This window comes from Cupressus sempervirens, chromosome 5, assembly GCF_028749045.1.
Source record: "Cupressus sempervirens isolate cs-2001-9-10 chromosome 5, ASM2874904v1, whole genome shotgun sequence".
Lineage (NCBI taxonomy): Eukaryota > Viridiplantae > Streptophyta > Pinopsida > Cupressales > Cupressaceae > Cupressus > Cupressus sempervirens.
The window spans coordinates 151576229-151648317 of NC_143122.1; positions in this window are offsets into that span (position 1 = coordinate 151576229).

Below are 72089 nucleotides of genomic sequence, written 5' to 3' on the forward strand. Positions count from 1 at the left end.
AACAACACTTATCACATTCATTCATGATCTTGAAAACAGGGGAAAGAAGCTCTGTTCCTCCATGATTCTCTATAAAATGAAAAGGAAATATAGACTGAACACAATACCTACTGGAACAGAAAATGATTGACATATAATACTATTTAATTGACTCTACAATGAAAAGTACTTCACACCAAAAAATTTTGACCTTTCATTAATCATTCAACTTTATACATATAGAGTTGAGAGATGACCGTTATAATAGGAATTTTAATCGGTTCATCTTTTGAGGATGAAAAATGGCAAGATGCTAGTTTTTCATATTACAAAATTTACAAAATTGGTAGAAGTCGCAAAAGAAGGTGAAAAGGAGGTGTCATCAAATCATTTAGACTTCTTCCCCTTTTCAACATTTGCCTTATATTCCTAGATGGTGACTATAATGAGAACTAACTCCTCATGACTAGGCACATGTACATTAGTGAATCTTAAGAGCCATTTGGAGGGTTCTCGAGCCAATTCTTTCATAGAATTTAAATGTCCTATTAATTCTTCAACAGCTACATGTATGCATCCACCCAGTGTCTGTAGCTCTGTCACTCTATTTTGAATGCTTGAAGCCATTCCTGATAGGTTACTTAAATACATAGAGAAGTTGTTCTTCATTATCTCTACTCCAATAAGGGCTCCCCCTTGACCACTAGTTTGTGGATTAGTGTGTAATCCCTTCATCAGTTCAAATGCCCTATCTTGAGTTCTCTTCACTTTATCTTCTATTTCTTTGAGTCCTTTTTCAACTTCCTAAATCATCTCTAGCTTGAATTGCATACCCTTGAGCTATTCAAATAGGAATTCAGTTCCTTTCTTCAAAATATTTACTTCAACCGCCTCCCTTGCCTTCATCTAGATAATCATTTTCAGGAGAGAAATACACTCATCGCATCGTGCCTTCTCTACGATCAATATGTGTTGATTAGATGAGATATTATCTTTCTCAATATCCAATTGAAGGGTAACATTTCCAATTTGATCAATCAGACCAACTCCATCTGCATTGATTTTATCAATCCACTCTTTCCCAATCTGAGCAAAATGTCTATCTTTTTCAAGCTTTGAGATGAATGGTTGCACCTCTTCTACTGTACGATTCTTAGTAGTAGGCACAACAGTAATGGTTGCCAATGGGACAGCTAGCTGCCGGATGAATTTTTTCAGTTCCTCTATCTCATCTTTCATCTTAATCTTTGACAATTTGAGGCTTTCTAACTGACCTTCTATTATCTCATTTACTGATCTCCATAAGCCAACTTTTGTATCATTCCTGGCCTCTCCAAAATCATCAGTCTTCAGGAGTCATATCCTCAATCCTCCTTGCTTTATTTGGTTTTGCAATCTCCATAGTCAAATGTCTGGTATTTAGATCCTGCCCAAGTATGGAAAAACTTTCCTATTTCTTAGCTTTTACCATGGCTGACCTAGAGCATATCGCTTGAGACACAACATCCTTTGTAGGAACACTTTCACCTTTCCTCTTTATTTTTCTTTCTAAGGTGTCTTCAAGCTAGGACTCTGTACCAATCACCTTGGAAGCCATTTTGAGTGACTCTATGTTGAACATTTTCTTCTTTACTCGAGTCATTACTACTGTTGTTTGTAGAGAAGGGGTTCTTCAGATCTTGAGAGAGAAGCTAAGATGAAAATGGGACACTCTCTTCTTCTTGAGTTCTCTTTGCAACTTCCTCAGATTTAGTGGACTCCCTCCTACTACTTTTATCATCTCCAATTTCTACTATTTGGATAGGAGAACTAGTTGGCTTCAAAAGAGAAGCACCTATAGATGGAGTAGGGCTATGATGAGGAGATGAAATTGGGGTAACATGTGGAGATGGAATTGGGGTATTTTTGAGGAGGAAAATTTGGAGTGGTGGTTCCATCTTTTGGCTCTTTTGTCCCTTTTTATTTAGAACCAGCTTGAGCTCCAATCACTGGTAGAGGACCTCCCTGGCAAGTTGGAGCTATTGGAATATTCTTCTTCAAGAGTTGATCAACTCCTCTTGTAGATTGAGCCATCCCTTGAGTAGCCCAAGTTGTAGCACTAGGTGTGGTGCTTTGAGAGGAAGTGGGAGTAGTAGAAGCTGGAGAAGCTTGAGTAGGCTTGCTCTTGCTCTGACTCTTTTTTTCTGTCCACTCAACCCATTTTCCAATTCTCTTAATCAGCCAAGCCATCATAACATCAATATCTTCTTCCATATTTACACATGGCTCAGAGCTGATTGGAATGCTTCTCAATTTGGTCAAATATGTATTACTATACATATTTTTACCATCATCTTCTAGCCCTTTTGCATTGAAGTTGATGCCATAGGTCTTGATTTGATCTATTGTAAGTCTAGCAAAGGTACGATCCCAACTCTATAGCTCATCTCTACAATCAGCCTAGTAATCTTCCATGGTAGTTACATGTTTGATGATGCTTCTGATTTGGAGCACATCTCTAACATACCCATTTGGATCAAACATGGGCCTTACCACTTCATACTCCTCCAGTCTGTATTTGTTCTCGAATGCTTTGAGTATGTTCTTTGCATCAGATCTGGATTCACAACTATAAGCTCCAACTTGTATATGAAATTCATACCCCTTCTTTCTCAAACTGGTGCTTAAGAAATTTACATGAATTTCCTACTTGACGACCTCAATGAGCATGATCATATCATCTTGATATCTAGGCAGCTTCAAGGGAAATTTGTCAAATGCTGCAAGATGCAAATAAGAGAATGATAAGAATTGAATAAAATAATAGCCAAACTAGCTAATGACCACCATTTCTTCTGGGCTAAACCTCCACTCTAGACACCCTTGGAGCTCCCTATAGATTCTAATAGTAAATGCATCATTAACCCGAATATACTCCGCATAGCTATTTTGTAACTACAAGCATGGATAAAACTCATAACTTTTTACATTTTTAGGAAAATTCTCTATTCTTGAGTGTCATCACAATTGTAGGGAAGCCAACATATATATCAAGAAAGATGACATATAAAATGAATTGTAAAACTAAGCTGCACTAAGATCCCTAAAAAGCTACACTATGTGTCTGAGCAGATAATTTGCACCATAAAGAAGTATTGTTCTATAAAATTAAATGCTTCTACCTCACCTTTTAGTCAATGCAAGAGGACCAAAATATCCACAATTTTGGGCTTAAGATCCATGCCAAATAGGGTTTTAGGGACCTTACTCTTTGCCCCTCTAGGGTTTTGGAACCAAGAATTCATGATCTCCTTTCACCAAACCACCTTCTTTAGGGAGAATTTTAACATGGCTCCTCCAATTGTTAGCTTAGAAAACTCCTCTCGTTCCAAAATCTATAGACAATTCACCACCGCTCGCCTATCAATTGAAATCAATACCATTTTATCAGGCAATAGGATCTTCTTGGTGTCTGGGTTGTAATGATTGATACATTCCACAATTAGCTCCAAAGCTTGTACTGTAATAGGAAACCTGGCTGCTTCTACTAGTCCACTTCCTCAGAGCTTCTTCATTATAAGGTGAGTCAGTTCAATTTTCAGCCTTCTTTGAAAATCTTGCATATCAAAGAAACATAGTGAAGTATGAAATATACTCTGCCATGTTGACTTCATTCCACCTAGCCCATCAAAATCGAAGAATCTTGATTCCATCTTTCCTGATATAGAATGATAGGAATTCAACAATTGTGATAATGTAAGAAAATGAACCCTAAACTTTGAAGTTTTTTGGAAGCACTATTCAATATAATAGTATAACAGTAAAGTCGCGATTTAAAATTCTATTATGTTCTTCTTTATATAAAAACCCTTGATCTGCCTGTTAAATTCCATAATTTGCATCACACGAGCGACTTTAAGGATAAATCTATTGGGTTAGTAAATGTAAGGGTTCTAACAGATTTCTCCTTATCATTTCATTGTTTCTATTGGCCCAACGGTAACTCTCCTTTATTACTGATTTACCTTTCCATTTTCACCTAGTTTTGGAAAATCAAGAACAGAGTATCCCTTGAAGAAAAATCTGCTTGGCTAGATTTTGCTCAAAATATCCTTACAAATTTCACTAATTTGCTTCCATTTTTGTCCCAAAGACATCCTATGATCTATTCAAACACTTACCATGATTGCAGTAGCAATCTTTCACTAGATGCAGAGAATTGGTCTCGAGGGTAGAAAACCCGCAATGGAGAAGGCTATTTCTATTTTTTCGCTTAAGCTTTTGTTTTACCCTTTCTACCTTAAGCACTTTACTATAAGCCTTCAGAAAACATAAAGAAGGCTTTGCAAGCAAAAAATGGGGTCCACTAGTAACTTTACCCTTCTATTTAGGCCTTTTTGGAAAACTTACTTTTTGGTTCAAAACTCGCCAAAGGAGAAGCTATTTTTGAGTTTTATGTCGATGCTTATTCTGATAATCCTGGTGAATTCTAAGTGATTCCCACTATGAAAACATGATAATATTTGAATGATTCATCCATAATATGGCTTACCTTTCCTTGTTTTAGCCTATAAATAACATTTATGGGTCCCTGAAAAGTTTCACCTTCGGGGTGCGAAAAACATGCTATGGAACAGAAGAAACCTTATTTTCCACTAGTTCAACTTTCTTTACACTCAAATAAAAAATGAATTGTAAGTAAATTCATCTGATGTAGAATTATTCAAGAATCTCCATTGAGTAAAGATCTAGACTACCCATATGACTTGTTAGGAATAAGGTGTCTCAACCTTGTATAATTCCTATTCTTATTATTTGTTTTGTAAAATGTATTTCTTGCAAATAATGTTGATGTTTCAACATCTTTAATTGTGTGTAAGGAGATCATGACTAAAATGGTTATGACGGATTCCTATGACACGTAAGAGCTATGTTAGGAAGATTCAATGATAGGTGAAGAATGTGGCAACTAAGATATTTGAGTACTGTACACTCTACCCCAATAGTGAGGTTTGAGGTTCCTATTTTCTCAAAGAATGGTAAAACCCTAATATGGTTTACCTTTTGGGAGTAGCCCTAAAGTGAAGTGCATGTTATAAGCATTTTTAGGGTTGTGAAGAGATGCGATGTGAAAAAGGTGTATTGTTGGTATTGCGAGTACCTATTGGAGTCTTCTATTGTTGATGTTGAACTTGCATTGCAAGTGTATTGTAACTTTGTGTTGAAGATAATACATTGTGTAGGTTTTGAAGGGGTGGGGTTGTTTTACCAAAAGGTTTTTCCCCACTAGAAAATCCTTGTGTTATGTGTTCCTTTCTCTGTCTATTTTCTATATGCATGGTTGGCTGCAATATTGTTGTTTACATGATATTGAATCTGTAAGTGTAGAAGATTTTAATAGGATTTGCATCATACTTTCCTTATGAGATTAGTGTAAGAATTTGTTTCCACACCTGAGTTTCCTTACATGACTCATGACAATAAGGAATACCCACCTGGCTATATAATGCGGGAGAAGACAAAAGATGAAACCCGATGGAGAAACTTAACACTTGGAAGAAGGAAGAAACCACTGACTCGACTGATCCATACACAATACAAGTTAAATTCTCCACTTTGCAAAATTGGACTATAGGAAAAAGTGGGGCAATAATATGTTAGCTCAAAAGAACAAATTGCTGATATCTTCACAAAAGGACTACCAAAAGATGCTTTTGAGTATCTTAGAGGTATGTTAGGGGTGATACCCATAACTAAGGCTACTTGAACCAAAAAGAAAGTATGCCCTACATAAAATAAGCTGAATGTTGAAGATTTTATATATTGATGCAGAAGATGTTTACTTTGGGATCCATGCCTAAAGTAGCAGAAGTGCTAAAATTCCAAATCAGTCACAAGCAAGGTGATAGAGGGAAAATTTGAATGAACCTATAAGAGCTACATCTACATATTAAGATCTTAATATGTCTTTGACATTGTTGTCAAAAAGAGAGAAATAGACAACTGATCAACAACTAATGAAGATAAAGAATCCAAAAAGAGGGATAAGAAAGATAGAAGGAGAAGTTGTAAGATGTTGATCGGAATGAAAAAAATATGAGCAATCTAGAGGGAGAAAGATAAAGAACAAGGATACAATAGCAAAGAGGGAGAACCTAAAATGAAGCAATCAAAATAGTAGAAGGAGATGTGATGTTACAATTTACTTTTTGGCATTTGAATTACTATTCTATACTAGTAAGCTTGTGGTTGAATAGTTTAGTCTAATGGTTGATCAGTTTGGTTTTCCATCAATGCCAAAGAGGAAGATTGTTGGAAATCTAATGTAAAAGATCCTTGTTGAAGATCAAAGAGGGAGATTGTTGTAAAAGATTGTTTTCAATCATTGTTTTTCATTGATGTCAAACTTGTTATTTGTACAGATGATATTTTTTTTATAAGATCCAAGTACTATCACTTAGTTGATTGATGAGGAGGATTTGATTGACAAGATCTAACAAGAGCACCTAAGGGAAAGGTTGAGTTATGATGATGTAATGAAGTGGAAGGATCAATTACAAAAATTGTCAAGTAATGTATTGATGACATACTCAAAGATACAAAGGTTGGTCACACTTAGACTTATTGGAGGAAGAAGTTGTAACAAGGTTGATTGCAAAGCTTAAACTAAAATCATAAGTGGGTGTCGAGCAAGTTAGTTGAAGCTGAGAAAATTCACAATGGAAGCTGAGTAATAGAAATTTCTAGTGTGTGCCAAGTGATCTTCATGTGTTGAGTAAAGATCAGGTTTCAAGCATCAAAAAAATTTCATTTGGTGTCAAGTGATGTTTAGGTGCCAAGTATTAAAAAAAAAACACAGTTGATGTCGTGTAACACAGATTGTGTCGAGCATCAATATTTCAATAGTGCTAAGCTGCTACATTATTTCAAATGATGAAGAATTGAAAAATATAAGATGACATAGCAGTTGCACTGAATTTTGTGAATGAGTTGGAAGATAAGGATGATGAGTTGGTGCATAGAATCCTATGCAAACCATTTTTGGGCTAATTCTATAGCACTATTCAAGAAGTTTCTAGAGGAAAAAAAATATGGGTTAAATGCAATGAATCCTACCTAATCCATGTGAATTGAAATTGAAAAATGGAAGAATCAAGTAGGAAAAGGTACTCAAAGACTTCTATTTAATAATTCATAGACCAAGAAGGAAAGAGTTGTTGATATTGTTGCTACTAAAGAGTCAAATCTAAAAAGTGGTTAAAAGGGTGTCAAGGAGGAGACATATAGGAGAAGGAAGAGCATAGAGGCTCTACTTCTAGGATTGGTCATGAAGAGATGATTGCACTAGCGCATTGAGTGTGGAGACTCAAGAGGAAAAAGCTTGAAAGGAGGGCAAGCTGTCAAGAGTTGTAGAGATTGAAAGCCAGGCAAGGGTATGAGTTGAGAAATGATATGAGATCTACAACATAAGTTGTATGTTGTATTTAGGTCAATATTTTTTAACACTCTCTAGAAATTGTATAAGATTTTAAAATCCTATGGACTTTGATTGGTCTAATAGCCATTTTTAAGTCTTTTAATAGGGTGGCATTCCAACCGAATGTTCTAAAGTCCTCTAACTAGGCCCACTTCTAATAGGGTGGCTAAATCCTCTGATAAGGTCATGTTTAATAGTGTGATGCAAACCTTTAATAGGGCATCACCTCAGAAGGGTGAAAATTGAGTAGAATGCTACTAGTGGTTTTTCCCAAATTGGTTCTCCACGTAAATCATCGTGTCATGTGTTGATTTCTTATGTGTTATACTTGCATGTTGATTTATAGTAACTTGGTGATTATAAAAGTTAAAGCTTGGATGAATGAATGATTGAATGGGTTCACTAAACTTAGTGAAAAGTTTGAATAGGAAATTTGAACCTTGAATAACTGATTCACCCCCCCCCCCCCCCCGCCCCACCCCCACTTAGTTATTCTAAAAAAATTATAATAGTTACACTTTAAAACAATACACTTTTGTAAACCAGTTTTATACTTAGACAATTTCCTAAGTAACAAAAGGTAAGTATTTTTATTTCCAAGGCTTTCTACAATGTGTACATCATGTGTTGGCATTAATGACAAAAATTACATCACAACATATATCCAATTGTCAACAAAACCAATATCGATAACTGAGGTATCATTTCAAGTGATATGTGACATAAGTGCCATCTTATTATTCTCGTCATCTGATTCATCCTTAACAACAATGTTGAAAATTTCATAATCTTTACTATGATGAGAATCTTTAGAAATGTAACAAGTTTTCTTACCTCTATTCTTGTATTCCTTGTAGCTTTTGAAATCCTTCTTTTCGGTGTACTTGTCTTTCTTCTTTTCTTCTTTGCTTTCTCTATTTGGACACCTTGCAACAATTTGACCAACTTCTTCATAAGAAAACTAGATCAAAAGAATTTTTATTTGTACTTTCTTTTTCCCTTGGGAAATATTATTGTAAGTAATGTTTCAATTACTTTAATATCTTCATCTTTTCCATCTTCATCTTCAATATCTGATTGTCTTCTATATCTTATAGTTTGGCCAGAAATGTAAACTCAAGGTTGCTAGGGTTAGGAGCATAATTATCATACTTATTTAACTCAAATGTTGTCAACCTTTCCACTAGTGCATCCAATATTATGTCATTCTTGGGATTGCATCTCATTTCTTAAATTTTAGAAACTCTAATTCCATATATAGGGAGAAGTATTCTGAGTAACTTTCTTACCATGGTCTCATCATCTATCTTTCTTCCCAAGGCTATGGTTGCACATACACTAGCTTTGATCCTTTCATTGTATTTTGAAATATTTTTATCATCTCTAATCTTCATTTCATCAAATTGACCTCTAAAACATTTTTCCTTAGCTCTTCTTACATTATCATGTCCTTTGTAGATGGCTTTCAGCTTGATCCACATCTCATAAGTAGTATCACAGTTGCTGACTTCATCAAATTTAGAATAGTTAAGAGTTGAAAAAATAAGAATCATCATAATGTTATGATTCTTACTTTCTTTTATTTATTCAATGGTCATAGTTACACAAGGTGCCACATACTTGGTGTCTAGGTACTTTAGGTCTGAGTCTCCAACGGTTTCCAAATGCAATCCCATGAGTTCTTGCCATGCCTTGTAGTTATCTTTGTCCATCTTAAGGATCTCCCTTCTATAAGACATGTTGATCTTTAGCTTAGGCCCTTGAAATCTTTTCTTAAAGCACCAAAATCTCTAATACCAATTGTTGAAAATATAAGAGGAGTGACTAAGAGGGGAGTGGTGCATCAGTTACCCAAAATTTATCTACATAAAAAATGTTTATTTTAGTAAAATCAAAATAGTAAAAGATATTTAAGAAGTATGAATCTTACGAAATGAAATTTCAAAGTTAAATAGAAAAACTTAAAATAACATAGCATTTTAATCTAGAAAAATTCAAAAATACCAATCAACACCATTATAGAAAATTTTTCATTTCAAACAAATGGAGAGGACAAGTACTATGCTAATAGGATATATATTTTCTATATGAATTTATATTTTTACACAATAAAAACATAGATCACATCTATCTAGTTCTTACAATAGGGAGGGACAACTGCATAGCACAACTCTTGTTTTAATAGATTAAATATCCATCCTACTAGCATATAAATAAATATATTCTTAAATATCCACCCTATTATCATATAGATAAAATCTATTCTTAAATATGCACAAACAAAAATAGTAAAAATATGTCAGCATAGTTAAAAATGAAAATGACATCTTAATGCATATTGTAATAGAATAAACATAAATCACAGATCCCTTAGATGTCAATATAAACCAAAAAAAAACTACTGAAACTAAAGCACTACTGTAACTTGGTTAGCACTGAATCACTTGACAAACAATAGAGTTACAGTTAAACGAAAATCACCAAAATAAATGCTTCTTATGATGTTTAATGTTATTAACCTTAATTAACTTAGTTGCATAATCATAAAGAAAATATGATGAACACATATGACACCAATATTTACATGGAAACCCAATTTGGGAAAAACCACTATGTGCAACTAGTTACTATTTTTCACTCTTTTGAAGTGAGCCCTATTAAGAGTGAACCCTGTTAAAGGTTACAAAACACACTGTTATGTGTGACCCTATTAAAAGATTTAAATCACCCTATTAGGAGTGGCATTGTTAGAGGTCTTTAGATGTTCAATCTAGAAATGCCACCTTGTTATAGGATTTCAAAAATAGTTGTTAAGCTAACTCAATTAAGAGATTTAATACACTAGTACAATTATTAGTGAGTAACAATGATACAAATTGATTGCTAATGCAACTATATTGTTGATTTCAGATCTTTGTTCCAGCTTGATACTTGATCGTCCTTGATCATATAAAAGTTTACAGCTTGGTCAACTTAGAATACATTGATATCCTTCAGATTTTCTTCCTTGATTTATCTTTTCAATTCCATGCTTCTCTCTTTCAATCCCACAACATGACCTTATACTTATATCATTTACCTTGTCAAGTTAGCTTGAATACACTTTCAAATATTCACTATTCATCCTTTAAGTTAGCTAGACTTAATAAATAAATTCTTCAAACTAAATATGTTAACTCAAGAAAATCATTCGTGAGATGACCCAACTCAATCAACACTAATTCAAAAAAGAATTTCTTGAGACTTCCTTTGTTGACTACAAGAACTTAGCTAACTTTGCATCCTAAATTGAATTCCTTTTGTTAACCATGTGAACTCAATTAACACTATTTTCTTGCCAACTTCTCTTTGGTGCCCAAGTGAACTTGGTAGACATTGACTAGTAATGACATGAAATTTTGTTTAATATCAAAGCTAATATACAATAAAACAATTTTTTTCAACATATAGTACAAGTCAAGAAAGGTACAAATTCTACACCTTTTGAACTATGGAATGGATATGCTTTGAATGTGAAATATTTCAAAATCTTTGGAAGTAGATTCTATATATTTCAAGAAAATAAGAATTGAAAACTTGATGCAAAGAGTGATGAAGGTATATGCTTAGGATATTCCACCAAGAGAAAATATTACAAGTGTTTGAATTCTAAGACTAAGCAAGTTGTGGAAAGTGCAAATGTGAAAGTTGATGAGTTTGTAGAAAGAAGTAACAATCCATGAAAAGAAGAACTTGAAGGCTCCAGTACATTCATTTATGTGTATGATGATGTTGCTAGCACTAATAATGAAAAACAAAATCAAGTTCTAGTCTCTTAGCAGATAAGAAATGATGAAGTGCAAATACAAATTACCAAGCAATGAAGAGTGGGTACCAAGAAACAAATTGGAGATGTTGAATCATAGATAGGGAATATCGACATTCGTATAGTAAATGCCAAGCATGGAGAACATGAACTAGAAACTAAAAAAGAAAGAGAAAATTAGATTGAGATTATTATTTTAGATGAACATATAAAAGAACCTATTGGCTCTTGATTTAACATAATTTGAATCACCAAGTATGCAAGGTGAGAATGCATATATGAGAAACTATCTCCAATAATGGACACAATTCACCAAGAACCTAGGCCAACTATAAGGCTACACTCCTTCACTTCAGGCTCTGCAAAACCTAGATGGGTGAACCTCTTAAGATATTATTATATGACTAGTATAATGAGCATAATCAAGATCTAGAATAATAGATGAAAACCCTTAAATATTCTATACTTAACCAAGAAATCACAAGCATGAAATAGCTAATAGCATGACTCATGAAACTGGTAAGCTAAGTGAGGGATAGACTTTGAATAAATTTTAACATAAAAGGGAAAAATGATTTAATATGTTGATATCAACAAGACCCAGGTATGAGAAACAAAACCTAAAGATCTTATCTCTGATCAGTGTCCCATCTATTGGGTAATTACATGAATTACAACCATACATCTCCTTGAAATCTTTGACATAATTCCTACATCAAGATCCCTAGTCTATCTTTCATCTTATGAATATGCATCTACTTAGAAATGAATCTCATACTCAAACTATCCCATCATGAAATTAAAAAACCCTATGATAAACATCAAGCAATTGCATGGCTCTTTGTTACACAAGCAAGACATTTCAACCACATACATTCCTAAACAAAATGCAACCTAATTTATGCTCTTTGTTCACAAACTAGAAAAGATTATAAGTCCATGACCATGAGACATGATTCAGACTGAAATTAAAACCCCATGCTATTTTTTTAATTCATTTTCCTTGAAAGATGTATAGAAATACTTCAAAAATCACTAAACAAATGAGAACTATCTACATAAACACTTAATTTCTATTCATACAAGAAGAAATGTTGAAAGGATGGTGTCTCAATAGTGAGAAGTTTCTCTCAAAAAACTAGAACCATTATAAAGAATGAGAAAGATAATGATATAGAGGAAAAAATTCTTGGATCTATTGTGCATTTGACATGTGTCCACTTGGAAAACTCTCCTAATAGTGAAAGGAATCTCTCTAATCTCTCTCTACAACTGGTAAATCAAATCCTTGATCATTTTGGCTTCTCAACTAGAAATTAGAGCCAAATTATTCCAAAAAGTTATAATATTCTCGTAATTAACCCAACAAGGCTTTTACCATGTGTTTTTACCATGCCTATAACTACATTTTCAATTCTAGCTCATTTCATTGAGAAGACCCAAATTTTGCATTTCTGGCTATAACTTGAAGCAATTAATTCTTGTGCAAAAACTAACCCCATAATCAAATAGTTTGTCTTCTCTCAATTCTAGCGATATATAATATTGCTATATTCACCTGCAGGAAACCCCCAGAATCTTAGTTTGAAAAATACTCCCCTGGCATGGCTTCTTTCTCTACACCTTTAACTTTCAAAAAACTAAAATAATTCTAAAGTTCAGACTTTAGAAGAAGCCCTTTCTACATTTAAAACTTTATGGATGTAAGCATTTTAGAGAAATAATTAAAAATGACATTTTAAAAATATTTTATTTCTTTATTCACTATGCCATTTGGGTCAAACCTTGTTTGACCAAGATGCCAAATGGTAGCACCTAATTGGTCCACCTTGTTGGTCTAAATTTTTGTATGATAGAAATCATTTGTCTAGATATAGAAAATTCAAATTGTACCCATTAATGGATAATAGGGTTTCTAGATAAGCTATATGTTTGCTAGCCTTTGAGTTTTTTGTGAAAACCCTACGTTTCATTCCATTCATAAATTGTCAGGCACAAATTATTTGAAATTTCAAATAGGGTGAATATTATGTTGTCCTTTTATCTTTCATGCCCCTGAGCTACATTTCCTCTCAGATTCCCCAACCATCTGATCTAAATAGATCCACCATTGTTGTTACCTCGCTATGAAAACATGGGCACTCTTTATGTATAGCAAGGTAGCGAGTGCTAGAAAGTTATAAAATAGGACCACAAAATAAAGATACGATAGTCAGAGATTTATTTTTTGGCTGACTTTGCAGTCCCGTACACTTGGCAAGTACTGTCAAAACAAGAAAAGGGACACAACAGAATTCAGTGCCAGAATGAGGATTTTTTGATACCTTGCTACCTCGCTATGAGGAAAATGAACATCTTGCCATTAGCGAAATAGCGAGGTGTCATAAAATTAAAGACACAATGGCCTCAAAATTTATTGGTAACCATAATTTGTCCAGGTGGCATGACAAGTAATGACTGCTATTGTCAGAAGAAGTTGGTAGGAGCAATAACAATTTGATGGGTCGTTGTATTTCATGGTGCCAAGATTTACTAAAGTTGTCAGAGCTCGCTACCTCGCTATCAAAAAAAATTGACATCTCACTGTTAGCAAAGTAGTGAGGCGCCATGAAAATCAACAACCAGTGGGACCTCAAGTAACATGGATGGTGACTAGGATTGAAGTAAGGTCTTGTTGGGTGCTAGGAATGCAAGATTTTCCTACGTCATCAATACCCTAGACCCATGCCCCATTCATAAAGTGTACAAGAGATCTTGATCATTAGATCAAAGTAGAATTAATAGTCCACGCTATCTCACTTCGAAAAGTTGCAAGTTGTTTAAGCTACGTGACATAGCAAGTATGGGACCCACCACCTTTTATGGAACTTCATGTAGTTTGTCCACCTTTGGTTTAATCTTAGATCAATGGTCGTCACTGTCTCACCATGAAGAGTTGTTAGGGTGATATGTATAGTGAGGTAGTGAATGAGGGCCCACCACTATCCTTCTAAGCAGTACAATAACATATCATCTGCAAGATCAAGATCAAATCGATGGTTATCATTGCTTCATTATTGCAAGGTGCTTGTTCTTTATGTATAGTGAAGTAGCGAGCTGTTGAAACATGTCCTCAGTTGCCAGTGGGTCCAAACAGAAGTGCCATCAAGGAAGGAGCTGTGTACATGGGCAATTTTCATTGGATTGATTAACCAACTTGTCAAGTTCAATGCCTATTTGTCTTGCTCCATATCCCATGATTGTAAGATTTTTAAAGATCGATGGCGTAGATTTAAATGCAGAAGGTGGTGGCACTCTGTGTATTAATTAGACATGAAATCTTTCCATGTGAGGAAAAAAAGAGTATAATATAGAAGATTTTATCAATTTCAGCTTACGCAAACAAATATTTTGAGCTATTCCTGAGCAAAAGCAATTACTGAAGAAGATCATGCTGGAGTTTGGCAAGTTTGTGAAGCAGTTTGTTTGCGAAAAAAATTTGCAAGAATAGAGAGGAAAATGAGGATAGATTTCAAGTAAGTAATCCAACTATGATATCTATAGGTTTTTCATTTCTATAAAACATAATCCAAGATGCCTCCAAAGAAGGGATTTTCTGGTCAAGTAAATTATTTGGATAGAAATGTACATGATGACTTGCTTGAGTTGTTTCTTGAGTCTACTATAGAGATAGTGCAAGTTAAAAAGTTGAGATCATTAAACCCTAGGTTTAGTATAGCTAATGGATTGTATGATAAGGGTAATTGGGTCCAGGATGCTCAAACCTTGCAAACTTGTTTGAATTTTTTCAAGAAATGGTTTGTAGAAAGGAAATTGTATGCCCCACATGCATATATGAAATTTTTACCTAGGAAAGCTAGTTGTTCCCAGTGTATTCATGGATTATGACCTCCTTGAGGCTGTAGTGAAGAGTTATGATCAAGCCACTAGGGTAGTAAGAAGAGTGGATGGTGAAATTCTAATCACCATCAGTCCAGAAGAGATTAGGGAAGTTTTTTGTTTCGGACCTCTCACTAGGTGTCATGTGCCCATTGATTTGACAGAGTTAGAAAAAGAATATATGTCAAAGAAGGATCTAGTTAGACAAGGTGCACTGAAGGCCCACATTGGAAAAATTGGAACCCTACCAGCAATAACATCATCCTCTAAAGAACCTTTCAAGAAAGCATGCTTCAATGCTAGGGTAGTAGAGATATACAGGAACCTGTGTAGAGTTTTTGGAGAGGGTGAAGAAGATTTTATCCCTATGAGCTTCATGTATACGATCACTCAAATCTCCTCTTTTGGTGTAGAATTAATTTTTGATTTTTCTTCCTACCTAGCAAAAGAGATTCACAATAGATTGGTGGGGATTGCAAAGGGCAAGGTGGAGAAGGTTTGGGGCCAATACTCCTTGTTAATGCATATGTTTTTGTTTAAGGGGGTTACATACTTTGGTAAATAAATGGTTCTAAATAGATAACAAGAGACGGAAGCACTACTAGTTCAATTATGATGTGCAAATATGACCGAGGAGGCAGAAAATGCTAGTTTTGTTAGATTTAATAGGCACCTTGCCTCCAAATTGAGATGCCTCATATTGAGTGACAATCCCAAAATTCCTAAGGCACTAATCCACCTTATTAGGCATATGGAAATACCCCATAATCTTAAAGTTTCACATAATTGGGAAGATATTATCCCATATTCAGTTTTAACTATTATTAGAATTTATGGATTCAAGGGAGAATCCCATGTACTACCTTACCAAGTGCCCTTAAAGGTAGGAGTAGCTAAATTTTTGTGGTAGTTTGGAGGAGTAGAAGAAGCCTTTTTGCACAAAAGTGGAATAGGATCAATTTTTCCCGCTTGCACAATAGCCCACCAGTTTGTAATAACCAACTAAGGGTGGGTCTTCCTCTACAAATTTTTCAAGTAGTATTAAATGGCAGTATCTCACTCTCATTTTTGTGATGCAGAAGGTTTATTTAATTTAGCCCTTAGGCATAGGGTCAAACTTCGTCCAGTTGAGCATGAATTATATTTCCCTAGAGATGTAATAAGGAATGAGTACTCTCTGTAGGAGCAATAAGCAAAGAAAGAAAAATGGAGAGTCTATTCAAAAGTTTTGGATTTTATTAATTGTTTTGACAAAGGTTATAGCCCTCTTAGTAATGTTGTAACTACTACAGATAGAATAAATAAGCTTATAAGTACATTCATTCAAATAATGGAGGTAATGAATGAGAAGAAGCAACTTTTTATTGATTCTTTTCCAAATAAAGCCAGGGAAATGATGAGAAGATTGGGTTTCACTCCCAATATAGGGGCATGCCCACTAGTTGTGAAAATGTGGACATGATTTATCGTCATTTAGGATCAAAGGCCCATTGTGAATAAAATAAAATAGATAGTTGAATCTACTAGTGTTGTTTTTGTAGAAAGGCCGCCTAAACCCTCTCCTAAGAGAACAAAGATAATAAGGGAAGAGGAACCACATGATGAAAGTTACTCACCTTCCCAAACCCCTATGAGAATTGAGGAGGAGCAACTCACTGATGAGAAAATTAAACAAATAGGATCACATAGGGGAGTCTTTGTTACCTAGGTAGAGATTGATGAAGGGAACCCCCAAGAGCCTCCTATGCCAAGTTTTGAGTTAACTATAGCATATTTTAGGGGAAGGGAATTAGACCCTATTTTGGAATAAGCTAGTCAACAATTTTTTTTTTATGACAGTTTTGTAAGGTCTAGGGCTTTCCATCAGTTTTGTTGGAGGGTAAACATGCACATTCTTGAGGAAAGATGTAAAAATATGAAAGTAGAGCATCTAGAAATGGATGAAGGCTCCATTTAGAATCAAATAAAGGAACAAATGATACAAGATTTCTAGAATATAACCCCTAAAGAGGGGAGACAGACGGTAAAGGCTGCAAATATTTTATTATTTCCCAATTGGGACATTCTTGATGCCTTGATTTTTAATTTTGTGTCAAATAAGTTGGGATTGCAAGATCCAAATAAAAAAAGGAGTTCTTTGGAACTGAATTTAGTAATGACCAAGCTACTCTTGTTATGTAGTCATTAAGAAGAGGATCTAGGGCTACTCCATCACAACGTGATGATTCAAGATTAACATGGAGTATCATTGTGAGGAGAGTTGTTTGATACCTCACATGTACAAGTAGCCCACATGAATGTGGATTATTCTCAATTTTCCTTGGCTACTACAGAAAGGGAGGAAAAGGAGATGATTGAGCTACAAAGCAAGTATGAAACAGTGGTGGATGCCTACAATAAAGAGGTAAAAAAGAAAATTGAGCTTGAGAACAAGCTATTGGGAAAATCCACTAGGCCAAGAATAACATACCCTCGCCCCCCAATTGAACCCTTCAAATCCACCCCCCTCATAGAAATACTAGATACACCGCAAAGGCCATAGTGCTATACTGCTGAGGATTTTGAAGAAGAAAAAGGTAAATTGTGGGCCTTACATGTAGAATTGGAATCCAAATATGAAGATAAACTAAGAAAAGCTCTCACATATTTTGGGGACAAAGTTGAATGGCCACTAATTTATGATCAGTTGGCTAGGGTGATCAGTATCTAGGAGGATTTGAAAGCCAATGATGAGGTTGTAAAACCTATTGTGAATAAGTGGGTTAGAAGGGAGAAAGCAATAACATTTTTTTGTTTCTCTATTATAGATGATTCTTTTGATCAAATTGAAAAAACATTTGATATTGTTTCTAATCTTGCTGATTTTGACAATCAAAGGATTGATTTACAAAAAATAATAGTAGGCTACTTGAACAAGTACATGAGCCAATAATTTAGTTTGTTTCCTCGTGCCTTAGATAAAAGAAATAATTTGAAAAGAAAAGAGGAATGGGCAAAAGAACTTGATGATTTATTCTATTTAAGAATGAATCAAGTCATAAATGAAACAGTGCATGCATGGTGGGCTACCACAACAGAAGAAATGGTGAAGGCCCAAATATTCTTTGATTCTTTAAAACAAGAATCTTTTGCTACCGATAGAGGCTGAATATATATTAAAGAGATAGGGGGATATTTTGCAATTCAATTGGCCAGATGACACATTATTTGATAAGTGGATGGCAGAAATGGCTCTTGGTGAATAGTTTGATGAAAATGAAATTGATAGTGATGAGGTGGAGGGTGAGGAAATCCAAATCATTGACACCATCACTAATTAGGCCCAACCAGAAGAAGAAGACAAGAATAATCTATCACTTTTAGTTGCAAACCCAGGGCCATAGGATGTCGATACAACTAAAGAAGGGGAAAAGGTAGAAGTTGTTCTTACCATACAAGATAAAGATGGTGAAAGCCTACAAGTGGAGGCTAATGTGCAATCATTAGAACAAACTTCATCATTGGCTAATTTGGTAGTTGCATATGAAAAGGGATCGGATCAATAGCCAACTCAGCAACACTAAAACATGTGACAGAAGCTGACCTACCAAAAAGCATGTTTTGATTTGGATATCTTCTATTACCCACTTTTTTGTCATTTTTTGATAGGTGTATGTAAATTTTCCTTGTAAAGGAAACCTATCATTTTCTCTTAGCTTGAAGCTTATTGCATCTCACACTATATAAGTGAGATTCCATGGCTAGAGAAAGGGTCCGAATTCTATTTTTTCTAAGTGATATACTTAGTCTATTTTTGGTCCATTGTTTGGAGCAAGTTTATGATGTATTTTCTTTGTTAGTTCTTGAGAATACATGAATAATAGAATGATCTCTATGTTTCTTCCTAAGTTCATTTTGAGTTTACTATAAATGTAGACAATTTTCAAAGAAAAGGAATACAAATTATGAGCTATCCCCATATCAGTTCTTTTTGAATCTTGTCTCCTTTAGATTACTTGGTTATCTTGATATTGTATAAGTAAAGGCTTGTGCAATTGAATGCAATCCAGTTAGGTTGTATATCTATTCATCATTCCTATTAATTCAATGGATTGGGTAAAATCTTTGAAGAATTTGATAAGGTTGTTATATTAGTGGAAAGGATTTTTGAATGATGAATTCTGATAAGAATTGCTGATAAAATTTGTTGTAAGGAGAAAAATTAGATCTAAGGATTTGTTGTAGACTCTGAACCCCAATGGATTAGGCACTGGTCAAATTGATTCAGCTGAAAGAGAGATTTATCATAAATGGTTTTCAAATGCAAAATAATAATCAATTTTACTTGTATTTCCTGAAGATTTTCAAAGTTGGCTTGTACTTGTTTGCATGGAATATTTTAGCTTCAGTTAGCCACTATTGCTAAGAACACCTACAGACCTATAGAAGAATTTGGCCCAGATCTATTATATGGGATGTGTTTAGCAAATTGTCATGAATTATGCTTGTATTTGAAGATTTGAGATGAGAATCAGAATAAAACTAAAATATTCCTCATGCAGTGTTTCCTACTCTTGATCATCCCTGGTTATACCCACCCTGGTTTTGCAGAGCCTAAAGAGTAGAAAACCACCCTTGGTTTTGTTGAAGTTGGGCCCAAATGGTTTGCACATACAATTTTTAATAAGAATTGGCTAGTCTTTAGATTGTGTGAGTAATGTCATCTTGGTATTGAGCATTTTGTTGCCTAATAGTTTTAAAACACCAACACACCTCAACACCCAGTCAGCTACCACTTCAACACCTCACCCAAGCACACTACTACGTGGTGCTTCCCTACTTTATCTAACTTCTGTGCCATCTGATGCATCTGATTATTTGAGCTTTTACTAATCTCATCACTGCCACTTGTCAGTTTGTGATGTTCTACCAAGTTCCATGCCACTGTCCACATCATTACTCTATTGGAGACTACCATTCATCTCTAGATAGGCCTACTGACACATGTTATTTAGGTGCTTTCTTGCATTATAGTCAGTAGGGTACTGACTGTGCATACAAGAATGCACCTGTCTGACACGTGTCCCCCATGCCATGTGAGCACATAGTATTTCATGTAGAGGATCAAAGATCCTTTCCACTTGTTAGCTACTAGTTCATTCTTGGGTTCCATGTCATAGTTGACATCATCATCTTTAGCAACATATTTGGTAAAAAAAATTCAATCTTAATCTCCAATTGTTAGTAGTTGGACCCACGCACATGGATGAGACTTCTAAAAGAAGCATGTTTTGTAGACAATACACTTGCTATGTGGAAGAGTATATAAAATTTTAAAAGTGTCTTAATCTAGTGAATGTGGGATAAATTCCCTTCAATTTTTTTGGCCTCTTATCCTTCCCCTGTTGTTGGCTCCTCACCTTGAACTTACCTTGGCAACTCCTTTACACACAAGCTTCTGTCTTTTATCTATCTCACTCTCCAACATTGAACATTTGGGTTCTCCAATCCTTTAATCTAATTAAGAATCATTACCATTGGCCCACAACTCTTCACATGAGCACACTCATCTACTCTAAATGGAGTCTAATTATTGGAAAGGTCCACAACAACAATCTCATTCCCTTTCCTCTTTCATGCCACCGCTTTTTGCACTTTAGCTGGTGGTTGTTCCCCTCTACCAATCACTTTGCACCATCTAGTGTTTTCACATAGGAAAGAATTGCTAATTTGTGAGTATGTATAGCTACTACCAAAGCACACATGATCACTTGTAAAAACATCAGGAAAAACCATGATTCCACTTCCATAGCTACACGTGCTCCTCCTATGATTACCAACTACTATCTTAGTGTGGGGATCTCTTTGACTTTTCATTTGCAAGTTTTTGGCTTTGTGCATTCCCCTGTCACTATTTTCATTTGCAGCTTCATTGTACCATGTAATGGGTTGGCCTTTTATGTACATGGAGACCTCCTGATATTTGTATGAATGAATTATTTAATTTTTAATTTGCTCCTAATCATCATTTTCTCCTTTCTACTTCTATAGTGTGGGCATCTTCCAGGCTTCTTTTCTGTCATGGGTTATTTTGTTGAAGTTGTCCCCTCCTCCATTTCATTTGGTTGTGGATGCTATTTTCTCTATTTAACTACTAGAGAAGCTCCTTCCCCACCATGGGTAGTTTCCTTTTCTAGCTTGCAAGCTCTCTTTTATCTTTGGTGGGCATCTCTCCTACTTTACTTGATACTGAAGATACTTTTCAAAATTGCAAGTTATATGTTATTTACCTTCTAAGGCCAGATTAGCCCTTTCATTGATATGTTTTCTTTGCTTCAAACTTGTGGCTTTCTCCAATCTAACATGGACATCCCCTAACTACTGTTGGGTCAGCTCTACTCCAATTTGAATATCACATGACTTCCTCATCATACATTTGAGGCCATTCTTTTAATTGACTCCAAATATCCCATTTAAATCTTTTGCATGTAGACTAGAACTTCTTTAGCTAAAAAGACTTGCTTTAATAATTACACTAAATTTATTGACTCTAGACTATGCCCTTGTTTTGCCCTAATCAATAGTTGGCCTCTTCTTCATGCAATCAAAATTGTTTCTTATTATCCCTCTTAACTACCTCTTTTAAATCATCAATAAAATTATCTTTGAGAGGTAGTCCCACCTGAGTTGTTGTATTCCAACTTAACAAATCTTTCACTACCACAAGTGCATCACTTCTAACTTTCAATCCTTATAGAAAGATAGCAATTCTTTTGGACTTCTTTTGACACTTTGAGGAGGAGGTTCACATCTATACCTTATGAACGGAAGAATGGTCTCAACAATTAAGGTGATGGTGTCACTATATGTACTCTTGGAGTATGCTATCTTTGCAAACTTCAATGCCATCATTTTCCTCTTGTTGGGTTTAAAGAATGTGCCTAAAACTAAGAAGTTGCATGCAACATAATTAGTAGAAGATATTCCTTCCCTACATCTTATATTGAAAACTAGTAGCTTAATGCAATTCATGACACATTTAGCCTTCAAGATTAGTGAACAACTCATCTTTTGCAATCTCCTCTCAAAATTGGAGTTGAACATATTTGGGCAACACACTATATTCTTTTTTTTTTAACTTGCATCACACTTTAATAAACAATTATCTCCTCTCCTTCAAAAAAAAATGTTATTTTGTTCCTTTTTGCTAATCTTTTATTCTCTAATGTCTTGTTCATCCAATGAATTTAGCTAGGCTCCAAAGTGATTCCAACTAAAAAGAATTTAGTTTTCAAACAATTGAACTACTAAATTGATCTATTGAAGACTTGAATCTTACTAGAAATAATCTATATCATTATTTTGACTTTTAAAACTCATTTTCATCTCTTTCTGCAACTTGTCAACTTTGTGCAAGGAGGTCCTTTGACTAACCTTAAAAACTAACCAAAACACCTGACTGGGCTTTGAAATTTGGTACACTGATTATTTGTTCTACAATCTCTTACTTTGTTTAATCCTGTCTTGTCACGAATTCTCAGTCAAAAGATACTAACTACAAAAGTTGCTTACATAAAATCACCTACATATAAACATGTCAGAAAACAACAAAATGCATTCAAAATTGGCTTTGATAACTAGGCAAATTGACACTTAGGGGCATGAAAACTAGGGAATTAGTTCACTATCACAAGGAGAGTATAATTGTAGGATTAGGGCTCATGATGAATAACTAGGAGAATTTAGAAAGTGATCAAGGTAGGCTACTTAGAATTTTCAAATTGGAAATAATGGTAGAAAGGTGTTTTTTGCAAATGTAATTGACCTGGGAAAGTATGGAAACAAATTCATCAAGACTTGCAAATTGGCATACTTGAAGTATTTTTAGAGTACAACATAGTGGTGCAATCCATTTGATCTCATCTATCATGGATATTGAGATATGATATCATGAATAGGGTTATTGACAAATCTGCACTTCTTGACACCAATAAAAAGTTAAAAATTGCATTTGGAATCACATTTGAAAACTGATCAAACAGATTCGTCATAAGCTCAAACTTGAAACATACTATGTCTCTAACCTCTAGAATTAAAAAATAGATGAATTTTAGCATTTTAGTCAAATGGGTCAAAATTATAACAAGTCCAATAGGGCCTCTGAAAATTTTAGAACAATTCACATCAGCATGACATCAATAAATGACCAACTTTGAGGGATTCAAAACCTAGTCAAATGGATTCAAAATGGCTCAAAATCTGAAACATAGGTTCTATAGTATGGACACTAAATTCTCCAAATGTAGAGAGTCATGAAATTTTACTAGGTGTGAGATATTTAGTTGTAAACATAGCCTCCTGTCACTATTTGACACTTAAGAAAAAATGCATATTTGACAATTGTTCAAAATAGGACTTCACAAAATGGCTCAAAATGACAATTTAAGTTCATGAAACACATAGAAATACTGAATGCAAGGTGCTAGAAACATTAAATAGCTCTTGGGGCTTAGAAAGATAGCTAGGTACATAGGCATCAAAAAGTGACTATAGGGTTTAATTTTTTCAATGGTACTCAAAATCACGGCTTCAATTTTGAGTCCCAATAGAACAAAGAATGAAACTAGTTTTACTAGAAAAATATATGAGAAAATATCACAAACTTGAAAAAATCATTGGTGATGCTAAATCAAGTATTATGACAAAGAAAAAGACTCAAAGATGATACATGCATACTTTGTGAATTTGATCCCAAAATAGTCAAATATGCTTTAGACAATGAATGTGATCATTGTCTAGATTGAGAAGAACAATACTTGGAGATTAGTGCCAAGACCTAAAGACAAAAAATTTATTGGAGAAAAGGGAGTTTTTATGAACAAACTCAATGAAAATTTAGAAGTAACAAGAAAAAAGGAAATACTAGTATGCAAGTATTATGCTAAAGAAGAGTTGATTATGGTGAAAATTTTTCTGTTATAGCAAGACTTGAAGGAGTCAAAACTCTCCTTGCATATTCAGCCTACAAGAAATTCAAGGTATATCAAATGGATGTCAAATCTATATTTTTAAATGGTATACTTGAAGAAGAAGTATACATTGGACAACCTAAAGAATTTGTATATCATGATGAGAAGAACATGGTATGTGAATTGAATAAAGCCCTTTAATGGTTTAAAACAAGCCCTAAGAGCATGATATGAAATATTACATAATGATTTAGTAAAGATTAGATTTCAAAAGAAAAATAACAATAGTAATCTATACTTGAAGAATGGTAAGAACAATGAAGTATTGTTATCTAAATATTTTTTGATGATGTTATATTTGGAGGAAGAGAAGAATTGTGCAAATCATTTACTGATGAAATGAAGAAGAAATTTGAAATTTCTATGTTTGGTGAAATCAAATTCTTTGTTGGATTAAAAGTATGTCAAATGAAGTTTGGTGGTTTTATTATTGAATCAAAATGCATCTAGAAGATAATAAAGACTTTTGGTATGAAAGATTCAAGGCTAGTAAGTGTGCTTATGTTTATAGGACACAAGCTATGTGAGAATGATGGTTTTGTTGAAGTAAACTAGATCTTATACATATCAATGATTGGAAAATTACAATATGTTGTTCAAAATAGACCAGATATTGCTTTCAGAATTGGGATAGTTGTTAGATTTTTAGAAAATCCTAAAGAGATTCACATGATGATACTAAAAAGGACAATGAGATATTTGAAAGGTACATGATACTATGGATTTCATTACTAGAAAAATAAAAAAAAATTGAACTAAAGGTATTCTCTAAATTAGATTGGGCAAAAAATATTGATGATAAAATAAACATTAGTTGATGTGCATTCTTTCTAGGAAAGAGCTGGTGTCATGGAAAAGGAAAATGGTCTATATTTCCCAATCAATAGTTGAAGATGAGTATGTGCCAGTTATAGTGAATTGTTCAAATATCATGTAGATAAAGAAATTACTAAAATTTATGAACAAATAAATTATAGATCTAGTAGTTATTGTTGGACTAACTACCAACCTTCCCCTTTGTGATTTGTGAAATGGTTCAACCACCTTCTGTGTTCTATAAGTGTAGTGGTTTCATATAGCATTAACAAGTCAATCTTTTGGTAAAATGCCAACTTTATCTTGTAACAAGTGGTATCAGAGCTTGGTTACAAGTTTGAATCCACTTAGGTAATGCTAAGGGAGAAATTTTTAGACTAATCATCAGGCATCCCCTTCAAGATCCATGACATAGCTTAACCACCTCCTATGTTCTATAAGTCTAGAGGTCCTAATACAACCACTAGAGTTATAAAACACAAGAGGTGTTTAAGCTATGTCAGAAATCTTGAAGGGGAAGGCTAGTGATTAGTCCAACAATTTCCCCCTCATCATTACCCAAGGGGATTCAAACTTGTAACATGAGGTATGAGAGCTTGGTCATAGGTTCAAATCCCCTTGGGTAATGCTAAGGGGGAAATTGTTGGACTAATCACTAGCCTTTCCCTTTGGGATTCATGACATGGCTTAACCACCTCTTGTGTTCTATAAGTCTAATGGTTTTATCAGGCATTAATATGTCAATCTTTTGGTGCAACAAAAACTCTAGCTTGTAACATTTATCTATTGTGATAACACAAGTTCTATTAAAATTTCAAAAAATCTAGTGATGCACACTATGACAAAGCACATTTCTATCAAGTATCATTGCTTGAGGGAACTAGTTGAATAGAAAGAAGTGAACCTAGAATATGTCCACACAAGAGAACACATTTTTGACATATTTACAAAAATCCTTTCCTAACGATGCTTATGAATATCTTAGAGGTAAATTAGGGTTCATTAACCTAAAAAATGCTACTGAGGTAGGCAAGGTGCATTGCGTCAAATGTGCTAATTAGAATATCTTATAGATTGATGCAATACAAATCTACTTTGGGATATGCCGAAGGTAGATAGTCAATTACAAAATAACTAATCAATCATAGAAAAATGAAAAAAATCAACCAAACATGCAAAATGTACATAATTTAGATGCATGAAGAGATTGAAGATGTGACAACTAAGTGTATTTGGCACTATTTTCAAAGAGGGAAAGATACTAATATAGATAAAAAGGGAGAGATAATAAGATAAATAGAAAGAGGGAGATATGCAAAAGTGAGATACATTTTATACATTAAGATATTTCTTAATAGTGAGATGTAGAGATGTTTCCATCAACACCAAAGTGGGAGATTGTTGGAAAATTACAATTGGAACAATTTTTGTTTTGTCATTGATATCAAATCTATTGATAAGATATATTTCTTATTACAAGCTAGAGTTGTTTTTGCACTAAAAGATCAACCTTTTAATGTAATTTACAACCACTATACTTATAGAACATAGGAGTTAGTTAATCCATGTAAAAAATCACAAAGGGAAGGCTGGTAGTTAGTCCAACAATCCCCCCTCAACATTACCTAAGGAGATTCAAACCTATGAGCAAGCTTTGATACCACTTGCTACAAGATAGAGTTTTTGTTGCACCAAAAGATCAACCTTTTAATGACCAATACAACCTATAGAACATAGGAGGTTCTTAAGCCACATCACAATCTTGAAGGGTAAGGCTGTCAATTAGTTCAACATCACTATGTAATCTAAGTGTCATATCTCTCTGATTGATGAAGAGGATTTGAAAAATTTATCATAACAATAGCACCTAGAGGAAATTTTGAGTTATGAAAAGCAAGCTATAATGGACATTTTAATTAGATAGACTTTGATAAAGAAAAGTGATTTTTTATATCATGTAAGTTAAGCCATGTTGATCAATAGACTAAAAGGCTAAGAAATATCGAGTGATGCTACTCTCAATCAGGGCATTGTAAGTGTGAAGAAAATCTATTATTGATCAAGCATAAATATCAACCCAACAAATCTAGTTGATGTTGATCTTGAATTTTTGCACTGATTGAATTATTTAGTGATGATCAAATGTAAGAATGTAGAGATTGTTGAGTAATATTATTAAGATTGAACTTGAAAAAATTGTGAGATCTAGCTAACTTAGTTGATTTTTCGAGAGATATAAACTATGTTGAAGATAAAATTGATGAGCTAGATCATTAAATTCAAGGTGAGGATTAGGTAAAGACCTAAAAGATGAATTCTACACAAGTTTTTAGAGAAATATCAAGAAGATGGATAGATACAATGAATCATGTTGAACCTTATCATAAACCATAAGATCTATGATGATAATGGAAATTTGTAAAGAAAGAATTTCCTATTTAAAGATGTATAAAGTTGAACAAAGTGTGTGGCATGGTTTGTATGAGAGAGAAGCATATAAAGAAAGGTGGATCAAAGACCCACAAGGGTGAATATGAGAATGTGTGAATGCAAAGCTAAATAGGATTGCTTGTTTAGATGCTACTATCCTAGTAGGTGAATCCAAGTAGATAGATTATGTGTTGGTGAAAGGAGAAGGTTGATTGCTTGAAGGGTTATCAAGAGAATCAAGATAAGAGATGACAATGGGAGGATTATTAGTAAATCAACTCATGAACCTAATAGTGATCTATACCAATAAAGTGAGTTCTAATCATATAGATAAAAAAATATTATTTAATTTCTAATGATTATAAATTGTTTGTATTGATATCCTTTTAACAGAAGTTGATTTATCAGTCATTTGGAGGTCTTAATACTTTATGTAAATCCTTTAACTAGGTGACATTATAAATGGAATGATCATCAACATCATTTGACAAGGCCAATTCTAAGAGGGTGATCAAATCCTTTAACAATCTAACATTTAATAGTGTGTATTATAACCTTTAACAGGGTTGGCTCCCAACATGGCTCACTTTGAAAGAGTGAAAAACTGGTGACAGTTCTAGTGTTTTTTCCCAAATCAGGTTTCCACATAAAATCCTAGTGTCAAACCTATGTTGAATGCTTTATATGTTTTTAGATTTGATTATGTTTTCGTCAAGAAAAGCATGTTATGTTTAAGACATTATTATTATGATTACACTAGATACTAAGCAACAATAGGATAAGAAGAATAATGAGTGTTTATGTTTAATTGTTTAAATGGTACTTAAACATTTATAATAGCTACCAAGCCCCTTGTTCTCTCAATGGAAACAAGTATATCATGTTCCCTCTTCTTTTTAGAGATGAGCCTTCCAAGATCTAAATTTATAAGGACATAAATAGTTTCTTCTTATGAAATGAATCATCTCTTAGAGAGAAGCTAGCTTGAGATTATGAAAATTGCACTCCCTCTATTTCCTTCAGCCCCTTGTCATCTTATTTTTTATATCGTATGCACCTTTTTTTGTGATCTAAAGATAAGAAAAATGTCCTTCTTCAATGGTTCTTGAATTCACAACTTCACCTTCATTCTAAATATGTAGTGATGAAAAATTGATACTTCCCCTTTTGTTTATGTATCAATATATATGACTTCTCTTACAATTTTTTTGGCATTGTAGCAAAAAAGAAAACCCCGAGAGTGTGATAGTTATTCTACATAAATAAAAAAATAGTATATATTTTATCTCAATAAATAAATGAGCCATGTACCTCCAAAAATGAGATACATCAATACATTACAAGATAACTACATTGTTTAATGTAAATTAGCCTTAGGAATCCAATAATAACATAACTCATTGCTTCTAATGAAATAATTTTGGTTTCTATAAATTTACATCACATAGCTACAATATAAATCAATTATAGATGCATACAATTGTGCTCTCACAATGTATGCCCCATTTCTCCTAGAATCAAGGAAGCCCTAGTAAAAAAAATTGTCACCTAGACTCCTAGCCCAGAGTCTAGATCATTTTTGGACTTCCCCAGGTGTCTAGATTTTCCTTAATATTTGACTAGGAATTTTGAAGGATCAAAGTCTTGAGAAAAGATAAGGTTTCTAAACTTTCATGTGCTTAAGTGCACACTAGAAAACATGTGCATGTGCGCAAGTGCACACTCCATATTTTTCTAGAGATGTGCATGTGTGTACCTGTAGAGGGAACACACATCCAAAGTGTGCACACCTATGAAGGTGCATACCTATAGAAATGAACAATAGGGCTTGGAGTCTATATATGACCCCAGACCCCTGTTCTTTTTCATTTGGTCTCTACTCAAATTGAATGACCATACTCTGAAATATTTTGTCATGCCCTCCCCAACTACTATTCGATCTATATTAATAAAACAACTAAGGTTATCATCATGAAGGTGCACAAATGTGCACCTTGACTAGGTGTAAATGTGCATACCTTCCAATCCTTGCAAAGCCTAACTAGAACTAAGACAACTTAAAAGCTAACCTAAGCTTACACCATGATGGTGGGGACATTTCCACCTTCATAAAGTGCACATGTACACACCTTGCCTCACACTTAAAATGTCAATGAAAAAACCTAATCACTAAAAAACACTAAGGAAGTGCTCACATGCACACCTCCTTAAGGTCCACATGTGCACAACTTTTTTGCTCACTAAACAATCAAAACCTAAATTAGCTCACATTTTCCATGTGCGTAGCTACACACATGCACTTGTGCACACCTTACCAAAGTGCATAGGTGCACAACTGTGAACAAGAGGAAACTAAAATGCAATATAAGAACATATATGCACCTATAAGGGTGCACTATTGCACTATACTATATAGTAGGGAATTTAGGTGTAATTTAATTGTTTTCATTGCATTTTGATTGATGTTGACAAGTGTAGGAGAAAATTAGAGTTTATTTTAGGTTTATTTTAGCTCTCTGAGCTAGTGTTGCTTCTATTGTGTAGATAAGATGGCATCATCATTGTATTCAATGGAAAAAAAGATAGCTCCAAAATTAGTAGAATTCACGTACCAAGGAAATCCTAGTTTTGAGATGGACATGCTAAGGTTGGAGACACATGACTCAGCCCTATAGACTAGAAGGAATTTCTTATGATCTATAACAAACCTAAGGAGTGATACATAATGGTGTTAACCCTTATCTTATCAGGCCTTGTTAACATGGCATCACATTCAACATCCATCTAGTCTTCAAAACTTATGATGAGTCTTGCAAATAACTATGTGACTAAAGAGAAGGTCCTTAAGAGTGTTATAGGAGAAATAGTCTTCAACCTTTGACCAAGAAATATTCAAAAGCTATTTCATCTTCCTAGGGAAGACCAATATTGGAAGATAACTTGTTAGAGAGTAGAAAAATAGTATCAAGAGAATGAAAAAGAGGCCAGAGAAATAAATCAATCATCTTTCCTAATTGACTGAACATGAGTATAGCTCAAAGTCAACAAGGTTGACATGACCAAGGGGTTTATGAAGCATGAAGTTAGATATGCAATTGTACTTATAAGAAGAGTCATGGGACTTCTTGGAGAAGGACATCTTCAAACCCAGATGGTCCACTTTATTGATACCATCGAGCTGGAAAAGATGCCAATTTATTAGGCTACTATCCTTGGTGATAACTTACATGAGCAACTCATTTCTTTGAAATTAAATCAAATGTTATATATGGCATTATATATGGTGTACTTATTGGTGACAAGAAATATATATTTCCCAATCCTCTATAGGAAAGGGAGCATGCAAGATTCTAATGCTTGGCACTATGTGATGTATCCAAAATTGGTAAAAAGGAAACTCATTGAGAAAAGTGTAGAATGTAGGGTGGTGAATGATTTCTTCACCTTCACAATCATTAGATTCAAAGAAGGTGATTATGTAAAAAGGATGTTAGTAGAAGCAATGGCTAGGATGATAGATATTAGCACTTACTACATTTTGTTTAAATAATTCACCTATCTTAGGGTAGTTGGTACTTTAGAAATCCCAAAGAAGCTCCCAAGATATCCATATGATAGGTTAATCTTTCTGGAGATTGGATGCTAGCTTACTTTTGCATATGACATAGTGAGAAGACAACATAAGAAGACATGGGACTCGCCCATCACCATCAACCATTTTGAGGTCAAACAAAAGAAAGAAATTATGACTTGATTCTAAGTGGAATCAATATCCTTTGGAAGAGTACAACACCCCTCAACCCTACTTTGACAATATTGAGATGGTACAACATCTGGTGGGGAAGCTTTTTATGCATGAGGATCCACTAGAAATGTTTAGGATGAACACAGTAGATGACTATGATATACAAATAAGAGATTATTGTAGGTTGAATCTATATCTAGTAGAAAAGGTGCTAAAGGTAAAGATCCCTCTAAAGGTGGTGGTAAAAAATAATAAAGATATCTTGCATTATTTATATGATAGGGAAAATATCTATGACCAATCTCTAATGAATGCAAAATAGGGAGCGATAAAAATGTTTATATCAATCATTGAGCTAGACATATAGTCTAATTGAAAAATAAATGTATCAAGAAACCATTCATAATGAATCTAGTTCTTTAGGCTATTCCTTGAAAGGCCACTACATGACCAATCAAAAGAAAGGTTGAATTAATAATAGTGCCAACCTTTCCTTCTCAATCCCTAATAAGGCTAGAAATGGTACACCAACATGAGAGGGAGGTCAAGTATTTTAGGGTTGACAAGGGCACAAACAAAAGGAAAAGAGTACCTGCAAATGAAAAGAAGAAAATAGCTTAGACACAAGCACCTCAACAAGAACAAGTATAACCTAACCAAGAAGAGCCACATGATGATCTTGAAGTAGAAGATCCCATGTAAGAGCCACAAGTATTAGAAATAGTATTCCACCAATATAACTAAGTTGGGGGGGGGCAGGGTGTGAATCAGTTATATAAGAATCTAAAATTTTTATTCTCTTAAACAATCTTAACCATTCAACCAAAGTAGAAAATAAACATAAAGAGATGCATACACACAATTACACCATATGTGTTGACTAGGGAAACCCTTGATCAAATGAAAAACCCTAGTGGGAATGATGCCCACAAAATCATGTACTAATATGAATATTCCTTCTTAGAGGATGGACATTGTTAGGAGTCTATTACAAAACTTTGTATGATGAGTTCCTATTAGGAGACTTTGAATCCCTATTAGGGGATTCCAACCCTGTTAGGAGTTGTGGAAGTAGTTGAACCAACTGTGCAAATAGCTTCAGGATCAGATCAATGAACCCACTATCCAATTGACCTTAGTATTATTCCTTTCAGAATAATAGATGTGTGACATCATTTTCTTCTTCCTATATCTAGTACATTGGAATTATTTACCTTTAGATCATGCAATCAAATTTGGAACTATGTATCCATCAATAGTAACCCTTTAGGTCATTTAAATGCATTATCAAATCACTCTACTCTATTGCTTCACCATTCAAAACTCTTCTCTACTCGTCCATTTCAATCATGATGTCTAAGACTTGGAAAACATCTTTCCTTTATAACACACTCAAAATTAAATCCTTGAGTAAGCTTTACATTTTACCATACATTAATTAACTAAAATACACATTTAATTAATTTTTTAAGCACATAGTTATATCCAAAGTTTCACACATGCAACTTCCATAGCTATGCACTCACTAATGTCATCAATGGTTAGTGTACTACCTCTAATTAGCAATCCAACCCTTCATTTCAAATACAATGCACTGTATTGATAATACAATAAGGACTATTTTCCTAGTGCTCTATTTTCATTTGGTTCTCTATAGATCAACAATATCTTTCATACACTGTCGATTCAAGTTTTGTGCACTTTCCCATGTTTCAATACATACTGTAGTATGTGTTGGTAAGTGTGCATAAGCAAATATGTAATGTATTGTCCTTAATATAAAGATCACAGTCTACTGCTCTATCAGTTTTTACAAACTCATTACTATGTTATCATCAATGAAAAAATAGAGTCAGAACAATATTCTACAATGCTCCCCCATAGCATCAAAATTCGTGCAAAAAATCTTCCCCTTTGGCATTGATGACAACATAGATGAAAAACATTTAGTTCCAAGAATAAGAATAAGTTTTTTCATCAATTAGATCTTACTTCATGAAAATACTTTATTGCAACACTTCTACCCCATAGTACAAACTCTCTCCAATTTTTTTCATGTCACTCTCTCCCCCATTGACATCAATGCCAAAGATTGTACACAAATAGTACAAATGTTTGAATATAGAATAATCTACTAGCATAACAAAAAGCTAGTCTGTTGCTTTACAACTTTTACAAATATCCCTATAAACAATGCAAGTGTCTAAAGAAACTATTGTATACCACTTACCTATTACCAAGATTCCTTGACTAACTCTATTCATCACAAATACTCCCCCATTGAGGAAGCATTAGCATTCAGTCTAGTCAAACAAAGGTGCTATATACCCTAGACTGATGCCCTTTTGCAATATTTATTCTCAACTAGGAAGGGGCATAACCCCAAGCATACCTCTTAGGTACCCAAATTTATCCTTTGGCAAGGCCTTTGTGAAAATGTTTGCAATCTATTCCTTAGTGTTAATTTACTATAGTCTGATTTCTTTCTCTACAACTTTCTTTCTCAACACATGATACTTTATAGCAATGTGCTTGATCTTAGAATGGAAAATAGGATTCTTAGACATGTTAACTATACTTGTGTTATAATAGTAAATGATAATAGGTTCTCTAAATGTAATTCCAATATTCTTCATCATCTACTTCATCAATATGAATTTATTACATTTGTTTGCTACTACAACATACTCTACCTCTGCAGTACTTTGTGAGGTAAAATCTTGCTTTTTACTAAGCCAAGAAACTAGTCTTACTCCAAAAAAGAATGCTCCTCCAGTAGTGCTTTTTTTTTCATCCCTATATCTAGCCCAATTAATGTCTATATAAGAGAAAAGAGTGAAATCATTGCTTATGTCATACCAAATGCCATAATTTCATGTCCCTTTGAATTATCTAAATATCCTCTTTATGTTGCATAGTGATATTCTCTAGGATCTACCTGAAATCTTGCCACAATTCCAACTGCATTAGCTATATCTAGTCTACTATGAGTCAAATACTACAATCCTCCAATCATATATTTGTACTTCTTTTTCTCAATAGTAGGTGTCTCATCTTTACTTGATAACTTATGACTAGTCACCATAGAAGTTTCAATAGGTTTACAACTTTCTAGACTAAATCTTTTTAGCAAATCTTTCAAATACTTGGTCTAAGAAATAAATATAGCTTCTTTGTTCTAAAAAATTTTCAATCCTAAGAAAAATTTGATTTCCCCTATCATACTCATTTCAAACTCATTCTTCATGTCTTATGAGAATTTTTTATTGGCTTCATCATTTCCTCCAAAAATGATATTATCAACAAATACAATAATTATCAGCAAACTATCTTCTATTTCTTTCAAGCACAAGTTACTATATGTTGTTCCTTTAGAAAATCCAAGCTTTACCAAGTATTTATCTGACCTTGCATACTAGGTTCTAGGTGCTTTCTTTAATCCATACAAGGCTTTCTTTAATTTTCAAACCATATCCTTCTCTTTTGTCAAGGGAAATCCTTTTGGTTACTCAATATGAACTTCTTCTTCAAGTTCTCCATTCAAGAATGCTGACTTAACATCCATTTGATATACTTTAAAATTCTTATTTGTTTCATATGTCAAGAAGATTCTAACTACTTCCATTCTTGCTATAGGTGCATATGTTTCCTCATAATCAATTCCTTCTTGCTGATAGTAGTCTTTGCATACAATTCTTTCTTTATTCCTTATTACTTATCCTTGTTCATTCATTTTATTTCTAAATACCCATTTTGTACCAATCACATTTTTGTCCTTTGGTCTAGGAACCAATTCCCATGTGTCATTTTTAACTATCTACTAAAGTTCTTCCTCCATGGCTTTTATCCAATGATCATTTTTTATTGCTTCATCTATGCTCTTTGGTTCTACATGAGATATTAGGCATAGTTCTTCATTAATTTTTCTTCTTGTCATTACTCCCTTTTCTTTACTTCCTATTATCAAATCAATTGGATGATTTCTTATCAAATTCCTATTTTGACTAGGAGTTGCTAATTCAATTCTTATTTTAGGCACTGCACTCTATTCTTCTGTTACATCTTCATTTTGCACATTGTTCTGCAAATCATTGTTAGTCTTAAGAAATAATTCATTACTTCTATTATTCATTCCAGAGACTTCATCAGAGTTATAATCCATCATCCTCTCTTTAGTGAAAAATTTTTCATCTATTTTCACATTTGGACACTCTACTATAGTTTTTGTTCTATATTTGAAGCATCTGCAAGCTTTAATTTTTATTGAATAGCCAAGAAATATACCTTCATCGCTTCTTAGATCAAACTTATTTATGTCATCATCTCTTTTGTTGTAGCATTTACTTCCAAATATCCTAAAATATTTGACTGATGGTGAGTGACCAAACCATAACACATAAGGTGTTTTTTCCATACCTTTTCTAATATGTACTATGTTTAATGTGTATAATCTTGTATTGATTACTTCTCTCCAAAAAATATTTGGTACATCATTCTCAAAGAACATAGCTCTTACTGCTTTAGCAATTGATCTATTTATTCATTCAGCAATCCCATTCTACTCATGTGTATAGAGTGAGGATAACTATCTCCTAATACCGTGCTATTTACAATAGATATTGAATTCTTTAGAAGTGAATTCTCCTCCTCTATCTGATCTTAAGCTTTTGATTTGAATTCTAGCTTCATTCTCTACTTTGTTTTTGAATATCTTGAATTTCTCAAATGCTTCTAATTTTTCCTTAAGAAAAGCTACCCACATCATTCTGGTAAAATCATCAACAAAAATCATAAAGTACCTTTCTCCATAGAATCCTCTTATTCTTGTAGCATCACTTAGATCTAGGTATGAACCAATTCCAACTTTTGTGTAGTACCAAACTAGTTGCTAGGAAATAAGACTTTTTTCTACCTAGCCAAGATGCATTCCATACAAATAATGTTAGTGGGCTTAGTGATCTTAGGTAAATCTCTCATAGCAAGTGTGTTATTGGCTTTGACAATGTTATCAAAATTAATGTGACAAAATCTTTTGTACCGCAACCAACTATTGTCAACTTTAGGTAACAAGCATGTTGTTTTAGTGAAGTTTAACTAAAATACATTACCTCTAGTTCTTAAGTAGTTTTCCTTCCTTGTTTTTTATAATCCATGTGTCATTACCAAACTACAGTTGTAAACTTTTTCCATAAGATGTCCAACACTTAACAAATTATGTTTTAGTCCATCAACAAAAAAAACGTCATCAGTATTTGTATTACCATCTAGTGTGATAGATTCAATTCCTATGTTATGGAAGGTTGCATTGTTTCCCACTCTAACAAGTCCTCCATCATGGCTTCTAAATTTGACAAATTTTCTCATATCACCAATCATGTGATGTGAACAACCATTATCAATGATCCAATCCTTCATTTCAACTTGTGAGATCAGTGCACTTTCTTCTCTAATTTATCTATCAAGATAATGCTTCTTTATAGCTACAAATCCTAATTCATCTTCACTTTTTCTTTGATCAGATTCTTCTTCTTCTTTTTCATTAGCATATAAATAATTTCTAGGTCTTCTAGACTTGAATCTTCCCTTATATTTCCTTTCTCTTTTAGTACATTAAATGTATAATGACCATATTCATTACATGTCCAACATTTAAAGATATTCTTACCATCTTTTTCTCTTTCCAAAAGAAGAGCCACTCCTTCCTAGATCTTTTCCTCAATAGACTTGTTGCTTCTAGCTATGTCTCCTTGTGCTTTTATGTTCCTTGCTAGACTAATTTTAATGCTAATTGCACTAAATTCTATCTCAACTTTTGCTAATTCTCCAAATTGTTTTAGATCAAATTCTTCAGGTTCCAATCTACCAAGCAATGTTTCTTTGGTGAAATTAGTGGTACAAGGTAACATTACCTGAATCATTTGTCTTGTTATCTTGAAAGGTGGTGTCAGACTTTTCAAGATCTTCCATATTACTTCATCATTATATTTTTTCCACCAAGAGGTGTGATTCCTACAACAATGTTAGATATTCAGCCAATATAGGTTCTCATAGATTCATCTTCCATCATCTTAGCATCTTGGAATGCAAAATATAGATTTTGTAATCTAACTCTTTTTGTATGTGTCTCACCCTTATAATTAGCTTCTAAGGTTTTCCAAATTTCATGAGACATTTTGAGTTTTTTTACCTTACCATACTTACTTTTAGGTAAAGCAGATAGTGTTTCTTCTCTTTCCCTTATGTTGCACATGAATTCTTCTCTTTGTTCCAAAGTACAACTTTCAAGATTATCTTCTTCTATAATGTTTTTAGATGCCTTCATTATAAGCCAATATCCTAGACCCATGCACAAGAGATGAAACTTCATTTTATCCTTCTAGCTATCATAATTTGTGCCATCAAATTTTGGACTTTCCTTTTTGAACAAATTTGCCATGGATCTCCCAAAGTTATTAAACTTTCCTTCAAGGGCTTGATGCTCTGATACCAATTGTTAGAAATAGTAGTCCACCAATATAACTAAGAGAGGGGGGATGAATTAGTTATATAAGACTCTTAAAAATTTATTCTCTTAAATAATCTTAACCATTCAACCAAAGTAAACAATAACCATAAAGAGATGCATACACACAATTACACTAGATGTGTTGACTAGGGAAGCCCTTGATTAGAGGGAAAACCTTGGTGGGAATGATGACCAAAAAATGATGTACTAATATGAATATTCCTTGTTAGAGGATGGACTCTATTAGGAGTCTATCACAAAACTTGGTACAAAGAGTCCTTGTTAGGAGACTTTGAATTCATGTTAGGAGATTCCAACTCTATTAGGAGTTGTGGGAGGCAGCTAAACCCACTATCCAAAATGCTTCAGGATCATATCAACAAACCCACCATCCAATTGAGCTCAGTACTATTCCTTTGAAAATAATAGATGTGTGATAATCATTTTCTTCTTCCTCTATCTAGTACATTAGACTTCTTTACCTTTAGGTCATGTAAGCAAATTTGGAACTCTATATCCATCAATAGTAACCCTTAAGGTCACTTACACGAATTAGAAAATCACTCTACTTTGCTGCTTCAACATTCACAACTCTTCTCTACTCCTTAATCTCAATCATGATGTCTAAAACTTAGAAAGCATCTTTCCTTTATACCACACTCAATATTAATTCCCTGAGTCAGCTTCACATTTTACCATATGTTAATTAAATGAAATACACATTTAATTAATGCTATCAGCTCATAGTTATATGCAAACTTTCACATGTGCAAATTCAGTACCTACACACTCATTAAGGTCATTAGCGATTAGTGTACTACCTCCAATTAATTGTTAAACCCTTCATTTCAAATGCAATGCCATGTATTGATCATACAATAAGGACTATTTTCCTAATGCTCTTTTTTCATGTGGTTCTTTGTATATCAAAAATATCTTTCATATGCTGTCAATTTTGTTAGAAATACTTTTAGAATAACTAAGAGGAGGGTTGAATTAGTTATTCAAGGTCCAAATGTCCTATTCAAACTTTTTCACTAAGTTTCATGAGTCCATTCAACAATTCATTCATCCAAGCTTTAACTTTTCTGATCAACAAGTTATAGTAAATCAACATGCAAGCATAGCACATAAAAGTTCAACACATAACACAGTGATATATGTGAAAACCAAATTTTGAAAAAGAATTTGGAAACCTAATCCATACAAATTCATCTTGTCATAACCACTCATAGAAGCAAAGCCTCTATGCTCTACCTTCTCCTAGATGTCTCTTCCTTGACACCCTTTTAACCACTTCACAGTTTTGACACTTTAGCAGCAATAGTATCAACATCATTTGCTTCTTGGTCTATGGCTCCTTAAAAATAATTCTTGAAGTTCCTTTTCCCACTCAATTCTTCCATTCTTTAATTTAAATTTGTATGGATTAGGTAGGATTCATTGTATCTAACCCATATTTTGTCTCCTCTAGAAACTTCTTGAATAATCCTTTTGAATTCACCCAAAAATAGTTTACATAGAATTTTGTGCCACTAGCTCATCATCCTTTTCCTACACTTGGGTCATAAAATTCAAGGTAACCACTTTGTTAGCATAGATTTGGAAAATCTTCATTATTTAAAATAATGCAGTAGCTTGGCACTATTGAAATACTAGTGCTCGGCACATACTGTGTTACTCAGCATCAACTGTGTTTTTCTTGATGCTCAACATCTGAAGATCACTTGGCACATATTAGAATTTCCTGTTACTCAGCTCCAACTAAAAATTTTCTTGGCTTCAACTAACTTGCTCAGCACCCACTAATGAACTTAGTTTCAGTATTGCAATCAACCTTGTTACAACATATTCCTCCAAAGTTTCTAAGTGTAACCAACCTCTATATCTTTGAATGCGTTATTAGTACATCATTTAACCATTGTCTTAATTGATCCTTGCGCTTCATTACAACATCATAACTCAACCTTTTCCTTAGGTACTCTTGTTACATCTTGTTGATCAAATCCTCTTCATCAATCAACTAAGTGATAGTACTTAGATCTTATAAGAAAATGTCATTCCTACAAATAGCAGGTTTGACATCAATGACAAAATAATGATTAAAAACATTATGTTAATAGAAAACTTTCTCTTTGATCTTCAACAATGAGCTTTTCAATTAGATTTCCAACAATCTCCCTCTTTGGCATTAATGGCAAACCAAACTAATCAACTAACAGACTACATTATTCAACCACAAGCTAATTGGGTTAGAACATTAAGTCAAATGCCAAAAAGTAATTGTGTTACCATCATTTTTCACATCTCCATCTACTATGTTGATTGCTTCAATTTTTCTTCTGCCTCTTAGCTATTGTATCCTTGTTCTATGTTTCTCTTCCCTCTATATTGCTCATCTTCTATTGTTCTGATCAACTTTTGATTATTTCTATCCACTTCTCCCTCTATCTTCATTCGATCAGTATCTCCCTTATACTTTCGATCACATGTTTCTGATCAATTTTCTACTTCTCCCTCTTTGAGAAAAATGCCAAAGACAAATTAACGTCTTAATATGCAAGTGTAGCTTTTGTAGGTTCATTCAATTTCTCCCTCTATCACCTTGCTTATGAATTATTTGGAACTACAACACTTTAATTACTTCAAGCACGAATCCTAAAGTAAATATCCTCTACATCAATGTGTAAAATTTTCAACAATAAGCTTATTTGATGCAGGGCAATCTTGCTTTTGCTTGTAGTAGCCTTGGCTAGGGGTATCACCCCTAACTTACCTCTAAGATACTCAAAAGTATCTTTAGGTAGTGCTTTTGTGAAGATGTTAGCAATCTGTTCTTTTGAGCTTACATATTTCATCATCACTTGTTTATCTTCCACCAATTCTCTTTTGTTTATCTTCCTCCAATTCTCTTACATAGTGATACTTGATTGCAATGTGCTTGGTTTTAGCATGCATTACAGGGTTCTTTGATATGTTGATAGCACTTGTATTATCATAATAAAGTATCATAGGCTCATTTACCTCTTCCTTCATACCTTGCAGAAAATGTTTGATCCATACAATATTGGTGCAATTTATATTAGCTACAATATATTCAGCTTCAGCTGTGGATTATGAGGTACAACTTTGTTTTTTTCTGGTCCATGTAATCAATATTTTTTCCTAGGAAGAGTGCTCCTCCACTAGTAATCTTTCTATCATCAATGTTACCTCCCCAATCTACATCAATATAGGCTCTTAGCTCAAACTTTTCACTTCTCTTGTAGTATAGACCAAAGTCATCAGTCAATTTTAGATACCTCAATATTCTCTTTACTACTATAAAATGATTTTCTCTTGGATTTGCAAAAAATCTTGCCACTATTCCAATAGTTAATGCAATGTGTGGTCTACTATGTACAACATATTGCAACTTTCCAATCATTGATCTATACAATGTTTGATTCACTTTAGCTAATTCATCATTCTTGGATAGCTTATGTTCAATTGCCATTGGTGTGCTAATTGGTTTTGAATATTCTAGTCTAAATGTCTTGAATATCTCCTTGATGTATTTGGATTGGGTCACAAATATGCCATGCTTCAATTGATGTACTTTCAATCCAACAAAGAATTTGATTTCTCCAAATATTGACATCTCAAACTCATGCTTCATTTGATCAACAAAATCTTTGCATAGAACATCTTTTCCTCCAAATATTATATCATCAACAAAGATTTCTAATATTGAAATGTCTTTACCTTTTTCAGCTTTGATATACAAGTTGATGTTGTCATCTATTCTCTCAAATCCTATTTTTACAAGATATTTGTGTAATCTCTCATAACATGCTCTAGGTGCTTGCTTCAAGCCATAATGTGCCTTGCGCAGTTTGCAGACCATATCCTTATTTTTGTCATTAACAAATCCCTTTGGTTTTTCTATGTAGACTTCCTCTTCTAGTATACCATTCAGAAAGTAGAATTGACATACATTTCGTAGAATCTAAAACCTTTGTATGCAGCATATGCAAGCAATGTTCTTACTCCTTCCATTCTTGCAACAGGGGTAAATTTTTTCCCTTAATCTAGTCCTTCTTCTTATGCATAACCCTTACAAACTAGTTTGTCTTTATTTCTTGTTATCTCATCATTCTCATTAAGTTTGTTTCTAAAGACCCATTTGGTACCAATTACATTATTATCAGCTCATCTAGAAACTAGGGTCGAGGTTTTGTTCTTTTCAATCTAATCTATCTCCTCTTCCATAGCTTTATACCAATCATCATCTTGTAGTGCATCCTTCACTATTTTGGGTTCAACCTTGCTCAGTAGACATGGTTCATTCCTGAGCCTATTCCTTTTCATTGGTCTAGCATCCTTTCCACCAATGATTTGATCAGTAAGGTGATGTCTTCTTACATATTTGGCTAACCTAGGTTTGGTCCTTCTTTTCATGTTTGATCCTTTAGATTTAGAGTAATTTTTTTCTTCTTCATCTAATACTTTATCATTTCTCTCATGTGTGCTATTTTTAGAATCAAAAGGTGCATTTTCTACATTCTATAGCTTAGCTTCTAAATGTAGCTCAACATTCATTGGCTATGACTCAGCTGATACTAATTTTTTTTGCTAACTCCTAACTTGATTTGCAACATTGTCTTCAATAGTCATTCCTCCATAAAAGTATACAAAGGATCTATAATCCTTAGATTTCTTAGTTCCATCAACTTAAACTTCTACATGCTCATCAAAATTTACATTTACACTTTCCACAATCTTTTTAGTATTAGTGTTCAAACACTTGTATGCTTTGCTTCTAGTGGAGTATCTAGGGAATATTCCTTCATCACTTTTTGCATCAAATTTTCCATTTCTAGTACCTTTAAGAATATAACATTTACAATCAAATACTTTTAAATTCTTAACATTGGTTGAGTGACCATACCATAGTTCAAAAGGTGTTGCATTTTTACCTTTCTTGACATGAACTCTATTTAGTGTGTAGAATGCAGTGCTTACAACTTCTCTCCAGTACTTTAGTGCAACATTTTTCTCCATCATCAAGGTTCTAGCATAGTTAGTTAGTGACCTATTTCTTCTTTCCTTTTGATGCCTTTGTCATTGCAGAATATCTCAAACTTCTTTGATATAAACTCACCTCCTCTGTCTGACCTTAAGAATTTTAGATTTTTCCCTATCTCCTTCTCAACTTTGGCCAAATACCACTTGAACATTTGAAATGAATTAGATTTTTTTTTAAAAAAAAATAGCAGTCATCATCCTTGAACAGTCATCTACAAATAACATTATGTATATGTCTCCTAGGTAGCTTTGCACTTCTATTTCACCACATAAGTGTATATGGACTAGCTCTAGTACTTCTTTGGAAGTGTATGTTTTTCTTTTGAAACTTGACTTAGTCATCTTCCCTAGTTGTCATTGTTTACACATTGTGTTTCTAGGTTTCTTCAATTTGGGCAACTGTCTAACCTTCTTCTTCTTTCTGATACTGATCAGATTATCAAAATTAACATGACATAGCCTTTTATTGCATAACCATACATCACCAAGTCTATCAAAAAGACATTTTGCATCCTCCATATATAGGTAAAATAGATTACTCCTAGTTTTTATACCTTTTCCTATCAAATTTCCATCGGTGTCATAGATCTTGGTAGTTTTATTTCAAATTCAACTTTGCAACCTACATTGCCTAACTGTGATACACTCAACAAATTGTAGTTGAATCCTTCAACATAGTATGCATTATCACATGAACTTTTCTTTGGGAGTTAAATATAACCTTTTCCTTTGGTTTGACATGGAGCATCACTACCAAATCTAACACTATTTCCATCATATTGAGTAAAGGTAATGAACTTACATTTATCTCCTATCATGTGTTGTGAGCATCCACTATCTATGATCCACTTGTCATTCTTGTTCATGAAGGTTACCAAATTTTTTTATTTGTCTTCATCTTTATCTAATTCATCTTTCATGGCCACATAGACTACTTTATCATATTTCTCATCAGAATCTTCTTCAACAATATAACATCTTTTGCCTTTCTCCTTGTAGTCTTTGCTATCATCTTCCTTCTTGTTCCTGTACTTGTTTCCTTCTTTGTAGTTATTATTATGTGTGCATCTTGTAGCAATATGACATACGTTATTGCAATTGACACATATGATAGGGAGCTTACCTTTGAATTTACCTTTGCCTCTATAGAATCTTCTAGCCAGTAGTGCTTCTAACTGTTCCACATCTTCCTTATCTGTGCTACTATCACTAGATGCATATTTTCAATTTCTTCTTTTCTTTCTTGATGTCTCCTTCTTAGTGTCTTTTATTTTCATCTTGGCCTTGAAAGTAGATTCAAGGCTCCTAGGTCTGTAGTTATCAAAATTGGATAATTCAAATGCAATATGTCTTCCCACTATACCTTCAAAGGTTAGTGTGTTTCCTTGTACACATCTTAGCTCTTGGATGGATGAAACTCTAATAGCATAGATAGGGATCAGAGTTTTTTAGTATTTACTAATTATAGTTTCTTCTTCTACTTGACCACCTAGACTTCTTATTGCACTTGCTACTTCCTTTATTCTAGCAACATATTGAGCGACATTTTTACCTTCCTCCATTTTCATGTCATCACACTTTTCTCTAAGGCTTTCTCTCTTTGCTCTCTGGAAATTTTGATCTCCTCCATAGATATCTATTAGGAATTTACACATATTGAATGCAATGTCACAATCTCTGATGTCATCACATTGTGCATAGCTGAGTGCAAAGGTAATCTCTAGCATTTCTTGATTGTGCTCCTTCCTTTTTATCAAATCATCTATAGTAGGAGGTCTAGCTAGATTTACATGTTCTACTCCAATTGAAGTTTGAGCATAGTCACCTACTGATCCAAGGTACAATTTCGTTAGACTCTACCATGCAACAAAGTTGTCTTTATTGAGGTTGGGAACTTCTCTCTCAAACATCTTGATATATCTTGCTTCTAGTACTTTGAAACTAAATTAGTAAATGGCTCTGATACCAATTGTTAGAAATACTTTTACAATAATTGAGGGGGGGGGGGGGGGAGGGGGGGTGAATTACTTATTCAAGGTACAAATTTCCTATTCAAACTTTTCCACTAAGTCTAGTGAGTCCATTCAACCATTCATTCATCTAAGCTTTAACTTTTCTAATCAAAAAGTTACTATAAATCAACATGCAACCATAACACATAAAAGTTCAACACATAACATAGTGATATATGTGGAAACCCAATTAGGAAAAAACCACCAATAACATGCTACTCAATTCTCACTCTTCTAAAGTGATGCTCTATGAAAAGGCTACCCTATTGAAGGCTTACAACACACTATTAAATGTGACCTTGTTAGAGGATTTATCCACCCTGTTAGAAGTGGGCCTAGTTAAAAGACTTTAGAACATTTACTTGGAATGCAACCCTATTATAGGATTTACATATGGCTATTAGGCTAGCCTAAGTCCATAGGATTTTAATTTTATCCTAATTGATACAATTTCTAGAGAGTAATAATTAGGGATTTTGACCTGATTATAGCATACAACTTAGCTTGCAAATCTCATATCACTTCTTAGGTCATACCATTGCCTGGCCTTCAATCCCTGCAACTCTGGCAGTTTTCTCTCCTTTCAAGTTTAGTCTCCTTGAGTCTCCATGCTCAATGTATCAATGCAATCATCTCATCATAACCACTTGTAGAAGTAGAGCATCTGTGCTCTTCCTTCTCCTAGATGTCTTCTCCTTGACACCCCTCTAACCAATTTGTAATTTTTGGCTCTTTAGTAGTAGTAGCATCAGCAATATTTTCTTCTTTGTCTATGACTCCTTAAATAAAAGTTTAAGAGTTCCCTTTTCTGCTCGATTCTTCCATTCTTTAATTTCAATCTCTATGAATTAGGTAGGATTCATTGTATCTAACCCATATTTTGTTTCCTCTAGAAACTTCTTAAATAATCCTTTTGAATTTGCCCAAAAATGGTTTACATGGAATTATGTGTTAGGAAAACTTGATGATTGAATTAAAAATATATCACCTAGAAATAATGTAATGGAAGGATTATACATAGAGATCAAGAAGATCAAAGGTCAGACTGAAAAATAATTTTTGGAGGTAGAAAGATACTACAAAGCCACTTTTCTTGAGACTTTTGAAGATGAGTCTAAGACCAAGCTCATAGCAATGCAATTAGAAGTCCAAAACTTTTAAGCAACATTTGAGAATGCTTCATCAGATGAAGACATAAGACAAGCATTCAAGATTGAAGAGGTATTGTTGGAGCTAGATACAAAGCTTGAAGATTTTATAGCTACTTGGATCAAAGTAAGTAACTACTGACAATCATTAAAGGATAAATTTGGAGCTTTGGATTTTCTCGAAGGAAACCAAGTAGTGGAGATTATAGATATATTCAAAAAAAAAAATCTGGACAATATTTTTGTCTAAAGGAGAAGAAAATCTAGATGCTAGAAATGCAGTTTTGACACTTAAAGAAAATTTTACAATTTTGGAACCCATCATCAACTTTCATAGGTGCATAGGTGCACTGATTATTTTGAGTAAGAAGTTGTGCACTGAGATTTAACTACTAGTTCCTAATTTAGAGCATTCCATACACTAGAAACATATTTTGATGATAATTCAAATCCCAAATTTTCCTAGAAAAGGTCTAGCTTCCAGTTGTAGAGCTTCTAGAGACTCCTAGATCATCTTGTAGCTGAATTTTTTTATCTCTTCTCATTATTTTATTCTTTTGTGTCATGTAAAATCTCATGCACCTATTAATTGATATAAATATGGGTGGAGACCTATTTAGCATGATTGAAAGAGTTTGTTTGTATATAATCAAATTTGTTTTATTAGTTTATACAATGAGTTTGCATTTTAAGAGCTCTTACTTTTAGCCCAAAAATAGGAGATGATTTATGATAAATACATGGATGTAATGTGTACTCTATGCCATTATTTTTATGCAATAATATATGCAATTGGTAAACTCATTTGGAGTGGAGTTATTCCTACTGGAGTGTGTTATTATTTTGAATGTATGTTCATAAAGAATGATGGATCAAAAAGTTTTATTGTTCTATTATGATTGTGTGATCTTTTAGTTCTCGTATTTTCTTTGAGTTAATGAATTACCCTGACATACCAAGTTGGGGAAAAGATCACCTATTTTTCTTGCATCTAGCATCTTGTCTCAAAGGAGCACACTTTCTATGGTCTTAGAGAATTTTATGGGACATAGATATATTTTGGTTATTATTGAGTTCCCATCGACGATTGCATCAATGGAATTGAGGAAGCACTGCTCCTATTTTTATTGGTCTACTACCTGATCTTTTCAATGATTTAATTTGAAAATGTGTTGTTACCATAGTTTATGTCTATTGGGAATTTATTTTTCAAGTTATTTTCTTTAATCTCTTGTCACCCTGTCTTTTTCTATTTTCTTTTATAATACATGTTTAAAATAGGAACTCATATAGTTGCATCAATAAATTGTACTCATCATAAAATAAAAAAATACCAAAAGTATATCTCTTTTGTGGTTTCTTTTTAAAATAGTAAGTAAATCAAATATCTTATCCAAAATTGGTTCGAAATTGGCAAAGAACTCCTCATGAACATACACATTTATCTTCAATTGAGCAAATTACAATAAGGTTGTAAGACCATCCAAAAATCATGGAGTTGATCCTAGATTATCTTTTCAAGAGAGGGATTTGTAAGGATCCATGTCATTAAAAATCGTGCAAAATGATATCTTGATAGAAGAGGCACTAGAAGAGTGGCCTAAAATTAGCTAAATTAGAAAAAGAAATTTATTGTTCAAAAATTATGTTGTGTTTGGAAGTTTAGAAAATTTCCCATCCATCATAGTCAAAAGGTGCACAAGTGAACCTTTTGAAGAGGTGCACCTTTGTAAAGGTTCAATATTTTAGAATTGACACAAACTAGTAGATCTTGATCAAACATCTCCATTCTAGTGAGCTTTACGATCTTCACCAAGTGCAAACAAGTTCCTAGAACTTAGTCATTTTTTCAAGCCTCACAGTGATAAATTTTTACCATGAATCCTACCTCTTCCATTCCAAATTTCATCATCTTCCACTCCTCCTTTGAACCAACCTCCACCTATCACTCCACCTAATCCTCCATCGATCACTTTCTTTTGTAATGTAGTAGATTCACTAATCAACTTACTAGGTGCACATAATGACCTCACTAAGAATCCTTATGAATTTTTCCCAAGGTTCATCTATGGAGAAGCACAAACAACTAATTGACATATTAGGTTGTTCAAAGAGATTTTCAATTGAAAAAAAAATCAAGAAGAGAATGTGGTCCTCTATTTATTCCCCTACTCATTGGGAGAAGTTGTTTTTAATTGGTATGTGAACTTACCACCAGGATGTATCTATAATTGGACCATATTAAAAAAATTATTTTTCATACTATTGAAAACATTCATCAATCCAACATTGATACATCACCAATTCACATCAATCAAGAGGGATCCAATGGAGACCATTTCATGTTTCAATCATCATTTTCACATGGCCTATTGCAAGTTGGAAACCCCATATACCATAATTGTTGAAGTTGTTATCCAAAATTATCTAAATGTTAGGCACCACCTTATAGCTATTTTTCTTAGAAGACCACCTACTAAAAACATCAACATAAAAGTAATTAATTTTACTAAACAAGTCAATCCTAATGGCAGAGGATTGATAGTCACAACACAAGTTGTCATAATTTAAGTATTAGCACATGCCACTAGAAAATAAGTGATGCCTATTCAGTTCATTCCAATAAATCTAATTCCAACACAATAGGCAACAGCTTCACAAGTTCCATCCATAACTTACCTAGGATATGAACCTCCAAAAGCTTCTTTCTTTGAGTAGAAGACATCATTGTTAGCTGAGACATAGAATAATGTTGCATATGAGATTGGCCAAATAAAGAAGACCATGTCATAGATTACTAACTAGCTAACCTATTTGAAATTATTATGATGACAAAATAATAACTTCAAAGAAATAATGAAATTCCTTACCACAATAGCAATTATGGTCAGAATTATAACAAGAATTTTAATTGAAATGTTAATGCAAGGAACAATTTTAAAACTCTAGATTGTAACAATAGATTCCAAAGATAGAATAAAAAATGGAACACATTCAAATAATGCAAGCATCTTTGTAGATAACAACTAAAATGCTCAATTTTTTGACATCAATTAATACGAGAGTAATCAAAATGGACCCAATGATGGTAGTACATATTTTCGTGGAAATCAAGACATGAATCAGAATACACAAGGCAATAACACTAAGCCTCCTATGTAGTTTAGTACTATGCTTTTAGAATCTTATGACTTCTTCACATAATAAAGGATTGGAAGAATAAGTTAGCAAAGAATTTACCTTTTCATTCAATCAAGAGGAAGACCCTGAACCAAAAGAAACAATGGCATTCTGATATGACAAGGAAAAAACTTACAATTTGTGGAATGAAAAGGAACACATGATAGATGGGATTCCTCTAGCATTACAACGAACTCCTCTAGATCCAACAGATAAAAAAATTCCACTACCTATCAAATCATCCTATGTGGGAAAAAAAAATCAAAACCAAAGGAAGGTGCCTACAATCCTGAAGAACTCTACATGGTCAACTAAAAAATACAATGTAGTTGAAGATCTAAAAAGAATGAAGGCCAACATGTCCTTGTTTTATATGTTACAAAAATTTCCTAACTAGAGGGAAGCACTACTGAAGACTCTTGACCATACAAAATCAACACTAAATACAAATGTAGGTCTTCAAATGATAGCATTGCAACAAGTCAACACTTCTGAGGCTATGCTTACCATGTATAAAGAAAAATTTGAAGTTCCTCTTTTCTTTCCAAATATAAATTTTTTTGGAAGAAACCTACACAATTTTTTGATAGATTTAGTAGCTTCTTGTAACATCATATCACTTTTGATAGCTCAAAGGTTGAGAGTCACTCCTCAACCCATGAATTGATCAAATAGTGCCACAAATAGACAAAAGAAAAGTAAAGGTTATCAAGATATTGAATGATCTTCAAATATAGTTAACTATAGACCCTCAAATTAAAGACATCATAGAGAAACATGTGTTGGAAATTCCAGAAACTTATGGATTATTATTAAGTAGAGAATGGACTAAATGTTTAAGAGGATGGTTCTCTACTAATTTTACCCAACTACGATTACCTTGAAAATGAATGAATAATCAGATCAAGATATATGTTGAGCCAAAATTGAAGATAATGATTATAGAATATAATGCACCAAATGAGGTAGCATTCTTCCAATCAGAACTAGGATCTTACAAAGTAATGGCTATTAACATAATTTCAATGAAGAAACTAGACAATCTAAAAGAAGAACCCATGGTCCCTATCACAAAGGAAGAGATTGTGACTCAATTCATAGATATCATGGTGGGAAATTTACAACGCTTAGGAGAAAAAGTGAACCCAAATATTTTTCTCCTCCTAGGATTTTGAAGATTACATTAAGCAAGTCACTTAGAATTTGAATGTTCATATTTCCAAGAATAAGTTGCATAGGTGTTGACTCATATAATGGAATTAATGAATCATCAAACTCCTAATGACATACAAAAAGAAGATTCTAGTCCTATGCATGAACCTGAGATTGCAAACAATCTTGAGAATGAAGAAGCTAATGATTTTAATTTTTCTCACCAAAACTTGATGAAATGAAAAGGATTTATTAAGAATGTTCTTATCTTTCAATAAATGTAAGGTTTGTCAAATTATGAGTTTAGTATGTAATTATTACTTATTTTTTAATGGAGTTATGTATAAAGTGTTGACTAACACAGTACTTGAAAAACAACTCTAACTTTCAACTGGTACAACATTTTTTTAATCCAAACAATGCATTACATTCTATGTTTCTTCTACTATAAGGAAAAAAAATGGAAAAATGAATTTTACAGAGTTTTTAATTAGTTAAGGTGGTCAGACACAAGATTTTTTTTATTCCAAAAATACTAAAGTCAAAAATTAATTTATTATTATTTATTTAGAATAAAAATAGTCAACAATATGTGTCACATCTAGGAGAGACCTATTACTTATATCTAGAATATTATTAAAAAATATTATCATTTGATTTTGATTAAGGTGGTCAGACATACGTCTACTTCTTATTTTTGTTCTAAGATTTTTGTAATATTGCATTAAAATTCAAAATTTTGACGAATCAATTTTTATTTATTCGAGGTAAGTCCTAGTAGTTTAGAAACTAGATTCAATTTTCTAAATATTCTTTTGTCTCAACTTTTTTATATGAAGTTAATAACACGTAGAAAATTGCACATCATGTTGAGATAACCCTAATTTTCTAATTTTTCATTGCCACTTAAGGGCATAGTTTGGTTGACCATGATCTTGCACATATCCTAAACAATAATCTTTTAGTTTCATTCTAATTCTCCTCTCCTATCTCTGTAATCTAAAACCTTATGTGATTTAGGGACAAAGAAATGAGACCCATTTACACCCCCTTAAGGTTCTATGACTGATATGTTTTGTTGTTGGCACAAATGGCCAAGTAAATGCTTGATGTATTTGATAGGGTTGCTGGTTAGTTTGAGAAGGATACTTCATGAGAATAAGGTCTTCATGAACACTGATGTCTAATTCACAAGGTAATAAGATAGATCTAATATCTATGTGTATGAAATATGTCACTAACATCATAGATGTATGTATTTAATTTGTGGAATTACCCAATAAGATAAGGCAATAATTAGCTATAGGATCAACTTGTTCTTACTAGTGCATATTTAGGGTTTTGCTGAAATCAACATCATTAATGAAATTTCTTTCCCTTGAATGTTAAAGAATTGAAAAGGATGCCCTCACTTATCTTATCAATGTTTTAGGCCATGTTATTAGCTATTCCATGTCTGAGATATGTTCATAAGTGTTAGAAGATTAAGTGTTTTATCTACTCTATCAAGATTCAAGTGTATGCTTCAGCACTGGCACCATATAAGTGAATCTGAAGTGCACCCAACTAGGTTTTACAAAGCCTAAAGTAGAAGAAGGGTCTAGCCTTTTAGTTGGCTCAGTGTCTAAAAGGGTATGTTGAAGATGGGATATAGTTGCCCCTAGATGTATCTTATTATCATTAGGGTAATTTAAAATAGTATTGCTTCAAAACACCAACACCTTCCACATTCTTATGAGGTTCTTGCATTTCCTATTCACCTTCCTCTATGATTTCTTGAGTGGTTAACCCATAGATTGATTTCCAATTTTTGTTTATTTTTGTTAACTAAATATTCATTATTCTTCAAGATATGGAAAGTTCTATATTTTGGGGAAAATTACTTGTATGGTTTTCCATAACTTTAGCAATCTTCCATTTATCTAATTCTAACATAACTTGATCTAAAGTTGTTTCCTTGATTTTTCCCCCTATTTGCAAGGTATATTTCCATTTCTACTCAACTCTATTATATAGACTTTTGGGTAATGAGTTGGCAATTTCTAGAGGATTTTTCTTAAATGTAGCCATCATTTCATATATGGCCTCCTCTACTTTATTCTTATCAATTTTTTTTTATCTTATCAAAATCTACAAGTGTGAAACTAGATAAATCTACATTTTTAGTTATGTTTTCACACAAATTATCAATATCAAAAGAGTGATTGTGGCTTACAACCTTGTATTGACTCAAGTCATCTGACTAAACCTTCTCCTCATTTAAATCCTAAGATAAGTTGTGTCCTTCTTACCAAATCTTTTGTATGTCTTATTAAGAAGCTCACTTGGCTCTATTATATCAGTTTCTCTCTTGCCTTAAGGCTTTGTTACTTATATAGCCTTAATAGTGGCTACCCTTATGCTTGATCTAGTAATATGTATAGCTGGCTTCTTCTATGGTTTCTTTATAGGCTTCTATTTTCTCCACTATCTCCTCTTTATCTTTTCTCTTCTTGTTATTTTCCTTAGGTTCTTCCTCAACTTCTTCTCCCTTAGCACCTTGATCTTTACCAAGGCCTTGTGTTAGTTCTAATGGGACTTGGCCTAGTTCTTCCTCTTCATTATCTTTTTCCTCTTCTCCTTCACCTCCTTCATGAAATCTCTCTTTCAAATTCTTCATTATTCTGTTATTCTTTCTAAGAACTATAGCTATCTTCAAATCAATTATGATCCTAGATTTGGCTTCCTCATCATTTCCAAATGAGGTTACACTTTTGTCAATTTCTATTTCTAGTAAAGTTGTAATTGCTACTGAAGCTTCATTCCTATTGATTTCATATGGCAAGGGTTTCATCCAACTAACCCTAGGTATTATTTCTTGCACATATGTGTGGTCTTCAACCACTAGGAAGAAAACATCATCATAATGTTGTTATACTAAGGATATAGCAATCCTCAATCTCTTCTTAATGGATTTCTTAAAATCCTCAAAATAACTAGTCATCACTGACTCAAAGTTATCTCCAAGTTGCTTTATATATTCTGAAATCTATTGTACAATTCACCTATTGGTCTTCCAAGAAACTTTACCAAATGTGGGGAAGGTTTTTTGCACATAAAAGAATATGCAAATAAGTAAAGAACCAAATTTGTATGATGCATTTTTTGCTTTCCTAATGCCCTCCAAGTTTTCTAATAGTTGTTGTAGTTGTAACTCAACGAGGTCATACGAATGGTCTCTCTTTACTATCATGTAACCCAAATCAATAGCCATACAAGAAACACTATTCATTTTTCTAGATGAAAAGAACTTTTTAGTTATCACTCTCATTGTAAAAGAAACTAGGAGATTAGACAAAGTGTCAATAGAAATCCCTCTCTTATGTAATATGACACTTGTATTCTTTTCAATGATTTTCTTTTCATCACTTCTCATACTCTTAGGTTTATCAATCATAGGGTACCCTAATTCTTATTTTATAATATTCTTAGTGATCTTAATTGGTCCACCTTCCAAGCGAATATAGTTATTATGTATGCAGCTCAGAACAATTTGAATCTACTCAGTCTTGAAGACTTGATAAAAAGCGAGGGCAGGGGTTAACCCTTTTCACTCAACAATTTTATACTCTTCCCTGAAGACTCCATTATCACATAGTTTACTATAGGCATCTCTTATCACAATATCTCCTACTTCTCCAATCTTTCCAAGATATAAATATATGACATCTTGAATCGTGAGAATCTTTGGTGGTATCATAGCTAACACACCAAATGGATCTCCTTTGTATGAAATATTGGGAATAACATGAAACGGTGGTTTTCTGACATCATTACTTATAAATTGGACATTAAAAACCTTTTTCCCTTTTTTGCTAATGGTTGCAGAAGAGCTATTTTCCATTTAGATTACCTAGGGTTTGTGAGAAATAAAACAACATAGCTTGGAAATAGCTAAATACCTTTCAAATCTAATGAAAAATTTCAAGTAGTAGTTGAATTTAGTTTGCAAACACTAAAATCTCCTTTTTAAATTCATCTCCATGCTCTTTGTGTGCTTTATAAACTTTGGTAAGTGAAAATTAGTCAAAAATTGAATATATAACCCTTCATATTCAATATTAAATGCTTAGTGCTTATACAACTATAGGCTCAACTAAAATTGGACTTTCAATATGATTGGTCAACATTGTTAGCTCAAAACTTACTATAATGCCTCCTTAACTCAGTTGTAACCACTATTCCTTTCATTTCTCGACAATAACACTGAAATCTTCAATGCTTCGCACCAACATAGAAAAAAAAAGAACTATAGATTTCCCTAAGTTTCTAATCACTACATTGCATCTTAATTCATGGATATATAATATTTTTACATCTTAGATTCTTGGAAGTGGTGTATAATATAAATTTTAAAATATTTGTCCCACACATACATTTTATTTTCTAGTTGAGGGTGACACGATCACCTAATCCATTGGATGAATTGACCTCATCTAAGCTTCATGTATTGCATTCTTCCTTCTTTTTCCATGTCTTGTTTCTCTATACCTTTACCTTCTCAACATTTACTTTGTCTTTGCCTTGATTATTTCCATTACTTAGTGCTGGTGACCTAGTTGAACAATTTCTACTAAAAGGACCAGTCTTGAGATAACTAAAGCACGTAGTTTCACTCAATCATATACTGTATTTCCCTCTAAAATGTATTCTAATGAAATTATAAGGACCATGTCCATATTCTTGATAATAGTGACAACTACACCTTGTGTTGTAATCCCAATCATAGGAATTTCAATTTTGTTGTACCTTTGTCTTCTTGTTTGATGTCCACATGGTCTTAGATCTATGTTCATATTCTTTGTGTCTGTGCTTCTGACAATTGTAGCAATATACTTAAATCTTAGAGTTCTCATGGTCTTGGTCTTGCATTTATTTTCTTAATGTCCTTATTTGTTATAGTATCCTCTGTAATTCTTTTTGGGGTTCTAGTTGATAGTTTTGCTTAAGAAAACGTTTGTTGTATGACCCAATTTTCTACAATTATGACAAGTAGGCTTGTATTTATTAAATTTTTTATTCCTTTCTTTACCACCTTTGAATGATTCTCCTTTCTTAGTATATTTTTATCCGAATCCATTAATATCATTGTTAGGTTTTGGAGATTTTATCAATTTCTAAAAGTGTTTCAATGAATTCTTTCTTTCAATGAATTCTTTCTCTACTCTTAGTTGATCATTTTGTAACTTCAAGTTTGTGATCTCAATGTCCTTTCCATTCAATTCATGGTTTACAAAAATCAATTGATTCATTATATCTAGTTGCATGTTAGCAAGAATTTGCACATATGTTGTCTTCTCTATAAGTCTATTAGTCAATGTTCTTTTGTCATCTTTAATCATGACTTTTTCTTCCTCAACTTTATTTTTCTGTTTGATCACCTCACATAGCAATATTGATTGGACCTCTTATTTTATCTTAAGGTTTCTGACCTCTTCAGTTAGGGCGTTATTCTTTTCCATCAAATGCGAAATTGTTGCATCTAATTTACTTGAGTTTCCATCCTCAAAAAATCTATTAGTATCTTCTTCTTGGTATTGAGTGTCATTTTTTTGAATAGCCAGCTCCTTTCTTCTTTGTAATGGAACATTTTAGTTCATCCCTTGCCTAAAACTATTGAGAACATATTTCATATCATATCACCAACATCCATCTAAAACATGTCACATGTCACCAACATCCATCTCATAACATAGCATGTAAACTAAAATAACATAACATGCATCATTATCCATAGCGTAACATAAATAACACATCACATAGTAAAGGGTATGCTAAGGATAATGATAGATTTGAGTTTAGATTGATGAATCTCTTTAAATTGGATGAGAATAGGATAGAAACTTTAGAGAATATGGTGAAACATCAGGCTGTCATCAAATAGTGGTTCAACAAGTAGGCTACAATCAAATCTTTTAGAATATCTAACCATGATCTCATATGGGACAAGATAAAAGAAATTCAAATAGTCACAGTACATGTTGTGTGGATTGGCCCTTATCACATTATGAATATTTTGGGAGAAAATGCTTTTAGGATGAGTTCTCTACAATAAGAATTGGCCCCATTGCCAATTAATGGCCATTTTTTAAAACATTACTTCTAGGTGTTAAAAAAATAAAAAATAAAAAAGTAAAAAAAATAAAAAGTTAATTTATGCAAGTGTGTTTATTTTCTACAAGTGTGTTTATTTTCTGGAAGTGTGTTTACTTTCTATAAGTATATTTTCTTTCAAGTTAAGTGTTTTGTTTTAGTCATTTTTTCTTTAAACTTGTGTCTATCTTTTCTTGTCAGTCTGGGGTTTAAGTGCAATTGAGAATATTTCTTGGTAAATCCAATAGATCACTCCTTTTGGTCCCAACCCTAGGGAAAATGTATTTCTTTCCCAAATCATTTAGATGATTTTTGTTTGGTACCAACTAAAAAATGGATGTTATTGGCAATTGTAAGGGCTTTTAGTCTTGAAATCCAAATTGCAAATTGATAGCTATCAACACTTTAGAAATTTAAAGATTGACTATCCTAGTGTTTTTTAGATCTAGGTTGATGAAACAAAGGTATGATCCCAATTTTTTAGTTCAAACAAAGGATCTTCTCAAAAACCTGCTAATAACAGTGTTTAGCATTGTATTTTCCACAATAAGTTCATAAAAGAGGAACACAAGGTTTATCAAACTAAAGAATGAATTTGAGAGATGATACTAATTTATTGGCAACATAGTCTATAGGTGGTCATAGTATAGGAGAAGGAATAGAAATTATAAATGGTGTTAAATATAAAGATTCTAGAAGATCCTAAAAGGTAATTAGACGTATAGGGATATGTACTCCTAAAATTGCTATCCACTATCCATACAAATTTCCTCAAGGAAGAATCAAGTGGAAATATACAAGCTCCATGAAGAAAATAAAAAGAGATTGCTAAGGACCCAAAATGGAAAATTGATAACTCATCAAGAGCCCTCGAAATGAATTCTCTCATCTATCTAGATAGTGATTGATTCACATGTTTTACGAGGATTCCTAATGAATATACTAGTAGAGTATAAAGTTGTGTCCAATTTTCTAGAAGCTTATGATAGACTATACTTTAAAACTTCAAAGGAAATAAATACACTACACACACATTGAGCTTGAAGATTCAAGATTCTGAGGTTTTGAACATCAAGGAACTTGAAAGCTACTTAAAGTGTTCAGAATTCAATTTTCATTTGACACATATCTAAAGAATGCTTTTTGATCAAGAAATGTATTTTTCATTTCTTCCTTATTGTTGGGGTCATTTTTTGTAGTCTCACAACTCATGCTCTATTTCTCCTAAAAATGGGGACCCCCTAGTAATTTATTTTTTTTGCTCAGATTCCTAGCCTAGAGTTAGGGTCATTTTTGGACTTGCCATAGATTCTTGGTTTTCTCTAGTATCTAATTGGGACATCCAAAGGATCAAAGTCAAGAGAAAAGGTTAGGTTCTTTTAACTTTCATTTACTTACATGATCACTAGTGCACTAGCACACATGCAGATGTGCACATAGTGTGCAATCCATATCCTTCTAGAGATATGTACACGCGCATGTGCATACCTCTGGAAGGTGTGCACCCATAGAGATGGATACTAGAGCCCAAGGTCTATATAAGATCCTAGACCCACTATCATTTTTCATTTATTCTTCACTCCCCTTGAGTGATCGCACCCTTGCACCTTTCAACAAGTGCTCCCCCACCACTTTTTGATCTACATCAACAAAAAAACTAAGGTTAGCACCATAAAGGTAACATATATGCACCTCCATGAGATGTGCATGTGCACACCTTCCAACCTTTGCAAAGTCTAACAAAAATTAAGACAACATAAAAAATAACATTGACTTACACTATGAAGGTGGGCACATTGGCACCTCCACAAGGTGCACATATTCGCACCTTAGCCGACACTTAAGACATCAATGCATAAAACCTAGGTACTAAGGAAGTGTGCACATGTAAACTTCCTCAAGGTGTACATATGCACACTTTTTCCTTTCCACTAAACAATGAAAACCTTAGTTAGCCCATTGATGAAGGTACAACTCTGATACCACTTCATGAAGGTACGCTTTGATACAACTAAAAAAGGGCCACACCATCCTTACCAACTCATGAAAAAGAATGCAACAAGATATCTCAAGATCCAATCCAAACCCAAGCTAGTCCAAATCCACACTCTGGTAGAAACCTCCAAGATCTCAACTTGTGCTCACAAGCCACCAAGAAACATCTTTGTTTCTAAACCACAGCCACTAGCTCTTCTCCAACTTTATCCAAGATCCAGGTGTAAACTGCCTCACATTCAGTGCTCTGTCTACACTCACAAGTCCATCACAATCTGACTGTAAACTGCCTCACATTCGGTGCTCTGTCCACAGACTCAGGAAAACTCACTCTTCACTTCCTCCTTCTCTTTCACACTTTCTAGCTCCACACCTTGAAGCCTTCCAAGCTTTCCAAGCTTCTACTTCCCAAGTTATTCCTTCTCGAGCTTCTCCTTGAGCTTCTACTCCTCAAGCTTCCCCTTGAGCTTCCACTCTTCAAGCATCTCCTTGAGCTTCTACTCCTCGAGCTTCTCCTTGAGCTTGATTAGAAATGCTCATATACCTTGCTTAAATAGGCATTTACCACCCAACGCATGACTTATCCACAAGCTTCTGGAATTTCTCCACAACCTTCTGCAACTTCCAAAACTTTCTACAATATTCATAACTTTCTAGAATTCTTCCCACATACCTCGATAAATGGAATGACAACCTTTTTTTTTATTTTTTGTTTTATTAAGCTACCTATGCACCTCAAAAATAGAAATACTCTTTTCCTTTCTTTTGTCCTTTTTCTTTTTTCATTTTTTTATTATTTCTCCTTTAATTTTTGTCACTTTTCTCTCTCCTCCAGAATTTTTTTTTCTTTTCAATAATTTCCCATGCAAGATGCTCTTGCATCAGACACCCCTGGTAGATAGAAAAGTGTGTCCCACACTTTGACGCCAAAAGAAAGATCTACCACCATCTTCATCTTCACCAAAGGATTCCACCTCAATAGGGACAACAAAACCACCATGCAAATCCTCCACACCAACATCTCGACCATCCAATCAACATGCTCATTCCCAACAACAAACTGAACATAATGCTTTAACAGAAAACTCTCATCCACATTAGCAACTAGTGAATCTATACCAGCAATAACAAGCTCTGCATCAGCATCAACATGTAGATCTCAATCAACACCCTCCACACTCACAACATCAGCAACCTCATTGCTCACAACAAGATGCTCTGCAACATACAAGTCACCACCAACAACAACTAGATCATCCACAACCGAGTGCTCCACAATCTCCATGTCAGACTCAACCAACTGATCATGACAACCAACATCTGTCCCAACATCAGCAAGGTTAGGAATATTCTCAACAAAAACCTCTATTTTCTCTACAGGTTCTGCATTAGGTTCCACAAACTGATCAACAAAACCATCCTTTTCCGCCTTGACCTTCTTAGCTTGATCAACTAATCCTGCATCCAACTGAGAAAACATCTTAGAAAAATCCTCTCCACTATATCATGGATTTTCGCAATCATCTTAGGGTCCAATCCTCTTGGAGCCATCTCCCAAGATATTCGTAAACCCTCTATAAAAAATCCTTCCCATGTTCCTTGTGATAACCAAATTGTTTGCAGGTCAGACTGCAACCTGCCACCTTGCACAAACAATTAGGAACCACATCACAAGTCTAGGACAACGGATCTGCAATCTACAAACTTTGATAAACTTTTCCCAACCATTCTTGGTAAAAACTGCCTCACACTTCGGTGATCTGCTTGTACACTCAAGATCTCCTGTTCTAATACCAGTGATGAAGGTACAGCTCTGATACAACTTGATGAAGGTACACTCTGATACCACTGAAAAAGGGCCACACCACCCTTACCAACTAATGAAAAAGAATGCAACAAGATCTCTCAAGATCCAATCCAAACCCAAGCTAGTCCAAATCCACACTCTGGTAGAAACCTCCAAGATCTCAACTTGTGCTCACAAGCCACCAAGAAACCTCCTTATTTCTAAACCGCAGCCACTAGCTCTTCTCCAACTTTATCCAAGATCCAAGTGTAAATTGCCTCACATTCGATACTCTATCTACACTCACAAATCCATCACAATCTTGCTGTAAATTGCCTCGCATTCGGCGCTCTATCCACAAACTCAGGAAAACTCACTCTTCACTTCCTCCTTTTCTTTCACACTTTCTAGCTTCACACCTTGAAGCCTTCCAAGCTTTCAAAACTTCTACTTCCGAAGCTACTCCTTCTCGAGCTTCTCCTTGAGCTTCTACTCCTCAAGCTTTCCCTTGAGCTTCTAGTCTTCAAGCTTCTCCTTGAGCTTCTACTCCTCGAGCTTCTCCTTGAGATTGATTGGAAATGCTCATATGCCTTGCTTAAATAGGCATTTACCACCCAATGCATGACTTATCCACAAGCTTCTATAATTTCTCCACAATCTTCTACACCTTCGAAAACTTTCTACAATATTCATAACTTTTTAGAATTCTTCCCACATACCTCAATAAATGGAATGACAACCATTTATTTTTTTATTTTGTTTTATTATGCTACCTATGCACCTCGAAAATAGAAATACTCTTTTCCTTTCTTTTCTCCTTTTTATTTTTTTATTTTTTTATTATTTCTCCTTTAATTTTGTCACTTTTCTCTCTCCAATTTTTTTTTTTTTGTTTTCTTTTCAATAACTTCCCATGCAGGATGCTCTTGCATCAGACTCCCATGATAGATAGAAAAGTGTGTCACACACTTTGATGCCAAAAGAAAGATCTACCACCATCTTCATCTTCACCAAAGGCTTCCACCTCAATAGGGACAACAAAACCACGATGCAAATCCTCCACACCAGCATCTCGACCATCCAATCAACATGCTCATTCTCAGGAACAAACTAAACATAATGCTTCAATAGAAAACTCTCATCCACATTAGCAAGTAGTGAATCCATACCAGCAATAACAAGCTCTGCATCAGCATCAACATGTAGATCTCCATCAACACCTTCCACACTCACAACATTAGCAACCTCATTTCTCACAAGAAGATGCTTTGCAACATAGAAGTCACCACGAACAACAACTAGATCATCCACAACTGAGTGCTCCACAATCTCCATGTCAGACTCAACCAGCTGATCATGAGAACCCACGTCTGTCCCAACATCAGCAAGGTTAGGAATATCCTCAGCAAAAACATCTATTTTCTCTACAGGTTTTGCATTAGGCTCCACAAACTGATCAACAAAACCATCCTCTTCCACCTTGACCTTCTTAACTTGATCAGCCAATCTAGCATCCAACCGAGCAAACATCTTAGAAAAATTTCTCTCCACTATATCATGGAATTTTGCAATCATCTTAGGATCTAATCATCTTGGAGCCATCTCCCAAGATCTTCGTAAACCCTCTGCAACAAATCCTTCAAACACTCCTTGTGATAACCAATTTTTGTGCAAGTCAGATCGCAACCTGCTACCTTGCACGAACAATTAGGAACCACATCACAAGTCTAGGACAATAGATCTGCAATCCACAAACTCTGATAAAATTTGCCCAACCATTCCTGGTATAAACTGCCTCACACTTTGGTGATCTTCTTGTACACTCAGGATCTCCTGCTCTGATACCACTGATGAAGGTATGACTTTGATACCACTTGATGAAGGTATGCTCTGATACCACTGAAAAAGGGCCACACTACCCTTACCAACTCATGAGAAAGAATGCAACAAGATCTCTCAACATCCAATCCAAACCCAAGCTAGTCCAAATCCACACTCTGGTAGAAACCTCCAAGATCTCAACTTGTGCTCACAAGCCACCAAGAAACCTCCTTGTTTCTATACCGCAGCAACTAGCTCTTCTCCAACTTTATCCAAGATCCAAGTGTAAACTGCCTCACACTTAGCTCTCTGTCTACACTCACAAATAAATCACAATCTTGCTATAAATTGCCTCACATTCGTTGCTCTGTCCACAGATTTAGGAAAACTCATTCTTCACTTCCTCCTTCTCTTTCACACTTTCTAGCTTCACACCTTGAAGCCTTCCAAGCTTTCCAAGCTTCTACTTCCCAAGCTACTCCTTCTCAAGCTTCTCCTTGAGCTTCTACTCCTCAAGCTTCCCCTTGAGCTTCCACTCTTCAAGTGTCTCCTTGAGCTTCTACTCCTCGAGCTTCTCCTTGAGCTTGATTAGAAATGCTCATATGCCTTGCTTAAATAGGCATTTACCACCCAATGCATGACTTATCCACAAGCTTCTACAATTTCTCCACAACCTTCTACAACTTCCAAAACTTTCTACAATATTCATAACTGTCTAAAATTCTTCCCACATACCTCGATAAATGGAATGACAACCATTTATTTTTTTATTTTGTTTTATTATGCTACCTGTGCACCTCAAAAATAGATATACTCTTTTCCTTTCTTTTCTCCTTTTTCATTTTTTATTTTTTTATTATTTTTCCTTTAATTTTTGTCACTTTTCTCTCTCCTCCAAAAATGTTTTTTTTTTCTTTTCAATAATTTCCCATGCAAGATGCTCCTGCATCAGACTCCCCCGGTAGATAGAAAAGTGTGTCCCACACTTTGACGCCAAAAGAAAGATCTACCACCATCTTCATCTTCACCAAAGGCTTCCACCTCAATAGGGACAAAAAAACCACCATGCAAGTCCTCCAGACCAGCATCTCGACCATCCAATCAACATGCTCATTCCTAGGAACAAACTGAACATAATGCTTCAACAGAAAACTCTCATCCACATTAGCAACTAGTGAATCCATACCAGAAATAACAAGCTCTGCATCAACATCAACATGTAGATCTCCATAAACACCTTCCACACTCACAACATGAGCAACCTCATTGCTCACAACAAGATGCTCTGCAACATACAAGTCACCACCAAAAACAACTACATCATCCACAACTGAGTGCTGCACAATCTCCATGTCAGACTCAACCAACTGATCATAAAAACCAACATCTGTCCCAACATCAGAAAGGTTAGGAATATCCTTAGCAAAAACCTCTATTTTCTCTACAGGTTTTGCATCAGGCTTCACAAACTGATCAACAAAACCATCCTCTTCCACCTTGACCTTCTTAGCTTGATATGCCAATCTAGCATCCAACCGAGCAAACATCTTAGAAAAATTCCTCTCCACTATATCATGGATTTTTGCAATCATCTTAGGGTCCAATCCTCTTGGAGCCATCTCCCAAGATCTTCATAAACGCTCTGCAACAAATCCTTCCCACGCCCCTTGTGATAACCAAATTGTTTGCAAGTTAGATCGCAACCTGCCACCTTGCACGAATAATTAGGAACCACATCACAAGTCCAGGACAATGGATTTGCAATCCAAAAACTCTGACAAACTTTGCCCAACCATTCCTGGTACAAACTGCCTCATACTTTGACGATCTTTTTGTACACTCAGGATCTCTTTCTCTAATACCACTGATGAATGTACGGCTTTGATACCACTTGATGAAGGTACGCTCAGATACCACTAAAAAAGGGCCACACCACCCTTACCAGCTCATGACAAAGAATGCAACAAGATCTCTCAACATCCAATCCAAACACAAGCTAGTTAAAAGCCACATTTTGGTAGAAACCTCCAAGATCTCAACTTGTGCTCACAAGCCACCAAGGAACCTCTTTGTTTCTAAACCGCAGCCACTAGCTCTTCTCCAACTTTATCCACGATCCAAGTGTAAACTGCCTCACATTTGGCGCTCTGTCTGCACTCACAAGTCCATCACAATCCTACTGTAAACTACATCACATTTGGTGCTTTGTCCACAGACTCAAGAAAACTCACTCTTCACTTCCTCCTTCTCTTTCACACTTTCTAGCTTCACACCTTGAAGCCTTCCAAGTTTTCCAAGCTTCCACTTCCCAATCTAGTCCTTCTTGAGCTTCTCCTTGAGCTTCTACTCCTCAAGCTTCCCCTTGAGCTTCCACTCTTCAAGCTTCTACTTGAGCTTCTACTCCTCGAGCTTCTCCTTTAGCTTGATTAGAAACGCTCATATGCCTTGCTTAAATAGGCATTTACCACCCAATGCATGATTATCCATAAGCTTCTAGAATTTCTCCACAACCTTCTACAACTTCCAAAACTTTCTACAATATTCATAACTTTCTAGAATTCTTTGCACATACCTCGATAAATGGAATGACAACCATTTATTTTATTTTTATTTTTTATTATGCTACCTATGCACGTCGAAAATAGAAATACTCTTTTTCTTTCTTTTCTCCTTTTTATTTTTTTATTTTTTTATTATTTCTCCTTTAATTTTTGTCACTTTTCTCTCTCCTCTAGTTTTTTTTCATTTTTTTTGTTTTCTTTTCAATAATTTTCCATGCAGGATGCTCTTGCATCAGACTCCCCCGGTAGATAGAAAAGTTTGTCACACGCTTTGATGCCAAAAGAAAGATCTGCCACCATCTTCATCTTCACCAAAGGCTTCCACCTCAATAGGGACAACAATACCACCATGCAAATCCTCCACACCAACATCTCATACATCCAATCAATATGCTCATTCCCAGGAAAAAAATGAACATAATGCTTCAACAGAAAACTCTCATCCACATTAGCAACTAGTGAATCCATACCAGAAATAACAAGCTCTGCATCAGCATCAACATGTAGATCTCCATCAACACCTTCCACACTCACAACATTAACAACCTCATTCCTCACAGTAAGATGCTCTGCAACATACAAGTCACCACCAACAACAACTAGATCATCCACAACCGAGTGCTCCACAATCTCCATGTCAGACTCAACCAACTGATCATGAGAACCAACATCTGTCCCAACATCAGCAAGGTTAGGAATATCCTTAGCAACAACCTTTATTTTCTCGATAGGTTCTGCATCAGGCTCCACAAACTGATCAACAAAACCATCCTCTTCCACCCTTACCTTCTTAGCTTGCTCAACCAATCTAGCATCTAACTGCGAAAACATCTTAGAAAAATTCCTCTCCACTATATCATAGATTTTTGCAATCATCTTAGGGTCCAATCCTCTTGGAGCCATCTCCCAAGATATTCATAAACCCTCTGCAACAAATCCTTCCCACGCTCCTTGTGATAACCAAATTGTTTGCAAGTCTGATCGCAACCTGCCACCTTGCACGAACAATTAGGAACCACATAACAAGTCTAGGACAATGGATCTGCAATCCACAAACTCTAATAAACTTTGCCCAACCATTCCCAGTACAAACTGCCTCACACCTTGGTGATCTTCTTGTACACTCAGGATCTTCTGCTCTGATACCACTGATGAAGGTATGGCTCTGATACCACTTGATGAAGGTATGCTCTGATACCACTAAAAAAGGGCCACACCACCCTTACCAACTCATGACAAAGAATGCAACAAGATCTGTCATGATCCAATCCAAACCCAAGCTAGTCCAAATCCACACTCTAGTAGAAACCTACAAGATCTCAACTTGTGCTCACAAGCCACCAAGAAAGCTCCTTGTTTCTAAACCGCAGCCACTAGCTCTTCTCCAACTTTATCCAAGATCCAAGTGTAAACTGCCTCACATTCAGTCCTTTGTCTACACTCACAGGTCCATCACAATCCTATTGTAAACTACTTCACATTCGGCGCTCTGTCCACAGACTCAGGAAAACTCAATCTTCACTTCCTCCTCTTTAACACTTTCTAGATTCACACCTTGAAGCCGTCCAAGCTTTCCAAGCTTCTACTTCCCAAGCTACTCCTTCTCGAGCTTCTCCTTGAGCTTCTAGTCCTTAAGCTTCCCCTTGAGCTTCCACTCTTCAAGCTTCTCCTTGAGCTTCTACTCCTCGAGCTTCTCCTTGAGCTTGATTAGAAATGCTCATATGCCTTGCTTAAATAGGCATTTACCACCCAATGCATGACTTATCCACAAGCTTCTAGAATTTCTCCACAACCTTCTACAACTTTCAAAACTTTCTACAATATTCATAACTTTCTAGAATTCTTCCCACATACCTCGATAAATGGAATGACAACCTTTTTTTTTATATTTTGTTTTATTATGCTACCTATGCACCTCAAAAATAGAAATACTCTTTTCCTTTCTTTTCTCCTTTTTATTTTTTAATTTTTTTATTATTTCTCCTTTAATTTTTGTCACTTTTCTCTCTCCTCCAGATTTTTGTTTTTTCTTTTCAATAATTTCCCATGCAAGACTCTTCTGCATCACCCACAGTTGTCATGTGCATTGCACATCTGTGCATATTTACATGTGTACACCTCATGAGGGTGAGCATATGTGGAGGTACAAAACTATGGACAAAAGGTAACTCAAAGGCAAATAAGTTCCCCTATTCACTTGTAAGGGTGTTATGGGTGCGCTATATTTCATATCAAGGTATTTAGGGGGAATCTAACTACTTTTGTTCCATTCTGATTGATCTTGACCAATGTTGGATTAAATTAGGGTTCTTTAGGTTAAATTTTAGCTTTTTAAACTAATGTTTCTTCTCTTGTGGAGATAAGATGGCATCATAATCCTCTTTAATGTCATAAAATATTGCTCCAAAACTAGTAGTGTTCAAGTACCAAAGGGTGCCAAGGAAATCCGTGTTTCAAGAAAGACATGTAGAGATCAGAGACACAACTTGACATCATAGACTAGAATACATTAGTTATGATCTGTACCAAACCTAAGGAATAGTTTTCAATAGTATCAACACTTATCTAGTCAAGTCTTTTACAATGGCATAACATCTAGCATCCATCTAGTCTTTAGAGCTTATAATGATTCTTGTCAAAAGCTATGTGATTGAAGAGAAGGTTATTAAGAGTGTTTTAGGAGAAATAGTCCTAGACCTCCAACCAAGAAATATTGGAAATATGTTGCATCTTCCTAGGGAAGACCAATATTTGAAGATAACCAATGAGATTGAAAATATTGTAATAGGATAATTAAAAAGAGGCTAGAGTAATAATTCAATCATCTTTCCTAATTGATTGAACACCAAATGGTTGTAGAGTTAAAAAGATGGACATGAATAGGGCATATAAGAAGGATGACATTGGATATGCAATTGTACTTATGAGAAGAGTCATGGGACTTCCTCTATTAGGACACCTTCAAACCTAGATGGTCCACTTTATTGAAACTACAAGGACGACAAAGATACCAATTGATTGGGCTACCATCCTTTTGGTGAACATATTGTTTTCCCTCTAAATGTTAAATAACTTAATCTATGCCCAAGGTAGTAAATCAATGATGCTCAAAATAGTTGGGTCAATGTTCTATTAAGATTTTCCTCCAAATTTTAAAAGGCACAATTCGCTTTGATAGATTAATGCATGGAGGAATGAGATAACCAAGGGCAAAGGTACACCTAACTATTCCAAACTGCCTGCAAAAGTAAACACAGTGGAAAACAACAAAATAATAGAGAACATGGGAGATAGAGGAATAAATACTTTTATAGATTTATGAAATCATCAAATATGTTCCCAAATGTAAGTTATTCTAGATTATGACCAACAATATAATTTAGATTCAATTGACAATGATCAAACTTTGCTAATATTTCATCCTAATTGCCCCTAGAACTCTACAAAAGACACCTTTAAATACATGCATGACCACAAGTTGACCTATTGTAAATACAAAAAATAAACCTGTATATTAAATGCTAAAACAAGCCACAAGTAATCTCTCAAGAAATACCTATCAAAAACTAAATACAAAGGTTAGCTCCAACTAGAAACCACATCCAAACAACTCAAAAAATGAAGGACCAAGAAAAATGCTGCAACTTGGCAAACTTGACAACAATTTACAACCAAAGTGTCTTGGAAACTACTCCAAAATTTGGAACCAAAGTGAACTTGACAACCAAAGGATAACTCAGCAACAACTACAAACTCAAAAAACATAGAGAATTGGGTAATGCAAGAAATTGCAACATAGAAACAACTAAAAAACTCAATAAACATGTAGGATAGAAAGGCAACCCGGGATGCTCCTACATGAGACAACTAGGTTTGAAGTAAATGACTCATCTAAATCATTGAGATGTCACAACTTGATCTTAATCCAACTTAGATTGGGAAATCCATGCAACATCTTCCATTGGTTTGTTCTTCCACTTTACCAAGTACTCATAGTAGTCTTTCCCTCTTCTGCTCTTACCAACCTTTTGATCTAGTATCTATTAAACCTCTTCAATATGGTTCTTAGGATGATTATGTAATATGGAAACTTCATCATTTGACTGATGATATTTGTACAAATCAGCAATATTGAATATAGGAGATATATCCATGTCATTAGGTAACTCAACTTCTTAAGCATAACCATTGTCAAACTTTCTCAATGTCATACAAGGTCCAAACATCTTTATCTTAAACTTACTATACATTCCAAGAGGAAATTTACCTTTCTTCAAATAAACCATCAACTCATCACCAACTTCAAAAACATGATGTTTTTTAGACTTATCAAAATTATCCTTATACTTCAGATTACTTTCTTCCAATCTCAATTTTACTTCCTCATGCAAAGACTTCATAAAATTAGAAAACTCTTCTCCTACATCACTTCTCTTCTCTTTACCAATAATATCTCTTAAATCTGATATCACTTTATGTTGTATTCTAGTGACAACCTCAAAAAAATTTTTCCTTGTACTCCTATTTATAGAACTATTATATGAAAACTTAGCCTATTCTAATACCAAATCCCAATTACTTGTCTTATCTCCTATTAAACATCTCAAAAAATTAACCAAGCTTCTATTAACAACATCTGTCTATCCCTCTATCTATAGATGAAATATATAAGTAAACTTCAACTCAGTACCCATCTTATTCTAAAAATTATTCCAAAAATAACCAACAAAGTTACCGTTTCTATCAGAAATAATAATTTTTGATAATCCATGCAATCTAACAATTCATTTGTAGAAAATATTAGCAACATCTTTATCGTCTGATGTCTTCTTACAAGGTATGAAATGAGCCATCTTAGAAAATATATCCATAGCAAAAAAATATAGAATTGTACCCCTTCACTTTCTTGGGAAATTCAAGAACAAATTCCATACTAATGTCACTCCAAGGTTTCTTCAGAACAAAAATAGGAGTATACAATCCATTATTTTGACCCACTCCTTTGGAACTTGAAAAACTCCACAACTCGTTACAAACATCTAAACATCCTTATAAATCTAAGGCCGATAATAGATATCCTTCAAAAAACTCAAAGTTTTATCAATTCCAAAATTTCTAGAAAATCCACCACTATGCCATTCTCTAATCAAATTCAATCTCATAGAACTCTTAGGAATACACAACTGAATTCCCTTAAACATCATAGCTTCTTGAATACAATACTCATCAAACATACTTTGTTGTTCTCTCAAACTAGTTGTTCTACACTCTCTCAACATCCCAAAAAATTAGAATCACTATCATACAACTTCATCTCATCAAAACCAAGAACTTCAACCTTCATTTTGGTTAGAAAAGAATGTCTTCCACTCAATGCATTAACAACTTTGTTAGTGACTCCACTTTTATTCTTAATCATAAATGTGAAACTTTGGAAGTACTCAACCCACTTCATATGTCTCTAATTCAACTTATGTTGGCTTCCCAAGTACTGCAAAGCTTTATGATAAGTATACAAAACAAACTCCTTAGAAATCAAATAATTTTTCAACTTCTTCAATGCTTCAACATTAACACAAAAATCTTGATCATACACATAATACTTCCTTTTAGGATCATTCAACTTCTTAGTAGAGAAAGCAATAGGTTTACCTTCTTTACTTAATACAACTCCTACTACACTAGCACTTGCATCACATTGAACTTGAAGTTAATGGAGTAATTCAACAAACTTTTTTTTCAAAGTCCCAAAATTGTTATCATCTCCATGTGTCCACTTGATTTTATTTTTTGTATCCTCTCATTGTCTTAGTCATGTAGCATTACAAATAGAACTTAAATTTCTTATAAACTTCCTGTAAAAGATAGCTAAACCATGAAATGATCTTACCTCACCTGCATTCTCAAGTCTAGGCCATTCCAAAAAAAATTTAATTTTCTAAACCTCCTTCTTAAAACCATTTACTCAAATAAAAATTAAAAAATACACAATCTCCTCTTGCATAAAAGGATAGTTCTTCAAGTTAATAATCAACTTCTCCTCTTTCAATCTATACAATACTTGTCTAAAATGCTCAAGATGTTCTTCCTTAGTCTTACTCAATATCAAACTATCATCCAAATAAACAATCACAACTTGACCCAAAAACATGTTCATAACTTCATTCATCAACCTCATAAAAGTACTAGGTACATTAGTCAAAAAAAAATATATTACCAACCATTCATAGAAACCATCTTTTGTCTTGAAAGAAGTCTTCCATTCATCACCTTCTCTGATTTTGATATGATGATAGCCACTCTTCAAATTAATCTTGGTAAAATATTTTTCTCCACTCAAACAATCCATTATGTCATCCATCCTTGGCATAGGAAATCTATATTTCACTATGATTTTATTGATAGCTATGGAATTAGTACACATTCTCCATCATCCATTCTTCTTAGGTGCTAATATGGAAGGTACATGACATACATTTATAACTTTTTTGCATTTGTTTGTTATAAATGAGTGTTATTAGAAAATACATTAGAAATTATGAAAAAAAGTTAATCTAAAATATTAGACAAATATAAATTTAGCTTTGGGAGACAAATTTAGAAAAAAAAAAGGTGTTAAATTAGATAGATATTAGAAACTATTACAAAAATAATAGTCTAAAATATTAGATAAACATTACAAAATATTAATAAAATTTTAAAGAAAAATATTAGTATAACATTAGGAAACAAATTTAGAAAATAATTAGTTTTATTAAAAAAAAATTAGAAAAAACATTAGAAAATATTAGTATAACATTAGGAATCAAATTTAGAAAAGTATTAGTTTTATTAGAAAAACATTACAAAGAACATTACATCTATATTAGGAAAACATTAGAAATTATTTTTAAAAAAATTACTCTAGAAAATATTACAAAAATATTAAAAAATATAACTCAAACATTAAAAAATATTAGAAAAATAATAGTGTAGAATATCAAAAGAACATTACAAAATATTAAATAATGTTAATCTAGATATTAGAAAATATAGGGATAACATTAGTAAACAAATTTAGAAAAATATTAATTTTATTGAATAAAAACATTACATTTATATCATAAATACATTAGCAAATATTAGAAAAATATTACAAACTATTAATAAAATAATAGTGTAGAATATTACAAAAACATTACAAAATATTAAAAAAATATTAATATAGAATATTAGAAAAATACTATAGAATAGTACTAAAAATATTAGTCAAGAAAATATTAGAAAAATATAAGAAAATTTTAGAATTTTTTTACAAAATATAACTCAAATATTAGAAAATATTAAAAAACATGTTAATCTAGAATATTAGAAAAATACTAGTATAACATATAATGAAACAAATTTAGAAAATATTAGAAAAACATTATAAAATATTTTAAAAACAATAGGTACAATATAAGAAAAATAATACATGAAATATTAAGAAAATGCCAATCTAGAATAATAGAAAAATAAATTAGTATAATAGTATGAAATTTTGTATAACATTAGAAAATATTAGAAAAATATTAGAAAAACAAAAAAACAATAGTCAAGAAAATTAAAAAATATTAAAAATCTATCTCCAATC